The 72,089-nt window shown below is 41.4% G+C and overlaps 2 long non-coding RNA genes across 2 annotated transcripts; both read right to left on the bottom strand.

Moving 5' to 3' along the window:
• Window positions 1-7,231: 7,231 nt before the first annotated feature.
• On the bottom strand, window positions 7,232-11,065 carry LOC122455848. The gene is made up of 2 exons (XR_006274344.1): window positions 10,071-11,065; window positions 7,232-7,646 (listed from the first exon to the last, which is right to left on the bottom strand). It is a non-coding gene; the product is annotated as an uncharacterized LOC122455848 (long non-coding RNA).
• Window positions 11,066-57,852: 46,787 nt separating this feature from the next.
• LOC122455847 lies at window positions 57,853-67,176 on the bottom strand. Its single transcript, XR_006274343.1, has 3 exons — window positions 67,124-67,176; window positions 65,159-65,293; window positions 57,853-58,791 (listed from the first exon to the last, which is right to left on the bottom strand). It is a non-coding gene; the product is annotated as an uncharacterized LOC122455847 (long non-coding RNA).
• Between the last annotated feature and the right edge of the window lie 4,913 nt (window positions 67,177-72,089).

The following is a 72,089-nucleotide window of genomic DNA, read 5'->3' as shown; positions in this document are numbered from 1 at the left end:
GAAGAAGAAGTTAATTACCTGCACAAGATAGTAATCAGCGAAAATGATAATACATTCCTCTTATCTAGTAGATAGCAAAGTAGCTTGTTTAATCTGTTCACCTTTGGTGTAGCAGAGATAGCAAATTAGTTACTACAAAACCATCTACATTCTTAGATTACTTGAATATATTTATTTCAATCCCTGTGAAAAATGCTTGTGTGGAAATTTTGAAAAATAAAAATACCTTTTGGTATTTTTGCATTTCAGCATTAATTCAAGGGAAAAGTCAAAATAGTGATTCAAATGATTAAAGAATTGTGACTATAGTGTAAAAGCCTCAACAGTCAGAAGTTGCTGCCCTGGTGCAGCCTAAAGAAAGTATTGTGTGATGTTCATAGGCTCATGATCATTTTGTCCCTACTTTCCAAACCAGTGGGCACTAGCACCACAGCTGAGGTAATTCTTGTGAGCCCTAGCACCAGGAATGCCAAGAAGGACATTACAGCATCTCACTATACTAAAGTAAAGTACAGCTGTATATTTTGAAAGCAGTGCTTATGAGGAAAGACATTAAAAATGTGGTCCCCACCAGTCCCTTTATGCCAAAGTTCAGGTTAAGTATAGAAAGGCAAATACTGCCATGCCTTCCCCACTGGGGGCATGAAAAACTCACAGACAAGTTTGGTTCCACTGTGGGGGAAAAAGAGAGAGGGAGGACAGGATGCACGAAGCCTGTGTTAAAGATCCATACCTGCTACATGTCATGCACCTCTGTTCCATATATTCCACTGCACACAAGGATTTGGGCTGGAAGCTAGAGGCATGGTTAGGTCTTGACTACCATGCTGCATTGCAGTAGAAGCTGTGTTACAACTCAGTGGTGTGATGGGAGGGTTCCCTCCTATCTGACTGCCATGGAAAGCTCCTGAATTAAGGCTGTTTAGACAGGAAATAACGTTTGGCCAAGAAGCTATATACCTACTGGCAGCAGAAGGCATCCTCCAGGTCAGCTCATCCCTGCTAAAATGGTAAGAACAAATCAATAAAGCAAACCACAGGATTATAAAGCATGTAGAATAAAGTTACATCATGAAAGAATGCAGGGAATACAACACAGTCAGGAAAATGTTACAGGCTAATATTGGGGCATTTCCTGCCTAGTAAATCTTCTGAAGTTAGATATACATAAACCTCCCCTGAAAAAGGGGGATTTCCGACTGAAAAAAACTGTTCTCTGTTCTGGCCCTCATAATGGCTTCACTGCCAGCTCAAACACGAGGAAATAACGGGCTAAATTCATCCCATGTGACTCCACTGAGCTCAGTAGAGTTGCACCAGAGATGTATTTGGCCTAGTGTGTATTGCCCCAGCAAGACATTACATACTGTACCTCAGATCCTCCTTTACTACTTATGAATAGATGGCAGCTTAATGAGCTGAGGCCATTTTAAGGCCCCATCTACTCTGAAGATAAAGTGTGTTAGCAGAGCTGGGGGGTTTTAAAACGTGGTTTAAAGGAAGCAGAGGCTAGCATGATTTAAACAGGGTTTGCCCAGGAGGTGTGGGTAGCAGGTAGCCACTTTTAAAGCCATGTTTTTTAAATGTGCTCTGGACTACCTGGGTAAAATGCTTCAAATTTTTTAAGTGATTTAGGAGCCTTAGACAGGACTTTCAATGAAACTTAGGCTCCTAGGTGACTTAGATGTTTTTGAAAATGTTACCCTCGAGCTATTACAGACTAGTTTTGCCTCCCTCCACCCCCACATTGCCTTGCCCCCTTCACAGTCATACACACTCGTGTGGAATGAGTGCAAAGTGGGTGTAAAACACTCCCATCAGGCATCCTCCAGGGACAGGAAAACTCTGAGTGGGGAGGGGTAAGGGCTCCATTGCACAGCTCATCCTGGAGAAGCCGAGTGCTCTGGGGCTGATAGCCAGGAGCAGCACAGCTTCCTCCCAACAGGAGCCATTCAGCTCTCTGCGATGGAGTGGGGATCCTACAGCCATCCTGAAAAGAATTAACCTGCCCACTGTCCAGGCATCCTCCACTCACCCTCCTCTGGCTGACCACGACTTCCTGAGCCATCTCCCCACCAATTAGAAACCACCTATTCTCCCCTGACAACCAATATCCCCCTGCCCTCTCAGTCCAATACTCCATTCCCCTAAACCCAATATCTCCCTTTTCCTGCTGCCAGCTCTCAGCCCCTATATCCCACCTTGTTTAACCCCAAATATCTCCCCTGCCCTCACCCTACTTAAACCTGGCCAACTTTGTATCCCCCCTACTGCCCCAGTTATCCCCATTCTCCATCCCCCATGGTGCTTACCTCCTCAGGTCTGTTTTAAATGAGAAACAAATATCTGTCCAGGAACCCAGTTTCAGAGCTGAGTGAACAAGGGGGGGGGGGGGGCAGGAGGCTGTGATACTCCTCCTGGTTGTTGCTGCTGTTATGTGCCAGTGGTTACTACTAATGTATACATTTGTTATATTGCCCATTATGTTTATTCCTCATTTATGTTGAAAAGTGCATCTGCTCTCCGTTAACCTACATCAGTGATTAAATGGGTAGCTAACAAGGCTAGCTTCAAACTTCCTTTAATGCACACATCCAAAACTTAATTCTGAAAAATCCTTTCATTCTTCACTTTTCTGTTGTATTAATCATATCTGCATTTTCTTTCTCTGTCATCCTCCTCACTAGTAAATAAGGATTTTACCTTCATATATTTTCTTGCTCTGTTTATTCCTTTTTATGTTGTCAATGTTAACAGACCGCCAAATTTTCAGAGAGCTTCTGATTTGTGTGCTTGCAAAATGTACACATACAGCGGTCCATGCATTCACTGGGTAGTTGCTTATGTACATTTGGAGCTAAGCATGAAATCACCCCATTCCCACACAAAGGTGGGCATTCTGATTGCACGGAGTACAGGCTCCGATTTTTTGAATACAGGTGAGGCCACTGAAAATTTCACCTGTAATGTTATCTTGCATCATCAGGCCTAATAAAAAATACAAAATGAAATTCAAACTACTTTTCCAGACTGGATGATCAATACTTCAGACTATCATAATAAACCTTGAACAAAACCTGTAAACTGCAGAGCGTCTATCCTCTAGGGGTGCTGTATTCAGTTCCTCGCTTCAGTGAATCTCTTATGGTAGGGAGACTAGTTATCAGCCCAGTGACCCAATTCTAATGAAAATGCATTAAGATGAGTTACTGTGTAATTGCCATTGCTGCAGATATTTACTGTGAAGTTACCATGTTGTTACCACTAAATAACACATGCTATTTCATGATAATTACTTAAACTCGTGTCACAGTTGTACACCAGTTCTTCTTCACCGATAATAAAGTCAGGCACTGTGCTAACATAAGCAATAGAAATTATTCTCTGAGAGTGGAAGTGGGGAGGGCATGGTACAAGCTTAGAAAACAAACACAACCAAGTGCAGCAAAATGCTTTAGGGGATAAGCTTCAGACACAGGGAAACAGCAGAGATTGACAAAAATACCTAAAACCAGAAGTGAAAGTAAGCCGGTACGGTGTACTGGCAAGAGCCAGTACGCTGTGCTGGACCGGACCGGCTTCTCCGCTGGTGATTTAAATGGACAGGGCTCCAGCCACTATGGGGAGCCCCAGGTCCTTTAAATCACTGCCAGAGCTCTGGCAGCAGGGCTCGGGTGGTGCTTGAAAGGGCCTGGGGCTCCCCGCAGTGGCCAGAGCCCCTGGCCCTTTAAAGCCTTGCCACAGCCCGGCTGCCAGAGCCCTGGGGCTCTGGCAGGCATTTAAAGGGCCCGGTGCTCCTGCCACTGCGGGGAGCCCTGGGCCCTTTAAAGCGCCGCCCAAGCCCTGCTGCCGGAGCCCTAGGGTAGCAGCAGCAGGGCTCCCATGGTGATTTAAAGGGCCCAGAGCTCTGCAGCGGCTGGAGCACCGGGCCCTTTAATTCGCCCCGAGCCCTGGGGTTCCCAGCCGCCTCTGCAGCTCGTAGCTGCAGGGTGATTTAAATGCCCCGCCTCTTCCAGTTGAGGCCACGCCCCCGCTCAGGACTCTGGTATACCAGTAAGTCCTTTAAGTTACATTCACCCCTGCCTAAAACACAAGTAATCCAAGCCTAATAAGATCACAATTATGCTGTGCCTCTAAGGGCTGGGGGGTGGGATAAAATACCTTTTTGTTTTTAAATGCTCTATGACTTCAATAATTTGTCCTTTCTGTGTTTTGTAGGTCATTGGACTGTTATGCATAATCTAAAATAAATGAAATTAGTTGGATTGGGCAAATTGGGCTCTCATTAATTTCAATGGGAGATGGATCAAAGCCTTAATGAGATTTAGGCTGGATTTTTCAGAGGGAGTCTAAGGGAGCGTGGTGTCCAAGACCTATTAAAATTCTGACATGCACAAACTTGTTCAGATAATATAACCAGCCCAAAATCGTCACCTAAAATGCAAAGTAAGCCTATGAATTCTGAACAAGTTCTATTTACTTTCATCACTGCTATGTTTCATTTCCATACACCTGCACCGCCAGCCTCAGCCCAGGAGCACATATGCTAAAATACCATCAGAAACTCAGTCCCTCTAGTATGACAGACCATACCAGAAGCTGATAGTATTGGGAGTTTTGTTCTAAAGCCTGGAATCTCAAGATTTTTATCCTAAATTTGAAGAGCCAAGAAATTCCAATAGTTATGGTTCTGAGAAGGATCCTAGCTTTGTTTGTTTGTGCTTATCCAGACTCTACCTTTCAAATCTTTTGAGCTTTGCCTATCACTACTACATCCATGCCCTTTGGGAAAAAACGTTATCCTCCTGCACTGACATTTCTTCTAATCTTTCCAGTTACTCTAGACAAAAAAGCACAACCACAGCTCTCAAAATCTCATAACTTTCCAGAAGAGCATCAATAATTAACCACTGAATTCAGCTTCTCATTCAGCATGGAATACAAGGACACAATGCACTGAAAAAGTTGTATGATCACTGACATGACATGCCACAAATAAAACATCAAAGGAGTCATTGCCATCTGTTGTGTCAAGGCCTAGTTGAGGACACTTTACTCTGCAAAGTATAGACACAATCAACTGCAATGGCTACTTGGAAGTCATTCCAGTCTCTCAGAGTGACTACCATGAATGTTCACCCATCCTGCCAGCTAAAAATCCCTATGCCATTTTTAATGAAATGTTGTTGTAATTTATGCACAGTAATTTGTTTTATTATAGTATATTTATTGGCTTTGAAAATGGTGATAATACCAATGGTGAAAGGGAAAGACATTGCGTTTATGTTCCATGCAATAAGGTTCACCTAATGATCAGAAGTTTTCAATATAACCTGTGCCTGTTTGTCAAATATTTTTGAGCTCCAAGTCCAAGTTCTACATGAATTAGGAAGGTGGTGGCTTCCTTGTATCCTGAAACAAGGCCTTTGATAGACTTATTTACCGGTTTCTATAGAAATCTTTGCTTGCCATCCAGGTTGTGAAGGGAAGTTCAAGCATTCGCACACAGTTCCCCATCTTGTGGAAGTAATTAACTCAGAACAATTTCTCAACATAATTAGTAGCTTTGACAGTGGGCCAAATTCAGACCTGGCAAAGATCACTGCAACTCCCATGAAAGTCTCTTGGTCAAATTCAATACTTATAGAAATAATGGTGTAAGAGAGTTGAGTGAAATTTCATTTCAATGGTGTAAGATCATGGGTGCCACTCTGTGTCACCACTGAACTTGACCCATAGACACTGGGAACACAATAATATTTTAGGAACCAAGGTATCTCTTGGCAAATTTTTAAATTTATTCTATAATGAATTGTTGTGTTTGAAAAATTCCATAAATATTTGAGCCTGAACTCAGCAAATGGATAAAGGATCCATCTCAGTGGACTTTTTTTTGTTTTCTTTTCTTCTTAGTAAAAGAGAGCTGTATTCTTTTGAAACATATTTACTAGTGTGGGTATAATATACAGCCTATGTGCTTTAAAGAAATAACAAAGCTTAGCATGTCTCACTACTTATTTTTGTCACCTGTAGTATTTCACAAATCTCTCTCAATGAGAACTAATCCCAAATCCTCTTCACAGCTTTTTATACAAGTCATGTTGAGTTCTGTATTACCATGATAAAAGAAAGCAATCTGAAACAAAGTAAGTTGTTTATGTTTTTGTATTATATTTTCTAGTGCATTTTCATTTAAATCTCTTATTGTCCTTTAATTTCTTGATAAATTAAATGTGTCATTTGCAGAAGCATCTGTGTAGCTATAAGTATTTCCCAGCCAATCCAATAAAGACAGATTACTTCGATAACACAGGTATTCCATTTTTCATTGCTGGCATCTGTCCATTTACTGAAATCTTTATCTGCTGAAAATCCCTGGAAGGCTAAAGTTTCCCTCAAGTGTAATTTTGGATGCTCATTTGTGCAGCCTAGCCTGTGTTTCTGCATTTCTCCAAAGCAACACAGCATGCTTGAAAGAAAGTTGCACCCATTGTGTTCAGCCGAGCGTTCTGACAGAGAGAGTTCTCACCATGTATAAAACTTCAAATTGTATTTCAAATTAAACTAAGCCTTATGGTGGTGGCAAGGAGACCATGTTGCTAAAAAGAGACATCTTTTGTGACAAAAGCATTACAGACGCCCAATGGCAGAGACTGTAAAACAGTTTCCCTTCTGCTTTAATTAAGTGAGCACTTTCTCAAGCCTCAACCTCAAAGGAAGTCACCCCAATTCCCATTCATCCACAAGCAACTGAGCTGCTTTATGCTTTACCTAAAAAGCTGAATTGGGAGCTGTTTCAGGGATCCCAGTTCAAGTTCTTAGGCAAGTATAAAGCATATCAAATGGCTGCCATGGAGGGGTAGTTGGTAGGGCTGGAGAAGTGAGTGATGGCAGCAGAGAGAACCTTTGGTTAATTTACAGCCATACCTTTTATTATGTCTTGTAAAAATTCTAATTTAAAATAAGGGTGGGAGAATGTTCATTTATATTCTCCGTTTCTTTTCTAAAAAAATAAAGCTTATTTTACATGGTGGTCCAATGCATTTTTAGAATAGGTGATGACCTTGGAGCCAAATACTCCAGGGAGTTGTTCCATAGTTGTGGCATCACACGCAATGCTTAACAGGCAGCGGGCAATCAGAACAGGACTTTGAACAATTTCTCTATGGCCAAAGTCACATTGTGGTTTAAATATCAGAAGAGCATTGTGTACATTTATATAAACCTATATAGTGCTAACAATTTATTTACAGTGAGTGCCGCTCAACTCTCATTTCCAGCAACAGCCATCTTTGGCTCTCCTTTTTCATTTCAGCTCATGTTTATAAAATTGCAAAGCTGCTAATGAAGCAGACCAAATGTAATAGCAAGTGCATATGTGCAGTACAGGCTAGGTTGAATAAGTTACATTGTCACTGTGAATTAGAAAAGCCTGAGGTGGTTTAGGCTAGGATTGAAGGAGAATGTGATGGTCTCATCCTTGAGGCTGAAAGCTGGAGAGGAGGTTTGATGCCAGATAGGCTACTGAGCTTCTGCAGATGGCATATAAGTTTGTGGAACTATGAGATAATGCTGAGAGTGACTGCAAGACTCTCTCCTATTCACTTTAGTCTTCCCCATCATTACTTTTTGTACACCTCAATTCACTGCAAAAAAAAAAAAAAACCACAAGTGATAAAATGCAAAGTTAAACAATAGGTTCAAATTGGAGATGGATCCAGGATGTTGTTCTGATCTGGATTAGGACATGGTTGCAGTGTGGCTTCTAGGCTAAGTAAGTAGTATAGCTCAGGTTTGGTTGTTTCATCCATGCAAAAGTGATGAGCAGTTCATGAGATTTCAACTTACAATGGTGGAATTCTCATGAGATCAGATGATCTTGCAAGATTTCTGCCATCTTTAGTTGAAATCTCACAAGAATAAACTCATAAATTCATAGATTTTAAGGCCAAGGGACCATGTGATCATTTAGTTTGGCCTCCTCTATAACAAGCCACAGAAATTTCACCCAGTTACCCCTGTACTGAGCCCAATATATCTTCCAGAAAGGCATCCAGTCTTTAGGCTCATCCAAACCAGGACCAGAAAACAAAGAGGCCACTTCTGTTCTGGATCTTAGAAGCACCCCTCCTCTTTGGTGTCTCAGTGATTTGGAGATCAAAATTAAGACTGGGTGCACATTTTCAACCAAAACTACGGGGGGGGGGGGAGGGGAAGGGATGCAGATTCACCAACTCAGAAAGATTTCACAGATTCACGTCAATTTTGTCAAATAGTTTCAATAGAAAAAATAGCTTAAAAATAAAAAAAAAAATTGAAATTTTCTAAATGAAACATTACAATTTTTCAAATCAAAATTTTTATTTTAAAGTTCCCTTTAATATTTTTTAAATGAAAAGCCAGTTAAAATGTTCAAAATGAAACATTGTACTTCTAGTTGTATGAAATGTTTCATTTGACCTGAAATTTTAAAAAATGGCTTTTCAATTTGTCAAAGATTTTGGGGAAAAAAGTCATTTTTGGTTCAACCCAAATTGAATATTTTTTTTAGGAATTGACACAGAATGGAAAAATTTGCTCAGCTCTATCTGAAATCCAACACTTTATTTACGATTTCTCCAGAATTTAAAGGGGTTCTTAAAGTTGCCATTTGGGCGTCTTCATTTGTGGTTAAAATTCAAAAGAAGAAATCTAAGTTTCCAATGAAGTAGTTAAGAGATCCTCACAGATATATGTTAAGAGTCCTAAAAGTAGGAGAGTTTTGTTTTAGACCAGGAGAGAAAGTTAAAAACCAATATTAACAGAAAAGTTTTCATGCATTTTTTAACATTTCAGTAAAAATCTTGTGTATTTTTTATTTAAGCCTTCCCCTTACAGTATTTGCCACCCAAGGGAACCTGAAAGTAAAACTGACTAGAAACAAAAATTACAGGGCCACAGGCAATCTAAATTTATTCAGGCCTTCAGGGCCCAAATTTTCCTATGATTTACACCAGTTTTATTTCTTATTTATGCAATGTAAGTGAGAGGAGAATTGGACTCAGCAGATTTATAGCTAGCTACATCTAGGTGTTATACATAGACATACAGGTATACATATACCTACATATGCACATACTATACATCTAGGTATTATCCCAAAGTTACAAAAGGAGAAACTGAGACAGATGATTAAGTGGCAAGCCACCTAGGGCTCGTCTACATGGGGCGGGGGGGGGGGGGGGGAGGGGAGAGGGTGTTAATCCACAGCAGTTCTACCACCAACCCTGTGGTGTGTAATAGCTGGATTTACAGCAGTACAATTTCAGATCTGAGGCACAAAGACCGACCAATACATACCATATAGCCCCAGATATTTGCATTTTATATTGGACTCTTGCTGGCTGTTCAAACTGCTGAGCAAGTCTCTGCATCTTGGACTCCGACCCATTGCAAACAGGTTTTTTCCCCCCCCTTACTCTCATAAATATTGGGAAAAGTACAAATGCTGCTATAATCTTTGGGAAGGTATTTTGCTGCTGCTGCTTCCAACTTATTCCACAAATAGCACGATCTCCTTTTCAAACCGTGCAATGTCCACACTCCACTGTTAATCTCCAACTACGGAAACAGTAGTTAAACAGTTCCTTCCTTCTGTCCAAGTGGCCTGTGAATGACTTCATTTACAGGGATGTAGAGGGTAAGCCAGGTCCCCCAAAATAAATGGAGTAATGTCAACACCATTAATGTGCACAATGTTCCTGGGGGAAAACAGTCCTTTCTCCATTATTTTAAATGGAGCAGAGTTCTGAGAAAACCTAGCATCATGGACCTTTCCAGACCACTTTACATTTATGTCCATAAACCTGCCATGGTGGCCTACAAGCCCCAGGAGCACCGTGGAGACATACCCCTTTTTGTTTATGAATTTTGATCCCTGAAGGGGGAAGGAACAAATAGGCACATGAAAACCATTATCAATTGCCCCAATACAGTTTGGGAATGCCATGTGTTAAATCTGTCAAAGCCTCCTAAGCATTACCGAACATTATAACTCCATGCAAAAGTACCTTTTCCATAGCATCACACACCTGCATGACAATGGCCCTGTAGCTCTGAAGTTAGTTCAGCATATATCTCTAGAAAGGTTGCCTTCCTCACCCTGAAATTCTCTCATCACTGCATGGTCCTCTCAGGTGTGCAGAACAATCCTTTTCCACTAATCCATGATGGTTTCCCAAGCCCAGAAACAGTGGCACATGTTGTGAAGCTGCTCCAGAAACCAGTCTTCTAGTATCACTTGCTCAGTGTGTACCTCTTCATCCTTGCTGTGCCCCAATTCCACTGCCACTGAAGTACCTCCTGCTGTTGGAGGAGCTGCTGCTGCTGCCACATCATCTGCTCAGTGGTTCAGCTGACAAAGTCCAAGCCAAATTAATCCATCTTTGAGTGCTGAATACAGCCCAAGTGCCTCTGCACATTTCAGTTTGCCAGCATATTGGCATGGAGCATTGTTAACTTCAGGCTGCCTGACAGCAATTTGAAAATCCTGCTCAGAAAGGAAGTATGATGTGAAGGCAGAAGACTAGGATATATGTAACTATGTGTCGCACAATGCACAGTGTGACAAGATGGCCAACGTTCATATGGTAGGTCCTGCGCTTTTCTTGGCAGGGGGAGGGGGAGAGAGAGGAGGGGCAGTGCTAAGAAACCACCCTTTGTCCCTGCTCTTGGGTGCTAAAGGCCTCACTAGTGGCCCAGGAAGGTAGTAGAGAAGGGAAGTGGGGGGAGTGGGTCTGGGTTTGCTCTTCACTGTGAGTCCCAGCCCCTTTCAACCCCCGTGGGTTTCCTACCCTCAGTCCTTAGATGCTGGGGGAGGGAGTCTCCCTTACTTTGGTTCTCTGATCTTTCAGCTCCTACAACACATCTCCAAGCTCCAGTCCACTTTCCTTCCTCCCCTCCTCTAACTACTTGAAGCAGGGGGGTTTATTAGGGTCCTGACAGGGCTTAATTGACTTCAGGTGCTCCAATTAACCTGTAGTAACCCTCCCTAGTCTACAGGGAACCATGCCTTAATTAGCCTACAGTTTATATATTTCCCCTTGACGACTCTACCACTGCTTTCTGGTTTTCCTGTATCACAACAGTGAAAAAAATCCTAGAATGTACATTGCTCAGTAGTGAGGCAAAGAAGCATGGGATACCCTCCACGTACCCTATACCCGCAGTTGGCTTCAAACTGCCACTATGTCTACACAATGATACACATTGACAGTGTACAAACTATCACTTCAGTTTGCATAATGCATTTTATCTGATGTGCAGCAAAAAGCTGAAGATTAACCCCTTTCCCCCTTGTCTTTGAGTCCTGAGAGTATTAGGTATGGTTTGGAATTCAGGAGACCTGGGTCTGATGATACTTTGATCCCTGTTCTGATTATACTTTCCTATGTGACCCTCAACAAATTACTTGACTGTTCCTGTCTGTAAAAGAGAGACAATGGTATTTTCATGCCTGATTAGAGATGCTGAGAATACTTGATTTAGGTCCTGATTCAGCAAGGCACTTAAGCACATGCTTACATGACTCATTGGCTTTAAGTGCTTTACTGAATGGGACCTTAACAAAGGCGGAAAAGCACCACATATGTTCAATACATTATTAAGGCTAGGTAGTGGTGAAGAAGGGAATGGCATTCAGGAAGGCTTGGCTCCCAGCTGCTGTGCCCATTCCTATAAATCATGTGACCTGTAGTCACCACTTCTTACTCATGCTTGCAGATTTTCTTCAAAATTCCTATTATGGCTCTGTGTGAAATTTTTCCATATAAGATGACTTTTGTATTTGTCTATGTTTCACTACAAGTAATGTTCACCCTTCTGACTTTGTTTCTACTGGGACTGGGTGGGTAGTGCAAAATCACGAAACAAATTGGGGAACATTTTTCACTTCTTTCCACCAACCAATATCTTTACCATTTTCACCCATCTCTAGTAATTACTAGAGTTGTGCAAATAACCAATTATAGGTTCAGTTGCTGAACCAAAAACTCAAATGATTTTCGTTTCAAGTTGACCCAAAACAAAACATTTTAATTGTTTTTTTCCATAATAAAAAAGTTGAAAAAAATGTAGTTCTGGGTCAACCAAAAGTTTAATTTGACCCAACTTGAAATATTTTATTTTGTTTTCTAGGGGTTTTATCTTTTTGAAATAAAATGAAAGTAAAATTCTGAATGAAAAGTAGTTTTCAATGAAAATCACCTTTCCTTTTGAAAATGTTGAAATTAAACATTCTGATTTTTGAGACTTTTCTTTCTTTCATTTTTGCAACTGAAACAATTCAGTGTATTCAACACAAATTCACTAAATGTTTTGGTCGACCCAAATTTGCATTTTTAAGTGAAAAAAAGCTTTATCTGATCAATTTCACCCAACTCTAGTAATAACCTATTTTGGAATTTCTCTATGAAACTGAGACTAATGTCCTTACTTTTGGAAAAAGCTAAACCAGTAGTGGGCAACCTGTGCCCTCTGGGCCATACGCAGCCCATCAGGGTAATCCACTGGCCAGTCGTGAGACAGTTTGTTTACATTAACAGTCCGAGGCACGGATGCTCGCAGCTCCCAGTGGCCACGGTTCACCGTTCCTGGCCAATGGGAGCTGCGGGAAACGACATGGGCTGACTGCTGCTTCCCACAGCTCCCATTGGCTGGGAATGGCAAACTGCGGCCACTGGGAGCTGCAGGCAGCCGTGCCTGTGGATGGTCAATGTAAACAAACTGTCCCATGGCCTGCCAGCGGATTACTCTGACGGGTCACATGCAGCCCATGGGCCGCAGGTTGCCCACCACTGAGCTAAACGAAATCTTTAAGAACTATAGAAAGTCATACTTTCAGTTCTCATTTGAAAGACTCAGCACTGTGCTCACTCACACACACATTGTGGAAATAATTCTGTATGGATTCAGAATGATTAATGCCACCTTGGTTTCCCATGGAGGCCTCCTAGTCATGTGTTGTATTTTTACAGAATGTACCGAACTATTTAAGGTGACACTGTAGCCTGTGCTGTGCACTCATGAGGTAAGTAAGAGGATGTAAGGCAGCCCCTTATTCCACTGCACCAGCCACTTATACCATGCAGCACAGAGGGGAGACAGCCTCTTTGGAGCTGCTACCTTCTTCACCACCAAGCATGTGACTGGGGAAAGGGCAGGGAACGGGTGGAGAGTGGACTCTGCTCCCCCACACCCCACAATATGCCAGTTGGTGTGCTGGGGGAGGTATGCTCTGTCAGGTATATGGCTGGTGTAGCATGATACTTGGAGACAGCTTATAACAATCAGCATCACTGTTTGTTTCCTAGCTTGCAGGTGAGACAGTGCAGCTACATGCTGCCCTTTGCACAGGGCAGATTGTAAAATGACAATTGTCCAGATATGGCAAAAATATTTCTGAAAGGTGAGCAAGTTTGAAATGTATTTAATAAAGCAAAAGAGAGGGGAAATGAAAATATAGCTGTAAACATTTATGAAAATACAGCACAAATAACTATTACAAAAAAACCTCATCTGGTAAGACAAGAGCTGTGACAATCCTTGTGAATTTTTAACCTTAAAAAAAGAACATAATATAATGAAGACTCATTAATGTAATTAAATATTTTACTTTGTTTCCTGTAGAGTGTTTAATTTTTACTTGACGTACTTTTTTTTAATGTACCTAATGGGCTTTCACAACATTTGTAAATGAGGCAAAGCATTAGGAAAATAAGTTAGTGTTAATTCTTAATATTCATCAGCAATTTGGCCTAATTTATCACAGTGGGGAACAATTTTTTTTTAATTTACAAGTGGGAAACCAAAGTTCCTGACACAGAAGTACTTCGAAAAAGTGAAATTACCAAGTGTAATCATTATACATAGACACAGACGTCTCCTTGCCTTGGTCATCTGCACCAGAGGGATGACGGATGCATGCCAAAGGATATCCTGTATGGAGAACTTGCTGATGCTCCAACGTCACAGGGCCAACCTAAGCTCAGGTACAAGGACATTTGCAAGAGGGACTTGAAAATGTTCAGCATTGACACTGCAAGGTGGGAGGATGAGGCAAATAACAGTCTACATTGGAGAGCTCTGTTGCACCAAGAAGTCAAAGAGGCCACAGAGAAGTGGATGACAGAGGAAAGAAAAGAGGAACGTGCAGCAGGCCACAAGCTCTAGAGGTGTGCTGGTTTCATTCTCTGTGGCAAGGATTGTCACTCAAGAATTGGATTTTTTTTGAGCCACTGACAATGCTGCAGTGTGACGCACAATAACTGAACCACTTCGGTGCTTACAACATCATCTTCCAAGATAAACAGGTGCCACACAGAAATTGGACCAAGTCACAGAATTTGGATCCAGACTTTAACACGCCAAACTTCAGTGTGGTTCGGTGGTTTTACTTTAGCCCATTATAAAGAGAATGATCCTTTGCATAGCTAGAATCTGGGTTTTTCATTCAAAACACCCCTTCCACAAAGTTTAGGGGTGTTGGGATAAGGGTTCAGTTCACACATATCCCTAGTGGAAAAAGAGGAACCATGGAGTACAATATATATTTGCGCCACAATTCCTTGGTGTCTTAGCAGCTGTTGAATTTACAGTCCGTGAGTCCTCTGCAGCACAGGTTACCAAGGAGTCATTGCAGGGCAGAGACAGGAAGCTAGGACAGTAGTCCCTGTGTTTCAGTGTGGCTGCCCCTGAATCTGCCATCCAACATCCCATTCCCATGATTCCTGTCCCAGGAGTGGTACACTGGGGACAGGTTAGCACTGGTTTTGCAACTAGTATGCTTGTTTCTATACTATATACATTAGATGCATGGGGCTGGGTGATTGGACCTCCATTACGAAGGTAAGCAATGAATATGATGCAAGCATGTTTATTTTTTTAAATTATGTGTATTTAATTTGACTAATAATGTGATGAATTCAGCAATGATTGTGATCTGATTTTCTACAGCATCTCTAGCTCACATGGATCTCAGCGTACTTTTTGACTTTACTAACTTGTCTGTACAAACAATGGGCTAAGTTCTGAATCCAGGTTATACAGTGGTGTGGGGCGTATGAACCCCAACACACTGCATAAGCTATGCCTTGTGTTCCTGAAATGGTCAGGAGTAATCCATTCCTCCACATTGCTGATGGGTTAGGGGAGGAAGGAACTTGCTTCACTGCTGGGAGGAATGGAGCTACCAGCAGTCTCGACACTAATTCCCCCACTTCCACTGCAAGTGGTTCTGTGTAATATCCCAGGCTCTCTCCTCTCTGCCAGAGTCATGGAGTTTCTGCAGCCCAAGGTGTCCTAGGTGGCAGACCATATCTCTCGACTTTGGCATTGAAACAAAATATTCAAATATACCCTGGGCATGAGGAAAAGGAGGGCAAGTTTTACCTACACTGCTAGCTATTTGAGCAAAGAATTATTTTTCCATTATGTGTGTGTGTGTACAGTTCCTGATACATTGGTCCCTTCTTGGGGCATTTACATGCTAATGTAATACAGATAGTTAATTATAAATAATTCAATTTGATGGCAGGGCTCCCTCTCTGTCATCTGGGCTGATAATAGCTGGATGCCTCCCAAAAGCCTACCTCCTTTCAGGCTACACAGCTCAGTCACGGTCTTCCCAACTAACTGACAAGATATGAGGCTAGGCATGTTTCCTCCCTTGATGTTAATTCCAGTAAGTATAGGTTGAGTGGCATGCAGCCACCAACAGTGCTCCTGGGAAGGGCCTGGACAGTCCTGTAAAAGCATTGCTTTTGGGGACAATCTAACCCAAATAAATTTAATTTACCTCATTGCTTCAGGCAACACCCATCTCTTCATCATCACTCAAGAAATGTCACATAACTGCCTAGTGTTAAGCGATGATGTAATTAAAGATTGTTTCACGCTGCATACGTGTGATGGGGTAGGGAGGTAAGGTGCAGGGAGAGTCTGTACATTTCCTCAGGCCCGTCTACATTAAGGAAATCCACACTAGTGTAACTACGGTGCTGTGGTTACACCAAAGTAACACCCCACTGGATTCAGCCGCACCAACATAAGCCTACTTTCACCACTGCACAGCATCAACATTAGCAGTTTGCACAGTGCTGCCCCTCGACTGGAGCAGATTTCCTTATTGGAGACAGAGGCTCAGGTTTTTGAGTTTTAGTCTCAGATCTAACACTGTATTAAAATCCTTTTTGGCATTGAATTAATGCACCCAACTAAGCAGAGCAAATACTGATGCTCTGTCTGTATGGAATAACAAACACACTTCCTCACAAACATTTGAATTTCTGTCAAACACATTTTAGCACATTTAACTTTTTCCTTGCCCTCCCCCTTTGTGCATTTTTAAGCAAATTAACTCTGAAGAAAAAACTAGTTTACAGATCAAAAGGAAATGTTGAGTTATATACTTTCTTATTCTCTCACTCCCAAGACTGGTAAATGCATGTTCTCAAATAGATGCTTGAATGCTGGCACATTTTTCACACTTCTTCACTGATCCAGTTCCAATGTGATTATCTTACACTGTTCATGCAGGAATGTAATTTCTCAGAATAAAACAGGAACCAGAAATCTCCCTCCCTCTTTTAGAAGGTGAGTGTCTGTAAGGATATCAGCCCCATACAGCATCTAGCTGTAGATTCCGGTTGGGTTCCCCACCCTCATTGCCGCTTTTTCCCCACAAAAAATTCTAAGATTTTTTTGGAAAGATGAGAGGCCACTGCTGGTTATTGATCTTTTTATTATATGCCTCAACAGGGCTAGTTTGAGCTGTGACTCTACATGTGCATTGGAACAATGTTTAATGCCATGACAAAAGGACACTGTCTCCAGGCATCCAATTCACCTGGATCTTCTTCAATTAACTTTCTACAAAGTTTCCTGTAAAACCAACTGACAAAAGCCCTAGAAGACTATTGATAAAGTTATGGAGTTATATGGCACTTCTAGATTTTTCACTAAACTCTATCCCTTCTTTTAAAACCTTTGGTATAACATCAGAATACACAACAAAGACTTGAATGCAGTAATCCTACAAAAACAACAAAGAGTCCGGTGGCACCTTAAAGACTAACAGATTTATTTGGGCATAAACTTTCATGGGTAAAAAAAACACTTCCTCAGATAAACCACTTCTTCAGATGCATCTGAAGAAGTGTTTTTTTTACCCACGAAAGCTTATGGCCAAATAAATCTGTCAGTCTTTAAGGTGCCACCAGACTTCTTGTTGTTTTTGTGGGTACAGACTAACATGGCTACCCCCTGATAGAAGTCCTACAGTGCTTTTATTTTCTTCCTCATGCTTATTTCTTCCTTAAACTCATCCTCCATCCTGCCTAGTTCTTAGGTCTTAAGAAACTGTTAGGGTCCCAGATGGATGTAATACAGGGAGTATCTTATTCTCAAGCTTTTGGTTAAGTGTCTAGTTCATAGAAGATATGGGTTGGAAGAGACCTCAGGAGGTCATCTAGTCCAACCTCCTGCTCAAAGCAGGACCAATACAAACTAAATCATCCCAGCCAGGGCTTTGTCAAGCTGTGCCTTAAAAACCTCTAAGGATGGAGATTCCGTTCCATAGTTGCTGTAAGTAAGAGCTGGGTGGGGACTTCTGTGAGCAAAAGAGTTCTGGATTAATTGGTAATTCAGAGGACTGTAACAGAACATAATCATCAGCCCCGACTCCCTTGGCTGTCCCTTCTCTGAAGCAACTGACATCAGGATAACCCAATATGGGCTCCTAGAATCTGACACCTGAATTCCAGCCTACTCTTTCAAGGATCAACATTGAGGCTGTTTGGTTTTCCTCTAACTCACTACAAAGCAGCGAGGGAATTCTTGAGAGCAGGAATTCCCTGCTCTTCCTCAGTCTTATTGTGGGATATTCAACAAGTTATTTGGGCTTCTCTCTGTTTTATTTGCTCCATCTGTAAAATGGGGGTAAAGCTTATTTACTGAACCAGAGGCAAGGTGAGGAGGTGAAGAGGCTGATTTGCAAGATTTAACACATTCATATGTGTAAAGCTCTTTGAGAACCTTGTATGAAAGGGCAAAAAGTATTATTATATGGCTTTTTTCATATAAATATCAGGGAGCATAGTTTTCAGCAGGTCAATGCTTTAACACATGATCCTGACCGTCTTTTGATATTTTTGATATTTGATATTTTGATACTTTGATATTTATGGTTTAAATCTGAAACAAGTCCAGTTCCTGAGCCTTGGACATTTCTTTCTACTTTATAAAGTATTTTAATGTTTTATTTGGGAGAAAAAATCATAGGTCAAAAGAGGGTAAGGACACATGGATTTTGCTATGTCAGCCTGATTGTAGCTTCTAAAACATATCTGAAATAAATGGGGTCATTGGAAACCTTCAGAAATATTGTAAAGGATCTAGAGAAAAATTGGCCATGCTGAATCTAAACTTAATTACAGTGTCTTAATTCTGCCATGTGTAAAAGTTTTCAAAAAAGAAAAAGATGTTGTGAGAACTGTTCACTCAGTCTTATTAAAATAGCACTTCTCTGTAGAGCAGAGTTAATCATGATTGCCAGACTAAAAATTCTGTTCAACATAAAGGCTGTCAAATCCCTTGTAGCATACCTCATCTTAGAGAGAAGAGAGACTGAGATGATGCAGCAATAGAAAAACTAACTCTTGTTGTACAAGTATCAGGGGGTAGCCATGTTAGTCTGTATCCACAAAAAAAACAAGGAGTCCGGTGGCACCTTAAAGACTAACAGATTTATTTGGCATAAGCTTTCATAGGTAAAAAAACACTTCTTCAGATGCATGGAGTGAAAATTACAGATGCAGGTATTATTGTACTGACACATGAAGAGAAGGGAGTTACCTCACAAGTTGAGAATCAGTGTTGACAGGGCCAATTTGATCAGGGTGGATGTAATTCACTCCCAAGAATAGATGAAGAAGTGTCAATTCCAGGAGAGGCAAAGCTGCTTTTGTAATGAGCCAGCCACTCCCAGTCCCTATTCAAGCCCAAATTAATGGTGTTAAATGTGCAAATGAAATAAACTTAATCACACAATCCATTGTCTACAGCCAAGCCCTAAGATACAACTGAATTTGCGCCAATCCCTCAGACAGAGACAAACATCTACAAGATCTTTATCAAGCATTCTTAAAACTACAATAACCACCTGGGGAAGTGAGGAAACAGATTGACAGAGCAAGACGGGTACTCAGAAATCACTTACTACAGGACAGGCCCAACAAGGAAAATAACAGAACACCAGTGGCCATCACGTACAGCGCCCAGCTAAAACCTCTCCAGCACATTATCAGCGATCTACAACCTATCCTGGAAAATGATCCCTGACTCTCAAAGACCTTGGGAGGCAGGCCAGTCCTCACAGACAGCCCCCTAACCTGAAGCAAATACTCACCAGCAACTACACACCACACCACAGAAACACAAACCCAGGAACCAATCCCTGTAGCAAACCTGGTTGCCTACTCTATCCCCATATCTACTCTAGCGACACCATCAGAGGACCCAACCACATCAGCCACACCATCACGGGCTCATTTACTTGCACATTTACTAATGTTATATATGCCATCATGTGCTAGCAGTGCCCCTCTGCCATGTACATTGACCAAACCGGACAGTCCCAATGTAAAAGAATAAATGGACACAAATCGGACATCAGTAACGGTAACATACAAAAGCCCATAGGAGAACACTTCAATCTTCCTGGACATTCTACAACAGATTTAAAAGTAGCTATACTTGAACAAAAAAACTTCAGAAACAGACTTCAAAGAGAAACTGCAGAACTAAAATTCATTTGCATAGTTAACACCATTAATTTGGGCTTGAATAGGGACTGGGAGTGGCTGGCTCATTACAAAAGCAGCTTTGCCTCTCCTGGAATTGACACCTCCTCATCAATTATTGGGCGTGGACTACATCTACCCTGATTGAACTGGCTCTGTTAACACTGGTTCTCTACTAGTCCGGTAACTCCCTTCTCTTCATATGTCAGTATATAATGCCTGCACCTGTGCACCTATAATGCCTTTCACTCCATGCATCTGAAGAAGTGTTTTTTTACCCATGAAAGCTTATACCCAAATAAATCTGTTAGTCTTTAAGGTGCCACCGGACTCCTTGTTATTTTTGTGGATACAGACTAACACGGCACCCCCTGATACTTGACATCATAGTTTGGGCTCATGATAAATAAGCACAGGGGGAAAAACTGAGAAAAAGATCTAGGAAAGGCCTAACAGCTGCTAACTAACTGTTCTCTTGGTCCTGATTCTGACTGTGCATGCTCAGAGAGGAATTCTCAAAAGTTCCATTAGTGGGAGGGACAGAGGGCTTAAAACTACAAAGATTTATTGCATTAGGTTGGTCAGGTACAGTGTCTATCTTGAAAAAGAGCATCTTCTTCAAGATCAAATGCCACCAATAGCAGAGCTTCCAGTGTGAGATCACTTTGCTTATTAGCCAAGGTTGTTGATTTTACTTCAGGAAGCACAGCATTTAAAACAACATGAAAACATAGATGCTTTGACATCTGACAAACTCACAAGGATAGGTATGGGTTTACTGACTGGCATTTCCCTCTTGGCCAGTAGCTGGATTAGGTACTTCAGGTACATTTTTGCTCTACCCACCCATTGAAATCAATGAGAGTTTCCTAGGTGTGTTGATGGCTGGAAGTAGCCTTATGATCTAACTCATCGCTTATCAAGCAGTTATCTTTTAATGGGTAAATATTAAGACACTACCCCAGTATCTCTTCTGAATAACACTGTGGAATCCATACCAAGATAGGCTCCTTTTTATAGCCACCTGGAGGCAACACTTGGTAAGCATAGGACACTACAGAAGACTTTTGACCTAGGATACATGCAGGTTGTCTGGTCTGGCATTGGTTAAGATAGTCTCATACAATGGCTAGCACAGTCACTTCTCTACATCCATTCTGCTGCTGTAAAGGAGACATGCATGGTCTCTTAAAACCATCCATGCTGGCAGAAAAAGGTTCAAGGAGATTGTATCCCAGAAAGAGAGGCAGTCTCACAAAGCAGACAATCTAACCATACTTATTGAGTAATGATCAGGATTTCCAGGTAACTCATAGCACTCTGTGGACTTCTGACTCTCACTTTATAAACATAACTATTTATAATGAGCAAAACAATTCCTGGTTCCAGTCTTCCCTCAGCATCACTCATTTTTCATAGACTGGTATCTTAGCCTCTAACAACTACAGTTGTTTAGAGGTGCTTGGGTCACTGTCTAGTCGGAGAGATCCTACCCTACCTAGACTTGGGGTTACACCAATGTAATGCAGGCAAAATTTGCCGTTGGTGTAAGCAGGTGCCACTGCCATGGAAGCCTCTCATCCAAATCTGGCGGTGGCATAACTGTGGATATAAGTTTTTTATTGAGGAAAATCAGGAAGAAAATGGATGCAGGGATGGTGTCCCTAACCTCTGTTTGCCAAAAGCAGGGAATGGGTGATGGGATGGATCACTTGATGATTACCTGTTCTGTTCATTCCCTCTGGGGAATATGACATTGGCCACTGTCGGGAGACAGGATACTGGTCTGACCCAGTATGGTGTTCTTATGTAAGTGGGTAGAGTAGTGCAATTTGCACCTATTTGGCAATCAGCAGGTATGCAACATGAATGTCACTTCAGCACTGAGGTGTCGAGTTTTATCATACATCTTTTCCCACTAAACCCCTCAGCATGTAAGTTCCACTTAGTTTGCAGTTCCCCAAAATGCCAAATAGTGCAGGTTAGAGTACCTGACCGCTTGCTGCTTACACCATTGTATAATATGGCCCACACCATATATCTCCTGTTGTCCTCTAAAAGGCATGGCACATTTTACATTTGCAAGAGAAGCCTGAGACAGGTTTTTTGCTGATGCAAATGTGCATTAATTATTAATGATAGTCATTAGCATTATCATGATACGCTTATATAGCATCACAAATTTATACACATGCCCTGCCTGAAAAGCGCATACCAAAAATAAGACAAACATAGGACACTACTTGAGGAGAGGGAGTGTAAGGCGATTGTTAATGAGGAGTTGGAGGAGGGAGGATGGATTGCTTGAAGATCTGGTTTAAGGATGGATATAACAGACGAGTGAAGGTGTCTGTGGATGAGGGCCTGGAGAATATACAGAAATACATATGCAGTATGGAACAGTTCGTGTTTGCTAGTTACTAAAGAAAGGAGGAATAAGCTATTCTAGTTAAAAAGAAAAGTTCTTTCCTTCACTGCACTGCATTCAAGACATGCTGTATCTCCTTCCTATCACCCTGCCCCTCCAAAGTAGCGCTTAGATTTTCAGGCCTGCTGTGATAATTACTGCTTCCTGATTGCCTTTAGCTAGACATCACATTTTTATCATTTCAACTGTAGAAGATGCAAGGGCATAGTGCCTTTCCAGACTATCTGTGGAGAGTGTGTGTACGCATGGTGGTGACAGAAGTTTATTAAACATATTTGTCACAGCCCTAGTGTGACACTTTAGACCTGAACCTGCCAGGTGCTGAGTGCCTTCAACTCCCACAGCACAGAGGTGCTGACCTCCTGCAGGTTCCATTTACTTCATCGCAATTGTGCGTGCTCAGCGCCTCTGCAAATCAGGTCCCTATTGACTTCACTTTAGGTGCCCAGTGCCTCTCAGGACTGGCTCCTTAGGCAGGACATTTTCAATCATACAGCACAAGTAACTTCATAAATCACAATCATTAAATTGCCAATAGCCTTTTATGTGGCTTCATCAGCCCCGGATTATCCAAGCCCCAAATATCTGCTCATTCCTGAATTGTTTATGATGGGTGATAAATATAGCAGTTATGATAAAAAGCATCAGGGATGTCACAAAATAGCTCCCTTCCTTGTCTCATCACTCCTATGCCTTATAATATTTTTCTTCCCTCCCAAATGTCCTAAATATCTTCCATCCTTTGATACTCAGTGCTCCTTATAATAACACTGTCAGTATCTCCTTATAATACTATATATCTGTTCCACATGCTGCCTTTCAAATACTTCTTATAAAACTGCATCTGCCTTCCTTGTAATCTCTCTGAGATACTCATAATGCCTCCTTTCCTTGTCACACCTCTCATATACTCCTTATAATACAACTTGGAACATTTCTGTGCTCATCTACCCATAAAGATTGCCAATGCTCTGAATGACAAAAATGATCTAAAGAAATTGGATGTAGTGAAAAAGTAAAGGTTATATCTCACTGTACTTGAGAAGGATCAGTGTGGCTTTCAGGCTTACTAGCCAAGCAAAGACTGCAGCTGCAGCATTATTTGCAGTTCCAATTTGCCTGGCAAATATCATGAAATTTCATAATTCTGGCTATTGTGTTGCAGGAAACCTGCTCTGGCAGCATACAAGAAAAGAGAGACAGTGATATAATGCACCAAAAGGATTTTCCTGTCTATCAGGCAAGAGAGTTGATTCCCCACTAGATGGTAAGTTGTATATCTTCAATTCATACTACAGCAATGGTTCTCTACAGCTTAAGTTTGCAAATTCTCTGCAATCACCCTGAAAGCAATGGGCCTGTGCAGGATTTAAATCAGCACAGAATGTGACCCAAAAACTTCGGCAAGTTATTAGATTAACCCAGTTTTTGAAATATGAGGCCAGACTCACTAGTGCTAGCACAGGGAAGTGTGAGTTATATCTCTCTCCCACTGCCAGATCTCTATACCCAGGAAAAGATTCACCCCCGGTGGGGGACAGGGGGAATGTTATGTTGCCACTGTAACCAGTAGTTAAAGGAGAAAGAAACAGAGGGGGAGCTCTAAGTGCATCAGCTGAGGAGGAAACGGAGCTGTAAGGGAACACTGCTTACCCAAGCCAGAAAGAGGTGGGGAAATTGCTCTCTGCTTTTAGCTTCCCCTTACTTTAACTAAGGGTTTCTGCCTGAAGTTTTAGTTTATGCCATGATCCCATGGGATAGGACAGTACCTAGTTACTGAGATGATAAGTGCTGTATAAATACTAGACTGACATACAGATGCTGGAGGACTTCTGCTGGCAGAGACCGCAGAGGGATACCTTCAGTCAGATCATCTTCCAGCCACTCTGGCCATGCCCCTTTCCCACCCAGTACCTCCCATTTTTAGGTTATTCTTGTTTCTTACTGCTTCTGGATCAAGAGGAAGATGTTTTAACCATTTTCCACCCTCATGACCCTCTCCCCCAGTAACCTTTCCACTGTTGGGGACCCAGGTGGAATCTAGCCCACATACTTCTTGATTCTACTGAACAAAAACTTTGGGAAAAACTGGTACTTCCTAGTTATGAATGCTCCATGGTATCGATTCCTTGCATGGTATCGTTGCCAGCCGGTCTGCTGTTCTTTTCTTTTCAGCTCATTCCTGAAGAGTCTCGGGGCCCAAATATTGCTGCTTACTAGGAATGGGCAAACTGTTTTGTAGAAAACAAGGTCAACCATGGAAGCTTTGCCCAAAACCTCAGTTGAACCCAAAACACTTTTTGGGGGGCAATCTGCAACGTTATGATAGGTTCCCAGAAAGCAACAGTTCAAGTTCATTATTCATATACCCCATGTCATTTTGCTGTTACCTCTGCTCAGCACTACGATGTCCATCATTGGTTGTTTTAAAAGTGATGTCTTCAACCCTGACTCCCCATTGACTGCCAGGCTTGTCTTTATTTCCTCTTGATCCAGCACTGTTTCACGCTCTCCTCATTCATTATGTAGAATCTGCACCCCGTCCATTCCCTGCCCTCCCTCAACACCTTTTGCAGCACCTGAGTAGAATGTACAATAAAGGAGTTACCGTCTCTGATCCTGATTATCCATTCACACTGATGCAGCACTATTGAGACAGATTGGGTTTCATTTACATCAGTGTAACCCCAGAGACTCTACACTAGTATCTATGGAGTTGTTCAGAATTTACATTGGTGTAACTGAAATCATAATCTGACTTCAAAGGGTTTGTTCCGAATTTATAACAATATGAGAGGACAATCAGGTGCTCTGATTTCTTCAAGCTTTGAAATTTTCATCTCTCTAGGTGGGTTCTTACTTTGCTCCTATTCAAATCACTAGCTGCTTCCTTCCTTCCTCTGATTTTGCATAACCCACTGAGAAATGGAATTTCTCTTCCAATCCAACCGTTTTATTCTCTGCGTGGTTAGTGTCAGACTGCCTACTCATTGTAGACCTCTCTCAGGCTTGAAGTATAAATCAGTTAGTGATAGGTTTCAGAGTAGCAGCTGTGTTAGTCTGTATTCGCAAAAAGAAAAGGAGGACTTGTGGCACCTTAGAGACTAACAAATTTATTTGAGCATAAGCTTTTGTGAGCTACAGCTCACTCCGATGAAGTGAGCTGTAGCTCACGAAAGCTTATGCTCAAATAAATTTGTTAGTCTCTAAGGTGCCACAAGTACTCCTTTTCTTTCAGTTAGTGATGTGGCTTCATATTGGTTTATGGTTTTGTTTTTTTGTAAATATTTGTATCTTTGTCTTGGTGTTGAATCACATTAAGAGGAAACCCAGGAAATTCTGATTATGTTAGTGTCATGTAATCTACTGTGGAGTGTGCACTATGACAGGTTCTGCAATAACCATTTTACCAAGACTTTGAAAATACCTCTGTCAAAGTATTTGACATTCACTGATATTAAGTCAAATCTAGTTCTAGATTTTGGAGTCTGATATCATGATTAGGAATATTTCTGTATTGAATCTTTACTCTCAATAAGGCCTGGATTTCTATTTTTTTTTTCCTCTTGTCTAATTTCATGACATTTTCAGGGAAGTTAATCTGAACATAACACTTGCTGAGGTACAGTTCTTTGCAGTAAAGGGAGGAGTTTAAGGTGAAACAAGATTTTTGAGCATATCTATCACATTATGAAGTTCAGTAAGAATAGGCTGGGGGGGGTTTCTGAAAGTTCCTGTAAAAAAAATTGAAGCTTGATTGATTTCTGAAGCACCTCCAGGATTTCTTCTGCAGTGGTGTTGTGATGCACCAAATCTGGAAGATATGCAGACAGAAAATTCCAGCAGAAACAGCAAGGTTATGCATACTTTTTCTTTAAATCTGTATCAGGAAACCAGGCAAGGAGGAGCTGGAGAAAGTAGTAGACAGAAGCTCTACAGTGAGCTAAAGAGAGAGGGGGAGAGTGACAAGTATAGCTTTAGGGGTAATACTGTTTTCCTTATTCTAATAAAGTTCTTTGCTTGGTGACAACTACTCTAGCCTCTGGTTACCAGCTGGCAGACATAATTACATCCTCTAAATCAGCCATGACCACTAAATAGTTGACAGCTGTCATGGGTTTAGGTATATTTGTTAAAGATGCTTATACTGATACCAAGAAAAGTTACATCATTTTTATGATTTTTGCTCTTGCTAAAAATGGCAGCCATCTCCCATTGTTCTCAGCTGGACTGAAGCCAGGCTGTCCTCACTCAGATGCCACCATTTGAACATGGAAGTGAGGCTGCAGGAGTAATGATGACACCGACTCCATCTCCCTTTGTTTTCAATGAGTTTAAAACCAAGGTGCCCTCAGAGAAGATAGGTGCCTGCTATTCACCATTTGTGGCCAAGGCAGGAGACCATGTGGAAACACAGAAATGTGAGGATTACTTTGGGGGCAAGAAGGAAAAGGGCAGTGGGAGACAAGACTGTGGGGGCAGAGGACAGGGAGATGAGGGGCTAAAAGGAAGACTGTCAGGATTTTGAGGGATGTCTTTTAATTAACTAAACTTGCAATTATTTATATTACAGTAATGCCTAGAGACATAGGAGCTGGAACTAAGGGTGCTGGGAGTGCTGCCGCACCCTTTGGCTTGAAGTGGTTACCATCATATACAGGGTTTACAGTTTGGTTCAATGGTTCTCAGCAACCCCACTATATAAATTGTTCCAGCACCACTGCCTAGAGACCCCAACTGAGATCAGGGTCCTACTGTGCTAGGATCTGTACGTACACAGAGTGTGAAAGAGGCCCTGCCACGAAGAGCTTACAAGACAGATGACCAGTGCCTGCTGATAGTGGTGGGCAGAGTGAAGGTAGTGGATTCAGCAGATGATTCTGAGAATGCTCAGTCCGTGTGTGCCCTCTCTTCCCTCATGCATCACGTCTGGCTTACAACCTGATTTGACAAGACACACAACGGGTGGGGGAAAGCAGCACTATTAACCTCATTTTATAGATGGGAAAGTGAGGCAAATTAAGTTTAAGAGATTTCTCTAAGTCACAGGGACTCTGTAGCATCGCTGGGATTGAACCCAGATCTCCTGACTAATCTGCTTTAATCACAAGACCATCCTTTGCTTCAGTGAAATGTCAGTGCTGGCCCATATCACTTTAATCAGGCTCTCTGAACCTGTTTCTTTCCTGGTCATTTCCTCCCTGCTGGTATTTGGAAAACTACCCTGAAGCCATCCAGAACTGACTTTCCTGAGCCAGAAATACCTCCCAAAACCTCTCATGGCAGCTCGCAGACCCAAGCAGTTTTTCTTCCTTTGCCCTTCGTGGGCAGTGTGCAATCCCAGTAGTTTTACAGCTCTTTGCAATTTTGAGCTCTTAACTTTTTTCTACTGCAGATCAGAGGGCCACTCATCCTTGTTAGGCAGAGGTGGAATGAATGACTGCAATATGCTTTCTCTTCTCCCTCCTCCAACTCTTTAGGGAAGGGTCCTACCATGCCAGAGTTGCAATTAAATTGGACTGAGAGCTAGGTGTAATTCGTAGCAAACTACAGAACACAGTTTTAGGAACAGCTGATGCCAAACAAGAGAGTCTTAAAAGTATTCTAAAGGGCACTAGAGTCCATTAATATTTCCATGCCTTTTTTTCTCTTCCCCCAAGGTCGCTGCAGAATATCTTGGAGGCCATTCTATGAAACTATTACTAATCTTCTCCTTTAGGTCATTTTCAACAGATGCATGTCCAATAACTCTTGGGTGACCATATTCATTAAACAAAAAGCCAAGGACACTTTTTATTAGAGTTATGAGGGGGCCATTTGGGGCAAAAATTGGGGATTGGTCCTGCTTTGAGCAGGGGGTTGGACTAGATGATCTCCTGAGGTCCCTTCCAACCCTGATATTCTATGATTCTATGATTCTATAGTGATGCAGGTCAGAAGAGATTGGTCAGGAAAGAAGTAATACAAACTGAACAAGCCCCGCAGAGTTTCTAAACAATTTATTTGGCTGAAATCATAGTATGATCATTGGGCTGTGTCGTGGGGTGTATATAGCCGATGCTGGTCTGGCAACCAAGGGGTTAATGCAGGAACTGCTCACCAGCACTGATTGGCAGCCTCACAGCAGCTGGGAAAATAGAAGAGCTGAGAAGCAAGGGGGTTGCCAAGATATAAGCAGGCTGGAGAAGGAAAGTCCTGCTCACTAGCTGGTGAGGAGTTGCCCAGAGAAAAAACCCTAGAGATGGGATGACTGGATCAACAGGCTGGAGAAGCCTACAGACCAAGGAAGAGAAGAACAAGCTCAGGGCACAGCAGAAGGAATTGTTGAGGCTTAATTCCACCTACCTAGTTTCAAGGCCCTGAACTGGAACCCAATGGCATGGGTGGGCCGGGGTTCTCTTACCAATTCCCCAATGAGGCCGTAAGAACCAAAAGAGGCGTTCAGAACCCCTGAGAACCAGGATCAGATAACCCTGTCAAGTATAAAGGGAAACCCAGGCATGCAGTGGGACTGAAACTAACACCCTACGAAGCCCAGAATGAGACTGTCATAGAGACTCAAGCAAGAGAGGGTCGACTGAGGAGTGGGTGGGTGAGATTCTGTGGCCTGCGCTGTGCAGGAGGTCGGACTAGATGATCAGAATGGTCCCTTCTGACCTTAGTATCTATGAATCTATGACTGACTGCCCCACCAAAGTGAGCTCTGTGCAATGCTCCATCTGAGCACATAGCAGGGGTGGGCAAATTTTTTGGCCTGAGGTCCACATCAAGGTTGCAAAACTGTATGGAGGGCCAGGTAGGGAAGGCTGTGCCTCCCCAAACAGCCTGGCCCCCGCCATAATAATCCCCAACCCATCCAAAGCCCCCTGCTCCTTGTCCTCTGACCACCCCCTCCTGGGACCCCACCCCTATCCAATCCCCCCGGCTCCCTGTCCCCTGACTGCCCCGACCCCTATCCACACCTTCACCCCCTGACAGTCCCCCCCAGGACTCCCATGCGTATCCAATCCCACTATCCCCAATGGCCCCCCCCCCAGAACCTCTGCTCCATCCAACCGCCCCCTGGTCCATGTCCTCTGTCTTCCTCCCAGGACCCCCCGTGCTCCCCGCCCTCTTACCATGCCGCTCAGAGCAGCATGAACTCGCAGCCCCACCGCCCAGCTGGAAGCAGCCACGCTGCCGTGCTGCCCAGCAGGAGCAGTGGGCCAGAGCGCTGGTGGCACAGCGAGCTGAGGCTGTGCGGGAGGGGGAACAGCAGGGGAGGGCCGGGGGCTAGCCTTCCCGGCCGGGAGCTTAAGGACTGGGCAAGAGGGTCCCATGGGCTGTAGTTTGCCCACCTCTGCTACAGAGGGTGCCGTGCCTTCACACGTATTTGCAGTGCACAGGCTGCAAAACATAAATCGTATGACCCATTACTTTCCCTGGTTCAGGTTACGTAAAAGTAGCTCTGTCTAACATAGCAAGCAATGCAAACAAATTCTGAGTTTCCCACTGGATGATAAAATAATATACAAGCTGACAAAAAACAAGGGAGACTGAAAATATATAGTTCTCTCCTTTTTGTTAACTACCATATACAGTATCCCTCCTTCCTTTTGCAATGAATCACACCAGGCTGTTGTAATGTCTTGGACAATGCTTCCCTGTGTTCTTTAGACCAGGACTTTGGAACAAATGAAGTAAAGACAATCCAGATTTTAAGCAAGAATCATTGTGTGCCAGAGCAAGACACTTTGGGAGTTGTTTAGTAAATTGCATGCAACAGTCCAGAAAAGCTGAATGCACACAGCAAAGCTACTAGTTGTTAGATAGCCTCAAAAGAGTTACCTTGTTGATCTCCATATTTGTTACCTCTTAGGTGAGTTCCCTATTAAACTGGCTCAGTTTGAAAGTCAAATAGATGATTTTTGTAACTGGAATCCCTGCAATTTCAACCTGGGTTCTGAAGTTCAATCTGGGTTCTATTGTGTCTCACATGGTCACCAATTATCAAGATTCTAGAATCTGAATGTAGCCAACAATTTTACCAATGACGCATGAGAATGGAGAGGATCCAACTCACTCTCCCATAGCTATATTGATTCTGTTGTGCTATCAGCAGTAGACATTGGGTTTTGTTAGTAAAATAAGCAACTGAGACATTTTAAAGCCACCTTTGCACCTCCATATCATGAGTTCTGCTTTGTGTTCGTCAGCCACAGTCATGGATCTGGGCCTGTGTCTTTAAGAAGCTTCCAACATAATTCATATTATTAAATTATCAGTATTTATACAGTATGTACATTGACAGTTATACAGCCAAATAGGAGAAATTGTACAAGACTTCCATTCATGCCATTCCCACTGATTTCAATAAGAGAGCCACACACTGAGAGCTTGCGGAATGGAGCTCTACATACAGGGTCAGATCTTCAGCTGATGTAAATTAGCAGAACTACACTGAAGTGACTGACCATTAAAGTAATTGGAGCTATGCCTATTTATACCAGCTGAGGACCTGATCCATAATTACAAAATTTTGTCTTACAGTGAAGGTTTTCTCAGTGCAAATAGATTTTCTGATGTAACACGTTTATTCTTAACCTGCTACTTAGTTACTTTAATCCCCAATTAATTTTAGATCTAAACTTGTATGTAACTTTTCAAATAGCTGCCAAAGTACACTGTGTGTCCTACCAATCAAATATGTAGCAGAGAACACCCCATGGTTGACATTCTGAGATCATGTGCCGCAGCTATATGCATTTCTTTGTTCACATGGTAACAGAATCAAAAGAAAATCATAATGAAGCACAATGGTTGGATTTGGAAATAGGTTATAATAATATTCTTCACAAATAATCCTAATGATGGGAAAGAGCTGAACTTGCAATGGGCCAAATTTATCCCTCCAATTAAGTTACTAGCACTGTATCAGGGAGGAATTCAATCTATTGGGTCAAATTCTCTCAGTTATGCTTATGCGACTCCCCACTGATAACTGGAAGGACAATATGACCCATTCTGTTTAAAATAAGGATTTTTATTGTCATTAACTCTTTGATTGACTTGTTAAAATAATTACTTAAAGCAAATTTGCCCTAGAAATTGATTTTGAAGTTGGATTTGTAAGAAAAGATGAGTCCCTGTGATGGTTTAAAACACAAGAAGTTTCTCTGTAAGTATGAGAAAGGAGGAATAAAAGGGGGCTTAATTTTACAGTCCAAGCAGTCCTTTGTCTAAAAGGTAAGACAGGAATTACCATGGAAACCACTTTACTTCCTTCTCTTCACACAAAAAGAGTTAATTTATATCAGTGTCAGTTCAATTATGATGAATATGTTTATTCTGATCTTAAAATAATATTCTGTGTCGCTTTCCAAAGCAGGATATTTATACATGTCAAAAAGAACCAAGGAAAATGCTATCAGAAAAGGAGTAAGCATTTGTCTGTTTAAATCACAGTTCTTGCTCTTTGTGGCAAACACTTGCATTGCTGTTGTGAAATTCACACCTCTCAGGAGGTAACCTTGTGATAGAATCAGTTGGTTTCTTTTGGAGCATAACCATGTATGTATGCCATTTTAGCAAATCTCTTTAACTGGAGACAAAGAAGAAAGGTAATTGTTATCTTTAATTCAAATTGTAATATTTGTATTCTTCCTTTCTCTTGAGGGAAACCTGTTCCATGGATCAGCTTCTGAGACAAGTATGAATCACAAATTGAAAAACAGTTCGTTGTGTTTCAGATTTGCAGGAGGAAAATGGGGCATGATAAACCCAGTTCTAACAGTTCTGCATCAGGTCTAATACTTCATTCATACCATGTGGAACGTATTGCTTCACATGAATGCAATGTTACATCTACAGTAACCAAATATTAGAGGGCTTAATAATGGGTTTTCCCTGAGCAAAGAAGCTGTAGTGCTTAAACTGCACCTCACCATGAGTAACCCGGGCAGGCATCGATTCTCTTATACTTTCCTCCCCCTGGCTCCCCTCAGAATTTGAGGGGAAGAAATTTACTACAGGAAGAATTTAGCTTTCTTCCTTATTTGTGCATGGCCAGTTATTCTTCCTAGTGAATGGGACTGACCCAGATCTTGGGTATAGGTCTGGTGTAGAGCATCATGCAGCTCAGATACTGCTCTCCAGATACATCCTCCTGGACTACACCAGATCTGTGATGGATTCCTCCCAGGGTGCCATCTGGAACTGGGGTACCACTGAGTCTGCTAAGCCACCCACCTGGGCTCCCTCTCACACTGTGCTGCTGTGACAAGCTGCAAAGCCCTCCAGCCTGCACTTTCACCAGCATTCCCACAGGTAAGGACATACCCAGCTGCAGTTACATGCAGGCTCTCTAACTACCAGCCTCCCAGCCTAGGACCCCAGAGCAGTACCATCCTGTCCTGGTCAAATCTGGCTGGTATCTGGGTTTAAAACCTGGTCCGCCTCTCCCTCAATGTGAAGAGGATCATGCACACTTGTGGTAACCAAGCTGAGATTTTCCCCAGCTACTTTAGTCAAATGTACACTGGTTTGGATTAAAACGTAAAATATGTTTATTAACTAGAAAAAGATGTGATTATGAGTGATAGCAAACAGATCAAAGCAGATTATCTAGTAAATAAACAAAAACGCAAACTGAGCTTAACATACTAGATAGGCAGGATATGAAATAACAAATTCTCACCCTGAATGATAAACAGGCTGGCAGATTTTTAAGGCACAAGCTGCCTTTACTCTGCAGCCTGGGACCATCACTTCTCCCAGTTCAGTATTTGTTCCTCAGGTATTTCCAGGTATGTTGTTGTAGGGAGAGTGAGATACCATCATGATGTAATTTCCTCCTTGTGTATCTTCTTCCCACTTGCTGGAAAGCTCTTTTGATGTGACCAGGGTCAGACAGTTTCCATTGTGTAGTGCTATCTCTGAGAGGTTTCTATTGTAGACAGTGATCCTTGGGCTTGGGTGCATTGCTTCAGTAAGACACTGACATTGTTTGGCCTTTTTACTGTAGTACCTGAAAGACTGCAACTTCACACATGTTTCAGTAACACATGCACAGCCAAACTTCCTACCTTCCCATACGGCAACAGCACCTATGCTCCAACGAGAGATTCATGTCTAGCTGATCAAGACTTTTAGAATGATACCTCACAGGCCTACTTTATGCAAAACATATCCTAATTATATGACAGTGGTGAATAAGGAAGTACCAGGGTGTCACAAGAGCTATACCCAAGATCTGGGTCAGTCTTACACAGCAGAGCAAGTTGTGAAGTAGGGCCTCACTTCTCTGCTTGACTGCGTAAGTCAAGGGCACAATCTAGCCCACAGTAAACACACTGAGCACTAGTACTAATACTAGAAAGGGCGGGAGGGATAACTCAATGGTTTGAACATTGGCCTGCTAAACCCAGGGTTGTGAGCTCAATCCTTGAGGGGGCCATTTAGGGATCTGGGCCAAAAATTGGGGATTGATTCTGCTTTGAGCAGGAGGTTGGACTAGATGACCTCCTGAGGTCCCTTCCAACCCTGAGATTCTATGATACTTTGCACTTCTCAAGCTACTATATAAGTAAATTAATGGAACCTCAAAACTCCCCTTTCAGGTAGGTAGATAATATAATTCCAGTTTTACAGGCATAGAGAGACCAGAGTCTGTCACAGTCTACACTACATTCTAACCCCGAATGTCACATCCTTATGCTTTCCCATTTACTTCTGCTGTTAGAACACCAAAAATTATGTCTTCCTGTATTACCATAACCAAAGAGCAAAACAGTGTTTTCAGTTTAAAATAATTTGTTAGATTAAGAAAAATGACAAAAGTAAAGTCTCCATGAGAGAGAACAGAAATTTGAAGGTGCAAGATGGAAAAAATCAAGGACTTAACAGTGTATTTTTGGAAATATGGTGAAATAGATATACCATAGCTCTATTAGTTGTTCAAAGGTAAAATGATGGGCCTGATTCTTATTTCCACTTTCACATGTTATACCTCCTTTACACTTCAAGGGCAATCCAACAGATCTTTAGTGTGAAGATCCACTGGTCCAATACATTTATCATAAGCAGAGTTAAAATATGGTGTCTACCAATTTAATATGGTCAGTTTTTTGCTCTATATTCCTCATATTTCTTAGGTGAAGATGGCAACACAACATACAGGTAGAGAAGGAAGTTGTGGTGAAGTAGGACTGAAGAATGAATCCTGGTTGAACAGTGTGTGGGAAGGCTACCTCAGGAGACATATTTAGTGGGGATTTAGCTGCAAAATATGAGTTATGAAATGCAATCCTGATAATGCTGGTAATGTACCCTAATGGTATTGTCTTTATCCTTTAATATTAATGTTGACACAATATTTTTATGTAGAAACACACAAGTTATTTCTGGTTTTGACAAAAAACAAAGAAGTGAACTGAACCTAGCAGTGACTAACATTCATCATCTTTGCACAAAACTGCAAAAGCTTTAACTTCTCCAGCTTTATTTCAGATGTTTCCAACAACACCTGTAGAATACTGAAATCAAAGATCAACTCAGACTTCATCAAGGAACAACTATATTTCCAGGTACCTCGTAAGCTGTATATCATGAATTTCTGTTATAGCTATCAGGGATTCGGTTAATAATGTTACAGCTGGAAACATTACTTCCCACTTTGCAAGAGAGCCGTCTACAATTTACAAGGCTAGAATGATTAATAGTACCGAATCAGACTCTATTGGCTGTAAAAGATTATATTGGCTGGAATGCACTTGTGAATTCACTTCTGAAAGAAAAATTTGGTGAGTTACAATAGAAAGTATTTGTAGCCATTACCACTTGTGGAGCATCTTAGAAATATCAGGCTATATTCACAGAAGAAGAAGAACTACTGATAAAATCTCAGTTGGATGAAGTATTCCCTCTGCTGAATCCTCACTGATAGGTGGGCTACTTCATAGCAATGTACCCAGACAAAAATGACTAAGTAAACAAGTTTTGAAAGCACTTAAACAGAAGACCTCCATCTTCCACATGTTAAAAATGTCACTGAGACTCTAAGGACTTGTCGACATGGGAAAGCTTTTTAAGTATAACATTAGATATTTTGGCATCAACTGTGTCCACTCCCAAAAGTTCTTTATTTTTATTCATTTAGTATCTTATCCAGCTTTAATTAATCTGCTCTGAAAGTGACATAACTCTGTCCTGGAATAGTTACACCTGTATAAGGTCCATGTGGATGCATCCCTATTTCAAATTAACTATATCACTTCAGGCAGTCCTCTCACTGCTATCCCATATTTATTGCTTCACACCTGTACCAGCCTGCCCATTTACCTGTGTGCTCTCTATTGCTCCAGAGGCACCTTGACCAAATGTCACCTCATTGTTTAAATACTGGCAAACAGCCAGGCATGTTCCTTTGCTATTCCAGTTTGGCAAGTTCACATAGCCACGATCCATTATAGTAACCATGCCCCATGTTTCTGTGTTACCTCATCTGGAGGTCTTGAACCTCCTGGCCCTCTGGGGAGAAGAAAAGGTCCAATCCCATCTTAACACAAGTCACCAGAATGCAAAAATCTACACGCAGCTATCAGAGCAAATGCAAGGAAAGACTGTCAGGACATAGCACAGTCATGCACCAAAGTCAAAGAGCTCTGGAAAAATAATAAAAATACTGGGACCAAAATCAAGACTTCTGATAATACTCCCAAGACATATGCATACCCTGAGGAGCTGAATCAGATATTTGCTAAGGAGGCCATTGTGGAACCCAGCTATGTTATGGACAGTTTGAAAGACACCAAGCTGGCCATGGAGCCCAGCAAGGAGGAGATTTACTCAGACAGCCAAATTCTCTTTGGCATGCCCAACTCAAACTGAAGACCCAGACAGAGACAGCCCCAGAGGTGACACCTGAGACCCAAGCAGAGAGCTAACCTAACGTGGGATATCAACCAATAAGTATTCTGTGCTGTTTTACAAAAACTGTCTGGGTACTGTGTGCATAGCAGGATTTAAACAACTTAGTCCTGCGTACCAGATGGATGCTGCCTCTCTCTGCCAGCTCGGCTTTTATCTCAATTCCTCCCACCCCCCAGTGTGTTCAAAATGGTGTCATCTCAAAAGGGTTTATTTCCGGAAATGTGAAATCTCACAACCCTGGACCCAACGTGTTCCTGCCCTACCCCCTCCCATGCTGCTTAATGCTCCATCTCCTTCCCGATTGATTGTGGGGCCGCTCACAGCCCCGCATCCCCACACACACTCAAGATGGCAGCAGCATGGGGTTTAAAAATACCCAGACACATTGCATGACAAACTTGTTTATTGTAGCAGCAGATATAGAAGCAGCAAAAGCTATAAAAATACTTTGGATCACAGTTTGATCAGTGACCTGAGCTTTTAGCTTCCAGTACATTTCCAAACGCATGCTGGAATATGAGGTAAATTATCCAAATTAGGCTACAGGGATATTTCATAATGCATAAAGATTATATGGCTTTTGCAGCTATACCAGTTGCAGAATACTCTAGCTACTGTCAGCCAGACCCTCGCTATTGTTAACTCCATTACAGCAAAATGGGTTCAGACCAGTTACTGAAAAATTCTATTTATTCTGCAATAATCTGATGAAATGAGCTGTAGCTCACGAAAGCTTATGCTCAAATAAATTTGTTAGTCTCTAAGGTGCCACAAGTACTCCTTTTCTTTTTTGCGAATACAGACTAACACGGCTGCTACTCTGAAACCTATTTATTCTGCAGTGCACTTTGCACTGACTAGCAGGTTTCAAAGACAGAATTTTGTGGCTGCCCATAAGAAGTGGTGTTTCCTTTCTATTCCTTCACCCATGGGGTGAGCACTATCCCGGTTGCCCATTGCATTTTGAACAGGACCTTTTTGTACGTGCATCAGGTTAACATCCTCCAATGTAAGGACAGCTTGCAAAGGTGCACATGAATTAGTAACCTGCCTGTTGTTCATATTAGTGGCTCTTGGGATCCTGATGCTCAGCAATGTTTCTTCCAGGCTGCCTGAGAGCAATTTAAAAATGGTGCTGGATCACCAAAACCACAGGAATTCTGGGGTACTAAGAAATGAATTTGGGAGTGTATTAGTTTGACCCCATTCCTCAGAATTCCAATAGGTTCCAGTAGATATCCCATAGTCTGCTGAGAGAAAAATCCCAGAATGCATAGAGTCCAGCAACAGAACATTGCACCCTGGGATATCTGCTTAGAATGCTATATGGTGATTCACATGGTAAATAGCTTAAGCCAGCAGAAACAAAGCAGTGTGGATGCACTCTTTCAGGCATAGTTACATCAGTATTGTTATAGCAGAAAAACATACACGGAAGAAATGCATCCTTCACTAAAATAAAGACCTCCTTTTTATAATCATATAAACTTTCTGTAAATAATGGCCTATTTTTTTCTTGTCCATCCTTAAAGTCACAGTGATAGCTAGTTTATATTTTCTGTTTAAATAAGTACTCTTTGTTTAGACTTGGAGGTGGTGGTAGCTATAGCAACACCTTTAGACAGTGATGACCATAATACCACATTGCGCTTACAATTATCAGAGGACAGCTAACACTGACCTTTTATCTAGAGATTTTTTTTGTGGTGCTTGGATGATCTCGATTCAGCTTCTCTTCTCCTAACTGGTCTCCAAAGAATTACCTTTTCCCCAGTATAATGTAAATTAGAAAACCACTGCTTATAATAATTGTACGTCTAGCCCAAGGAGCAGCAATGGAATGTAGGACTGGAAGGACCTTGATAGGTCATCTAATCCAGTCCCCTCTACTGAGGCAGGACTAAGTATTATCTAGACCATTTCTGGCAGGTGTTTGTCCAACCTGTTCTTAAAAACCTCCAATGACAGCGATTCTACAACCTCCCTAAATAATTTGTTCTAAGGCTTAAGTATCCTGATAGTTAGGAAGTTTTTCCTAATATCTAACCTAAATATCCCTTGTTGCAATTTAAGTCTATTACTTCTTGGCCTATGTTCCATGGTTAAGGAAAGCATTTTATCATTCTCTTCTTTATAAAAACCTTTTATGTACTTGGTGACTGCATTCATGACTGCTCCCTTTAGTCTTCTCTTCTCCAGACTAAACAAACCCAATTTTTTCAATCTTTCCTCATAGGTCATTTTTTTTTTAGACCTTTAATCATATTTTTTGCTCTCCTCTGGACTTCTTCCAAATTGTCCATATCTTTCTCTGAAGTGTGGTGCCCAGAACAGAACACAGTGCTCCTGTTGAGGTCTTATCGGTACTGAGTAGCATGGAAGCATTACGCCTCATGTCTTTCTTACAACACTTCTGTTAATCTAACCATGATTCTAAAGAGCCCTACATCTCTCATGTAAGCCCCTGTGCACAGCATTATTTTTTTCCAGAAAGATATCTTTCCAGTTACAGCTTTCTATAGATAAGCAGGAGCTGTGTGGGGAAATTTCACACACAAAGTGAAGCTGACAAAATTTGCATTTGACGAATTTTGCAGTGAGGCAAAAGAAACTGACACCTTTCGTGGTGTGGATTTGAAAAATAATTGCTGTAAACTTAACAGGAATCAGATTCACTCATTCATGATCTAAACCATGCACACACATTGCAGTTACCAGCAAGAGAGCAGACAGCAATGACCCAGGGCACCACTTGCATGTGAGATTCCTACACCACCAGAAGAAATTGATGGTGTGTGGTAAATCCAACAGAAACTAGCAGATTATCTGAGCTCCCTGGATTCTCTTGTATACACAAAGGGCTTGATTCTCTACTGACTTTCAGCTTGTGTAAGCCATTTACACCTGTGAAAAGTGAGTGCAACATGGGTAACAAATCACAGTGGGGAGGGATTGTGTAAAGGGCCTGGAAAACTCTGTTAGCTGACCAAGGGAAAATTCTCCCAGCACAGGTGTTGTGTATAGTGGCTTTAGACAGGACCTAGCTTGGGGGCGGATGGGTATGTCAGGAATGAGAAGAGGTAAGCTTGCAACACATAGTTGTGTGGAAATTCCAAGTGGAACAGCTGCGTATAGGCAGCGGGTGATAGGCTGCTGTAATTTTGGTTGCACCTTAGGCCCCGGCACCCCCCGAACAGCCCAGAATGAGGAAGGCACAAAGGAGGCTTAACGTGCCTTTGTGTGCTTCATCTCCAAAAGGTGCAGCACATACACACATTCAATACTGTTGTTTGTTACTGCAATGTGTCAGTACCTAGAGACCTCAATCAGAGTCCAGGGCCCCATTATGTTAGGCACTGTACACATAATGAAATGGGTCTCTGCCCCCAGAGAGTTTACAGTGTGAATAATATTTCACACTCGCTCTCCAGAGCTGTAAATGATTACATATGTTGGCAGGGAGAGGAGAATCAAGCCCAAGATCTCCGGCAATATGCTATAGGAAAATTTTGTCGCTAACCCACATTTAACTTCTCATTTAACAGGCAGCAGCACTCAACTTACTATCACAATGACGAGCCTTGAAACCAGAGGTAGTGATAGCAAGTGTCAGAGGAAACCAGATCAAAGCATAATAGTAAGTCTGTAACTTTCACCTCATGGAACTGAATGGTTCATTGCAATTGTTTTCTTTTACAAGAAAATTTATTTTCTTCATGGTGAGAGTGGGGAAGTCAATTGACTGAGTAGGGGAAAATGTTGCCCAGGAGAATGGTGGGTACGGTAGTGGGAGAAAGGCTGAAAGAAGAGGGTTCGGGTTTTTTTAAAAAGTACTGTAGTGCTGATGCTGCAATGGCAGATGGTGTAACAGCTGATGGTTAAATGCTGATGCTGAAACAGATGGTGCTGACATAGCACATGCTATAATGTGATTGTGAAAGAACTGATAGTGAACCAATGAAGGTGAAACAGCAGCGCTGAAATAGCTGATGGTGAAATTACAGACTCAAAGTGCAACTCTCGGGAGCTGGTATTTCTGGAAATGGCAATAACCATAGCAGCCCACAAGCTGTTTGGAAGGGCTGGATGGAGGGTAGCCATAGGTCTGAATAACTTGTGGATCTATCAGTTGGCTATTCACAGGGGAATAGAAAACAAGGTTTCTCATTTCTTTAAAGAAAAACAGAGTACAGGCATAATCTGTTATGACACAGTCTTCCGGCTCTCCACTGTCCATTCAGCCCCTGTCTATAAGATGTGAGGGACAAACATATCAGCTGCCTGTTGCTCTTCTAGATATGGAGATGGCTAACTAACAATAGGTTGCCAGCTGGTTGTTCACAATGAAATATTAACTAATTCACCCAACACACACTTTCTCATCTCATTTCAAATTATGAGTCTGATCTTAAAAGGTGCAGAACCCTCAACTCCCATTGAAGTCAGAAGTAATTGAGGTCTCTCAGTACCACAAAGGGATGGGTTATGCTTCTCTGTGTAGTACTGAGGAGATGATCTCAGGTTCACTTTTTGTGTAATAAAGCAAACAAGCAACATAAAAAGTGCAACACACTGGAAAACAAGTAACCTCCAAGTTTTGATTCAGAAGTTCACTGTCCTCATTTGCATAAATTCATTGGTGCTTTACTTTAAAGTGAGATTTTCATACTGGGAGAAACTTTTAAATAGCCCAAGCTGACAACATCAACCCTATCAACGCTAGCATATTATTTAATTATGGCAGATATTTGTGTCTAAAACATCTTTCCTGATTTTAAACCCATCATAGTTTATTTGGATTTAAACCTACAGTAAAGTTCTCACATGAGCCATTCATGACATCACATTCATTTCCTTGGCAACAGGTTTGACCTCACACATGCAGGTTTAGGACAACACTGCATGTTCCAACAGAAGGACCATTGAGGAATATGGGCCATAACCTGCTCTCAGTTACATCCAGACTAACTAACTAACTATCTAAATATCTGGAATTCATAGCCTGGAGCATAGAGGAAGTGATGAACCAAGTCAGTTGCTTTATATAGATGTTCTTGGGAAAGTTCATTCCAGTATGAAAGTCCTTGCTTAAATTGACTCTAAAATCATTTTTGCAAAGTAATTCTCGCTGCAGTGTTTTGAGAGGAGGTTCAACTCTGGTCCTAAGGGAGATGGCTGATAGGGGAGGGGATGTAATTTTAGTTATAGTAACAGGATGATGGCATTTTCAGGAAGGGATCCCGCAGAGTTCTGACTAAAGAAGTCTTTCTATCCATGGCACTTAACAGCTACCAAAGGGTTTTAATTAATAGGTTAGTTGGGTACAGTGTTATTTCCGCCTTGTGAGGCAGTATCACTGCAGCACAGTTTCCTTTCCCTTTTGTGACTTTCATGAAAAGATGAGCCAGAGCTGCCTCAGAGTAAGAAAGGCTTCAAGGCAGCAAGTGAATGACAGATGCTATTTTAACCACTGAGTGCCACAGTCCTGGACAGCATCATCTATTGCACACCAATCCCATGAGTGAGGCATTTGTAGGACAGTGTTCACAGTGTCTGGTTATGCAGGGAGGCTATTGTGGTAGCAGTCTTCCCAGAAATGACATAATCATACTGTGATGCTGAGCAACTCCAGCCCATATTTAAGTAAATGGGAACTACAGCTGACTCTCACTGTTGAAAAGCAGACTCCAGGTCATACAGAGAATTAGAGTCCAAGGTTCAGATCCTCAGCTGGTGTAAATCAGCATAGCTCTATTAACTTCTATTGACCTCACTGACTTTTACATCAATTGAGGAGCTGGCTCAGAGACAGAAATGGAAATCAGGATTTCTAGTCACTAAGCATGAGCCCAATTATAATTTTGTATCAGAAGTAACAAAAATCAACAACGTTACACCTGTGTGAGATCAGAATTAGTCCCAGCAGATCTCTCTTCCAGAGCCATTTTTCTAAGACTGTATGTACCAAATGTAGTAGCCTTCATAGATCAGCATGGATAAGCAAAGAAATCTGGGGGCACTCATAGCTTGCATTTATTGCCCGCTCAACCCATCTGTATAGTCACATTGCTTAGATGACTTTGCAAACTTATTACCACCCTAGTCAGTGTGCAGTGCTCCAGCTCACTGTGAGTACCCAACAACATCTTCATGTATAAAAAAAACCACAAAAATCTTTGGGTAAGATCGTTGTCAATTCTTTTATTCTTCATTAAAATAAAATTAATCATAAACCTCTTTTTGGTATGCATGTGGATATAATATGTAGTTTCAAAGGAATTATAGATTAAAGGGGACTTAAGCTCAGAACACTTGGTTCTCTATGAACATGCTGTGTTCATTATGTTAGATTTATTGTGAACTATTTTCTTTGGCGTTATTAAAAGGGAGTGATAGTAGAGTTTCACATTTATTTGAAAGTGATTAAAGTAAAATTTTCACCTTGAATAAAACAGCAGCAACATATTAACAATTTTTATTATGCCCACAGGGAAATTTCTCCTTAAATGATTGGAGATAATCCTCTGAAATCTACCAGCTGCTGATTATATTAACCCATGGAAAAGTATATGTTTGCTCCTTCACAGTGTTTTAAACATTATGCTGTTAAGGTTGGTAATATCTTTGTTACCCCCATGAACGTAGGGGTAACACTGTGATCACTGCACTTCCACTGTTGGGTCTCAGACTTCTGACGGGTTTACATTAATATTCTAAGACTCATTACTGATGTAAAAACTTATTGGTTTATTGAACATAACATGTCTGGCGGCCTATCTGCATAGTCCTAATTAAAACTCTCAAAGTCCTGCCAGACCAGTGTATGCTGTAGGTGTTGTAAAATCTGACATGGATTCTCTGAGGATTCTACTGTAGTTGATCCAGTGTCTTGGTCTGAATGTGGAAGGCATTTTCCAGCATATAACACCCTCTTCCCTTGAGTTCTCTGATGTCATTCTCAGAAGTATCCCCATGATAGGCACATTGGGTTTGATTCCCCTCTTGCTTGCCTCAGTTTTACACACTGATATAAATTAGAGCAGAATCAACCCCAATAGATTTCGGTGAATGATCGGGGATGAATATGGCCAAGTAGTTCTGAAGATGGGGGATAGAAAGCAAACATTGTTATCAGTCCTATCCCTGACCCACCAAGGATTTGTAGACAAGTATGTCACATAACCCTTACCTTATCTGCAGAACAGAAAATCGTTCCTGTGTTTCGCAGAGCCAATTTCCATAACTGAACTCTGCTTGTTCGAAGGGAGAGTTACATTAACATCTTTATAAGATAACATACAGGGCAGTGTTTTTAATAAGCATCAAAATTATTTTCTTTTTGTATTAGCTAAGTGCTTGTAGTCCTCACTAAAGAATATACTAAATCTTGTGTCAACGGGCATAAGTTATGTGCAAACCTCAGGTTGAGAGGAGTGTTTGCCTTTACTCAGTGCTGGAATTCATCTGCCTTCATTGGCCTCTCATCATCCCCACTTTTATTCAGCCTGACCTCCGAGCACAAGAAGTGTTGGTGCTCTGTCTTTGCAACCCAAAAGGTATAATTCTGCAACTTGGCTTATTCTATTGGCCATGACTTCCTGTAAGCTTCGTAAAAAAGTGCCTATGAATATCCTCATTTGGTCCCAACTCCCTTAAAACCCCCTCTGCCCTGTGATTTCCTGCTTTAATGGCCTTGGCAACCTTTGGGATTCACAATACAATTTACTTGTAAATTCCCCTTCAGGCAACTGTTGGATTTTTTTCTAACGTTTAAAGAATTTTCCAGCCTCCCCAAAGACCAGAACCTCCGAGGTTAGTACTATTCCTAACCTGATATTTCTGGGATCATTTTTCATTTCTTCATAGCAGCTGTGGGTCCATCCTCAAATTTAATTTCACATCAGCAACAACAGTTGGATTTATTTTTCAAATATCTTTGCATACAGAAAACAGTTTAACCACTGTCTCCTTGAGAAATTACAGCATCTCACAGAAAGCCAGTATTAGTTTTCTGAACTGTTCTGAAACCTCCCAAACTGCAGCCTGGTCAGCTCCAATTGCCTTCAGACCATATACTTCCAGAGCAAAGACCTTTCCCCTGTTTCTCTCATGTGAATCTTCCTACCAGCTTCTCCTTGCTATACCCAAAACTTTAATAACATGCCAGACTGCATTTGGAGGTACACCCTCTTAGGTGTATAAATGACTAAAAACCCTTCCTTTTGCCTGTCTCTGCTAAATATGTCTAGGGTCCAAATAGTTGTGTACTTAGCTATGTAATTGTTATTACTTTGATTTCTATGTATTGGATCTTTAAATCTCTGAGGACTCTCTATACAGGTTCTTATACCATGCTCATGCCTTCCTGTAGTGCATTAAGCTACATGTCTAACATCTGCCATATGTTGTTTTCTCATCTTCTGCTGTCTGTTAGAGGCAGGCACCATTTTGAGTTCATTTCAGTGCAGACTATTAGAGATGCCACTGTATGTTCTTTCATGGACTTCATTTTTTGTTGTTGTTTTATGGTTCTCTTACAGACAAATCTAGCTCCTTCCTCTCCCTCCACAGAAAGCACCTCTGCTAGGAGAACGAGTGTGTTCCAGAGGTGGAAACTGGAGGCCACATCTGGAGTATTGTGTCCAGTTTTGGGCCCTCCACTATAGAAAGGACGTGGATAAATTGAGAGAGTCCATCCAGCAGAGGGCAATGAAAATGATGAGGGGGTTGGGGCACATGACTTATGAGGAGAGGCTGAGGGAACTGGGCTTATTTAGTCTACAGAAGAAAATAGTGAGAAGGGATTTGATAGCAGCCTTCAACTACCTGAAGGGGGCTTCCAAAGAGGATGGAGCTCGGCTGTTCTCAGTGGTGGCAAATGACAGAACAAGGAGCAATGGTCTCAAGTTGCAGTGGGGGAGGTCTAGGTTGGATATTAGGAAAAAACTATTTCACTCGGAGGGTGATGAAGCTCTGGAATGGGTTATCTAGGGAGGTGGTGGAATCTCCTTCCTTAGAGGTTTTTAAGGCCAGGCTTGACAAAGCCCTGGCTGGGATGATGTAGTTGGGGTTGGTTCTGCTTTGAGCAGGGGGTTGGACTAGATGACCTCCTAAGATCTCTTCCAACCCTAATCTTCTATGATTCTAGGATATGGGCACCGGAGACAGAGAGCAGCTCCCAGCATGCAGGGACAGTTCTGATGGCTCCACTCAGTGTAAGTGTGATCCTTGCCCGGGTAGAGGTTGCTAAGCCAATCGCCCTCCCTGCTGGCAGTGTCATAGGAGGGAATGTTGCCAGAATGCCCCTGAATTACACTGATCCTCAGCTGTATTTTCAGCCCTTTGAGGCCACTATAGCCAGGGTAAATTAGAGCAGTTCTCAGGCTGCTCCTACGAAGTACTGTGAAGGAACTGCAGCAGGTTCAGAGGAGTGCAGAGTGCAATTTAACCTCCTCCCTCCCCCCCAGATTTATGTCCTGTACAGCTTAGCTGCATCCCAGGAGATTTGGTACTTGGTTTCTGCTGAAGTAACAAAACAGCACTGAGAGTGCATATTACCTCCTCTATAAAGCCTTCTGTTCTGCTTATAACACTCATGGCTGCTTCTCTTGTGCTTCTCTCCATTCCTGGAATTTTAAGAGTGAACCGTGGGAAACCATTCCTTTTCAGCATTTGACTGGGTTTCGGTATCATACTGTTCCAACTAACAAGTAGATTAATAAATACATCGAGAGGCAGAGGTGTTAAAGCAAGAGAATTCCAAAATTTTAAGAAAAAGCCTTCCACGGTGAGAGATTTTTAGTAGGCTTTAAGAGAAGTTGCTGTAGAATGGGGAAAAGGGTAAATCTCAGGAGTATTTGGGTTCTGCGTGGAAGGAGTATGGAGGGGTTGAAATCCAGCTCCCAATATGGTTCCTACCTGGGGCTGATACTCTGCAGCCCCTCCACATTCACTAAGTTCAATGGCACTAGAGGGAGTCCAGCATGTTGCAGGGTAAGGTCTATAATGAATACAGGTTTCAGAGTAGCAGCCGTGTTAGTCTGTATTCGCAAAAAGAAAAGGAGTACTTGTGGCACCTTAGAGACTAACAAATTTATTAGAGCATAAGCTTTCGTGAGCTACAGCTCACTTCATCGGATGCATTTGGTGGAAAAAACAGAGGAGAGATTTATATACACACACACAGAGAACATGAAACAATGGGTTTATCATACACACTGTAAGGAGAGTGATCACTTAAGATAAGCCATCACCAACAGCAGGGGGGGGAAGGAGGAAAACCTTTCATGGTGACAAGCAGGTAGGCTAATTCCAGCAGTTAACAAGAATATCAGAGGAACAGTGGGGGGTGGGGTGGGAGGGAGAAATACCATGGGGAAATAGTTTTACTTTGTGTAATGACTCATCCATTCCCAGTCTCTATTCAAGCCTAAGTTAATTGTATCCAGTTTGCAAATTAATTCCAATTCAGCAGTCTCTCGTTGGAGTCTGTTTTTGAAGCTTTTTTGTTGAAGTATAGCCACTCTTAGGTCTGTGATCGAGTGACCAGAGAGATTGAAGTGTTCTCCAACTGGTTTTTGAATGTTATAATTCTTGACGTCTGATTTGTGTCCATTCATTCTTTTACGTAGAGACTGTCCAGTTTGGCCAATGTACATGGCAGAGGGGCATTGCTGGCACATGATGGCATATATCACATTGGTAGATTCACAGGTGAACGAGCCTCTGATGGTGTGGCTGATGTGATTAGGCCCTATGATGGTATCCCCTGAATAGATATGTGGACAGAGTTGGCAACGGGCTTTGTTGCAAGGATAGGTTCCTGGGTTAGTGGTTCTGTTGTGTGGTGTGTGGTTGCTGGTGAGTATTTGCTTCAGATTGGGGGGCTGTCTGTAAGCAAGGACTGGTCTGTCTCCCAAGATCTGAGAGAGCGATGGCTCGTCCTTCAGGATAGGTTGTAGATCCTTGACGAGCCATCGCTCTCTCAGATCTTGGGAGACAGACCAGTCCTTGCTTACAGACAGCCCCCCAATCTGAAGCAAATACTCACCAGCAACCACACACCACACAACAGAACCACTAACCCAGGAACCTATCCTTGCAACAAAGCCCGTTGCCAACTCTGTCCACATATCTATTCAGGGGATACCATCATAGGGCCTAATCACATCAGCCACACCATCAGAGGCTCGTTCACCTGTGAATCTACCAATGTGATATATGCCATCATGTGCCAGCAATGCCCCTCTGCCATGTACATTGGCCAAACTGGACAGTCTCTACGTAAAAGAATGAATGGACACAAATCAGACGTCAAGAATTATAACATTCAAAAACCAGTTGGAGAACACTTCAATCTCTCTGGTCACTCGATCACAGACCTAAGAGTGGCTATACTTCAACAAAAAAGCTTCAAAACAGACTCCAACGAGAGACTGCTGAATTGGAATTAATTTGCAAACTGGATACAATTAACTTAGGCTTGAATAGAGACTGGGAATGGATGAGTCATTACACAAAGTAAAACTATTTCCCCATGGTATTTCTCCCTCCCACCCCACCCCCCACTGTTCCTCTGATATTCTTGTTAACTGCTGGAATTAGCCTACCTGCTTGTCACCATGAAAGGTTTTCCTCCTTCCCCCCCCTGCTGTTGGTGATGGCTTATCTTAAGTGATCACTCTCCTTACAGTGTGTATGATAAACCCATTGTTTCATGTTCTCTGTGTGTGTGTATATAAATCTCTCCTCTGTTTTTTCCACCAAATGCATCCGATGAAGTGAGCTGTAGCTCACGAAAGCTTATGCTCTAATAAATTTGTTAGTCTCTAAGGTGCCACAAGTACTCCTTTTCTTTCTATAATGAATAAACATCCTCATTTTAAATCACTACAGGCTCCTGCCTTTGCATTTCAAGCCCAAACCCAGTTCTCCAATTTTCAGTTTAGCTCCTTTGAGGTCTGTGTAAACTGCAAAAGGGGGGGGGGGCTTAAAAAAAAGAAAATCACTAAAATGATGCACAGAGACACATGGAGAGGGAAAGCGACCTTTGGTTAGGCATCCAACAGTGCACAGAAATTCTGAAGTAGTTTACTTTGAAGTGGGTTTCTGTCAGAGGGATTTTCTAGCAGCAAAATCAGGCACTTAGCAGGGATTGCATATAATTTCCACTCTCCACAAGTGTAAAGCTTCACACTTAATAATTGTTTTTTTCTATTCAGTACCAATAACCAATGCCCTTAGTCATTAATAATGACTCATTCTTCACCTGCACTCTTTGAATTACATTTGTCATTTACTTACCAGCCTTTAAAAGATCTCAACCTGTCTGATTTCATGTGCATTGTCTTTCATTTTCTAAGCCATTTTCTCCAGAACTGACACACCTTAGGAGCTGACATTTACATAGGATACCTTTTGTCAGAAATGCTTTTGGAGTGCATTTGAACCATTTACAATGTTGAAGGTATGTTATGCTAAATTGCTTATTTTAATCTTCAGTTAAGATCATCAGGGACAGGAATGTTAGGACATTAATCTTCTCTTGCTGACCTCTCTGGCACCAGAAGTATAGGTAAAGTAATTCAGCTTGAAGACACCCTATTTGTCAAAAAGGTTTTTCGGGCATTAATGTATCTTACTAGAAAATCTGCAGTTGGCATTGGTAAAGTATCCTAGTTTAACATCCAACCAAGTAGCACAACAGAAGCCGGTAGAGTCCATTCCTGAGGTGAGGAACAAAAATGTCTTTCTGCAGTACAGGAACGCCACCATTCTGAACTATTAGCAGTATTATTATTGGGGGTTTCTTTGTCTGTTAAGGACCTTGATGTAGAAGCTATTTCAGTGCTCATCTCTGTTTACACTTGGACATGGCTGAAACTATCTGGAAAGCAGTAATAGGGAACTCACACTCTTGCTTTCCATACATAAGACAATAACAACTGGAAAAGAGCAATGGTCTGTTTAGTGTGCTGTTACAGCTCCAAAAATGGCCAATGCCTGATGGTCCAAATGCAGATAAACCCCCAAAATACATCTAATTTTATAAAGGGAAAATTTCTTTCTGATCCGAACCAGCAACTAGGTTATGCCCTTGTAATATTATCCTAGCCCAGATAGACTGCATGTGCAGTATATTTTTATTCATATACTATTCTTATTCATATTGGCCATACCAAGATTTGTGGTTAAAAAGAAATTTTCTATTTCAAAATCTGCTAGAACCTAGATGCCATGCACACCTCAGTTGCAAAGATTAATGTGAAAAATGCTAATGAAGGGACCCAATCCTGCTCCTGTTGAGTCAATGTGAGTTTTATCATTGACTTTAATCCAAGAAAGATTAAGTCCTTTTAGAAAAATAAAATAAAAAGTAAAGCCAACATCAAAGATCTAAACAATAATGAAATAATATTTTTATAAAGGGAGTCATCATTTTACAATTTATTTCAATGCCTGAAGTGCATGTCAGAGAAAACCTACTTCATCCTAGTGGATGAAAGTTAAAAAACACAATTAGAAGGCAAACTAAGAGCTGGTTATTGACATATGGTTGATAGAATTATTAAGTGATATATAAGAATGTTGAAAAGATAGGCAACTAGTGCAGACTAATGTACCATAAATTGGAAAAGCTTCATAATCAAATATTTATGGCTCTCTCTGCAGTGTTTGAAAAATTAAATTATTAAAAGCAAATATTGTAGCAAATAGGTTTCCATCTATCTCAATAAAAGTTACATTTCACTATCACTGTCATGTTATTACTTTTTTGCTTTCAGTCTTTTAAGATTGAAGAGAACAGTAACAAACTCGGGTAACAAATCAAAGCTTTTCAGTGTAATTTACTTGGTGAGTAATTTCTAATTGATTCAGACTGATAGGCTGCACAGTTTGATGTATTGCTGAAGTGAGAGATACTTTGGACCAAGTAAATTTATAAGCATCTCTTCTCCAGAGAAAAATGGCTGCTATATTTCATGTTGTCATTCTTAGCTGTAACAATATACTTGTGTACCTACCTATGTGGACCGTTTTTATTATTATTATTTCAAAAGAATACCAAATAGCATGTACACCTGTCACCAGATCAGTTCCCTTCACAAAGCAGAGAAGGAGAAAGAAATATTGGCCTGACTCACAAATGTCATGTGTGTGTGTTGTTGTTGTTTTTGTTGTTGCTAAGCAACATCATTTAGCCCCCTGAAGGCTGGGGTTCAGATCTTCTCATGTCACTGGAAATTATACCAAGGAAGTGACTTCAGGGTTGTTGCAGCTTGTTTGTGACATTGCTGTTAGCATGAAGGTTTCTATACAGCTTTGCAGAAAGCCCTCACTAACTGCTTGTTTTTCTAAATGATTATTCTGTGTATGGTTTGTAGTATTTTTACAATAAAGAAAAGGGAGGGGAAGACAGTAAAAACATTTAGTATTTGATGTTTGTCTTGTCCCTGCTAAAGGTCAGAAGCACTTTGATTCAGTTCAGTGACAAATTGCTTCATTTTACAGCAAACCAAACTCTAGAATTTGAAAAGAATTGTCCCTGCAAAAACCTTAGGATTCTTAACAAGTAATCTACCTGTCCCTCTCTCCCTCTCCCACCCCATCTCCCCATCCACAGCACTCAGGGATGTTTTACACAAGGCAAAAATCAGGTTCCTCTCCTTGCACAACTCCTACTTTTTTCCTAAAGGCAAGTCCCTTAAGGCCAACACCTCAAGGGACCAGTTTAACTGTAACAACTACAAAATTTTCCTTATTTTTTCCCCCAAGGTCCCTTGAAACCTCTTGAGTCTCACCTGATTTCCCTGGGGTAACAGTCACAGACAGTCTTCCTCTACCACCCTGCTGAGGTACAACCTGGTTGTTCCTGCTACTCCCTGCTGAGCCAGTCCCAGAGGATCTTCAGGCCTGCTAGCTGTAGAAGACCCAAATGCCAAGAGACTTGGGGGACACATGGATTTGGAAAAGATGGCATTGCTGTCCGGCCAGCCTAAAGAGTCTGAGGGGACACTGCAAGCCCACCAGGAGTGGCTAGATACACAGGTATGACCTGGGGACAAGGTCCTGTAGAACATGGGTGGTTTGAAGACCCATGCCTTTAAGACTCAAGTCTTAAGGTTGGCCATTTTTGCAGAAATATTTGAGTTTTGCGAAGTGGAACTGAATAGCTTGGACAGTCTTTTCATGTGTAGTTTGAAAACATTGTGCTAATGGGTACAGCTGCTCAAGTTCTGTGCCACAAATAAATTCTCCAGCACATTTTTTGCTTGTGAATGATTTGTGAACTAAGGCAGAGAGCTGCAAATGTGCTCACCATTCACAAGCAGTCACAGAATCATTTGCATGAACAATTTACGGCCTGAGGATTGATCATGCACCTTTTGCTTTGACTGTTCACTACACAACGGGTCATCTGAGACATATGGGGCTATATTCCCAACTGGTGTAAATCACCATATCTCAACTGCTGATTTAAGCCATCTGAGGATCTGGTTCATGGTAATGCATTGCTTCCTTTTTGAGCAGAAGAAAAATCAGGGTGAAACTCATCCTTGTGCAAAAAGCCAGCACAATGCTTATGCAGCGTCTAGCCCTAATTTGTGAAGATTTAAATTGGGCATAGGCCTTGGGCTAGGCTTGTGCACAAGTGAAATTCACCTGTAGTGAATAGCACATAGATACCTTGCTCACATGAGCATATGGGTATCTAGATTGAGATCTGCACAAACACTTGTGCATGTAAACTTTTGTAAACAGCAAATAAAAAGTGGCATGGTTGAACTGAAGAGCTATTTGGAATAAAATGTTTATGAACACACTTTTTAGTATTCAGCCCCCTCTCCTAATGGGAAACCAATAATGTTTCATGGGTGGATAGTTTGATACTTGAATGTGGATCAAGCATCATTCCCAATTCAACTCCCACCCCCACCCCTCAAAAAAATCACTGGTGACAGGAGAGTCATTGTGCTTGTTCTAACATGTCAAACCACAGTGATACTATAAACCATACTTACAAGGTTGCTCTAGTATGCATCAGTGCCTCGGGATAAAGGTTTTTAAAAACAGAGCCTGACAAACTGCTAGTGCCAATTGCCAGCTCAAAGAGGACTTCACAGCAGGGAAATCAGGATGAATAGTTTAGAAATCATGGGCAGAGGGGAGCTTGTGTTGGCTTTGTTATCCCTGTCATGTTTCGTCTCAGAATTGGGTGGTTCCATCCATCAATTTAAAGCACATCAAGACCTGTGGTGGGCATTTCATCACATGAAGAATCTCCAAGAGGATTTCAGATACCAATTCAGCTTTGTGCGAAGTTACTCACATGTGAGGCATAAATCACTCGTGCAACAGGGCACGTAATATTAGGGATGGTAACTGAGACTTGTGCTGCAATATGTGGTCTGTGGGGGGAGAAGAGCAACAATTAAAAATAAAGTTGGGGAAATGGTTCTTTCTTCCTGCATATTGCTGAATAGTGTTGGTATCACACCTTGATTTGGTGTCTGTCCAGTGGTCTTGAACTATTGAGCTCTTTTGATACCTTTTATTATGCTAAGCAGCAGCAGAAATAACTTTTATAGATTCCAAGTGCAACAGAAGGTAAGAATCCTGCACCTAACCCTGGTAGTATGTTTACACACAGTGACACTGGGCAATTTCCATTCATTAGTTAATTTCTCTTTTTTCTCTGACTCTATTTTGTCAACTCTGTGATATGTAGGTTAGGGGATTATTGCTAAAAACAATATTTAGCACCTACACTGAATAAACCCTTTGATCAATGGATCTCAAAGTGCTTTGTAAATATTGAGTTTCACATCATCTCTGCGACTTAGATATTATTATGCCCTGGGGAAACTGAGGCTCAGAAGTTAAATGGTTTACCCATGGTTACATAGCAAATCAGTGCCAAAGTTGAGAACAGAACCCAGGAGTCTTGACCTCCAGACCCCTTCTTCACTCTCTAGACAGCACCTCCTAATGTTTAATCCTAAAAATATACCTCACTCCTCTTCAGGACTTTGAGATGCTCACTGGTGATTTGTTCAGAATAGCATCCCGGCAAGCTCTGATGATAGACTCTTGCTTCACACTGGGAAAGGCAACTGAGATACAGAACACTAGAGATAGGAAGAAAATAAAAAGGAAAAATCACTATGAACAACATAGCGATTTTTTTTTGTTTTTGTTTGTTTTTAATTTGGTGATTTTTCATTTTTCCCATCCAACTGTAGAATTCGTTAAAAAATTAAAAAATGGAGAGAGAGGATGGAGAAAACCTTACAAAAGACTTCACATAATTTTTCTTTTTCATCAAAGTTTCAAAACAATCAAAATTTTCCTACCAGCTCTATTAAACAGCAGTGTTTGCCATTAATGGGCATAGGAAGATTCTGGGTTTGGAGGACAAAAATTCCAGGCAATTTGTAATAATGCCTGTCATAAGTACCTAAAGTTACATAGTATTCTTACACCCATCACCCATAATACATAAAGCAAATGAGGATGAATGATTAAAAACAAAGTGCCCTGCAGGCAGAGTTTATTTTGTTTTAAACTATAAAGTCTGGAGAAGATGTAGTGGCATTGTTTTCTTATTAAAAGAAATCGGGGGGCTTGAAAGGAAGAGTGAAGACAATTGGTAAAACTGATCAGAAAATTCTGTAAAGAAAACAGGAAATGCTGGGAATCCCAGTCACCTTTCTCGTAGCAGATATACTCACACAAACGGAGAACAGCAAATCAAAACTATGTGTCTTGAATATTTTATATATAAAATCCGATTTTTCCAACCTTCACTACTATATCAGACAGCTGCCACCTGCTTTAGTGCTTCATCTGTGCTACTTTAAAAATATCTGAAATGAGTATATACCTTGTGTATGCTGGCAATAGCAAACAGTGTGGCGTTCTACATCAGATATAGGGTTATGTTGTATATTTTCCTGTCTGCTCCATAGCTCCCTGCAGTATATGCAATCTAAAGTAGCCCTTCCTGGCTTCTCTCTACAGGTATCAGACAAATTACCTTCTCTCATAGGTTCCTGATTCTTTAGGTAAGATGAGTAACTTGTCCTAGAGCAGTGACAGGAATCTGGCATGTTACCATGATGAGACTAGGTTTCAGGAGTCAGATTATGTGCATGATTTACAAGACCACCGCAGCCAAACAGTATCCGAAACCTGGGGAGGCTTTTTAGATCAGGAAAATGAGGCATATGGAGATGTAGTGAGTGACTTTCTGAAAATCACATAGCAGATGAGTGACAAAGCCAGGAGCAAAACCTTCTGATCTGGCTTGAAGTGACTTGAAGTTATACCATTTCTGAGTTATCAATCTCTTCATGCATGTTTTCTGCGTACAATACATTTACATTTATTTAAACTGGTTCTGTACCTGGCCTCCCTTTAGTCTCTCTTGGACAAGTCCTTGGAATCCTGCCTCTCTGTCCTGTGCACTAACCATTGAACCACAGTGATTTCAGGCTTGTGTGGGATGAAGTTAAAGTTGGGAATGAGAGATTGCTGCCTATGGCTACAGCATGGAAAGGTCTGACTCTAGCCCTTGACTAATCTGGCACTGTTCATTTGCCTATATTTCTCTTGAATGCCTAGGTTTGGCTCTGTAAACAGAGAGTGTTGTGCACATTTGTGTGTGATGACTGTACAAAGATCAAATGTGTCACGCTGCAAATAAGCACAGAGGAACTCAAACAACAAGCTATTGTTGCATGGTTAATTCACTCTCACAAACCAAGAGCAACTTCCTGGTCTTTACCCAGAATGCCCGTCTCTCTGAGCACCTTATCTTGTTAGGAGCCCTGCAGACTCAAGCCTTCAATGGTGCTAGACCCCTTGTGTGTGAACACAGAAAAATGGTTGTAAGACATGTACTCTGTTTAATACAGAAAATCTCTCTGACTGGTATCAGGATTATTGCAGGGAGAGTTTTTTGAGAGCTGGCTGCTTCAGTTAAAAAAATGTTACTACAAAGTATCACAACTTGCCAAGAGTTGTTCATACAGCAGACCAAAGGGCCTGCTCTAGAGCCAACTGCAATCCCCTCCTTTCCAATTTTGAAGGTAGTTTAGTTTCTGTGAAAGATGCTGGACAGACAGTAGTGCAGATCCAAGTCTGCTGTTTATCCAAAGGATTTATTTGATGTTTACCAAAACAGCTAACCCATGTTGCAACTACAACTTGCCTTGTCTATTAGGGTTGCCAAGTTTAGTTGCATGTATTCCTGGAGGTTTCATCACATGACATAATCTTTAATTAAAGATTGATCTTATCTGCCTTGGATGGTTTAGACACAACAAATCCTGCATCTTGGCAGAGGGTTCCTGTGATTCTTGGAGACTCCAGGAAAATCCTGGTGGGTTGGCAGCCTTAGTCTACACTAGAGCTTTTGGTTAATGTGTTAGCTGACATGTTTAAAATGCACCTTTTCTTTAGGGAAGACAAGCCCACCAGGGCCTGATTCTCAGTTTCTGCATTCCAGTGCTCATGGCAAGCATGAGGAATGGCTCTCCTCTCCCTGTATTCTGAGGCTTTGCAGAGAGGCCTACCCAGCCCCTAGTATGAGTTAGAGCAGCCCTACAGGCCTTGGGAAGCAAAGAAGGGCCATATCCAATTAGAGCTAGTTTTGGTGGTGTTTTTTTGAGCTCTTATGGTACTTGGACTCACTTCACAGTGACCCATGAACAGATAAAGAGATGGTGACAGCTTTCAGTCATTACAGACCTGGCTAGATTCGAACTGGTGTTATGATGCAGACCAGCCGCTTTCCAGAGCAGGGACTGTTTATACAGCTCCTATCACAATGTGGTCCTGATCCCGATTGGGGCCTCTGGATGCTGCTGTAATACAAATAATAAAACTCCAAATAGCAGGAGTAAAGGAGCACACAGCACCTAACTAGTCTTAATCAAACCTTTCTTATAGTCAGTTCCCCCTCAAATTGCATTAGCAGTTCCAGACCACTGTAAAATACAGTGGGCCATCCCAGCTACTTGGAACTGCACTGGAGTAATGAAGCCCAGAGGGAATCAAGTAGGTGTCATTCATGTTGTATTTTGGGATACTTTTCTGCTAAATCGACCCCCAGTGCATCGATGGCTGGAGCGTCGATCTGGCGGTAGTGTAGACATAGCCTAAGCATCATCATCTGCAGGTGCCCTCCCATCCCAGTGATGGGTGGAGAGAAATAATGGTAAGGGGCAGCTGGAAGGTAGTAAAGAGCAGTAGTGGAGGAGGATTTACAGCATAGATTTTTGTCTCTCCAGTTGGCTTGGTATGGGTTATTACTCTCTAGTTTCTTTTTATCCAGCTGCTGAATTTAATTCTCAGATGCACCACTTTGCACCAATTGATTTTAAAGATGATGTTTGTGGCTGAGCCTCCCATTTTAAGAGAAGGCTTCTTTCAAGGTGGGCAGCTTATTTCATAAGACTTCTGAGTATAACCTCCCTGTGCTGGCCTCCAGTGCCAGCCTACATGGCCTGTTGTGAACATGCTGCCAAAATGCAGTAGTCTAATGCCGATGGCCCAGAGGAAGATATCCCAGACTTCTCTTCCATTTTAGTGTTTTTGTGTGCAGAAATACAAAGTATTACCTCACAAACATACAAGCCCCGGGTTCCTGGACACGGCCATTCTGAACCTGTTTATAGATTTAAGAATACAGCATCTGAGAGCTTTAAAAATCCATCCCTTTCTATAGCAGGAGAGCTGCTAGTCCATCATTTCCTTACATCTCACTTCAGCTGGGGCCAGGATACTTTTTTTCTGACTAACTCACCTAATCCATCCCATAATTATAGAGATAAAAGTCAACATGTTATCCCCATGGAAGAAGTAAGGTAATGTATTTATATGCATCTGTGTTGGTCCAGCATATTAGAGCTGGTAGCACAGGGCCCATGAACCAAGAATCCATGAAAGGTTAGGTGATTTATAAAAGAGAGCAGTTTTTTGTTCCACACTCAACTCCCCTTTGTGAGCGACTATGAGTTGAACAAAATACTTTGTTCACTGTTGGTGCTTCGTTAATTAACAGGCAGTGTTCTAAAGAAAATTAACTGCTGAGAAGTATAGTTGAGTTCTCCTGCCTAAACCAAATGGATGGTGGAGAGAAGACCAGGAGTGAAATCCTGGCCCTATTGAACTCGGCAGCAAAACTCCCATTGGCTTCATCAGTCATAATTTAACTCCAGGATTAACAATATGCAAGCAGCATAGGATACCTATCTTATCCGCATTTAAAGAATTGCTAGTATAATAGTCTAAAAGTAAGGTAGTCCACCACAGTGTAACTACAGTAGTTGAGTGCTATTATGATAGAACACAGGATTTAAAAATTAAATAAATAAATAAATAAATAAATAAATAGAGAGATCACACAGATACAGAGTGCACTATTCTAACTACTTAGTCACCAAGTGCCAGGTTTAATAGATTGTGCTCGCCACCAAACCAGGAGGGGTTGAACTTTGAACACAGCTCAGCTAGGCTCCTGATCACTGTCATAATATCTTTCTGTGATATTGCAACTGTTCCAGAAACCATTCTGACAGTAGGATCGGTACACAGAGGAACTCTTGCCTGTATTATTGGGCAGAGAGAACCCCACCCAACCCCTGTAAAAAAAATAGTCCTAAAACTTTTCTTTAAAACAAATAAATACGGTATATTTCTTGTCCAAATCCTACAGCTAGGGTGGAGGGAGATAAGGGGACGCCTGGAGAGACAAATAAATCTCCTCTAAGAAGCAAAAGATGTAGTTGGGTGGGGGAAAGCTAATAATCTTTGCATTCAAGCTCTTTCCTGGCTGTGTTTGAATTTAATATAAGCAAGCAGCATAGCAGGGATTACAGAATTTTCTCAGTGCACTGGAAGGACAGGAATTTTTCTTTTCATACATCATTTACAAGCAGCTGCAATGACTCCACAAAGTCGGTACAACTCCACAACACACAGAAGCAGAATGTATGAAATTTTGAAAAAGGATATTTTGTGGCTGTTGTTTTTAAATGAAAGTTCGGCATTGTCACACTTCAGCTGTACTGGGACAGAATCAAAGGGCCAAGGGAAAGGGGGGTTTTGCTTCTTTTTGAATTTTAATGTCTTGCTTTCCTGTCAATTACCAATGCTCTTTGTCTTTAGAAGACTGGCACATATGCAGATAGGAGAGTGATTTGACATTTATTTAGTAAGTGCCCATTTTCTACTGAATTGATGTAGGAATTTCAACAGTTAGCACCAGAATCATTTGTCAGAATTTCCAAGAAGATTGTTAAATGACAGACGGCCATTAAGAAACAGATCTCTCTCCTCATTCACTCAATCAATACCAAGACAGACTTGACTCGTGCCCCAAAGATGTAGGTGCTATAGCACTCTTGCTGCTTGTCCCTCCTCATTGCCTCCACAAACGCATTTTCATCTAGTGCTCAGCCTGGAGAGATGATGGTACAATACCACCATGGAGATACTAAATGTGTGAGACAGGAGGAGCTGCTAGGATCCTAGCTGCCCCTGATAAGGAGTTTCTGGAGTTCTCTATCCTCTGTCCAGGCAGAAGCTGCATCACTCTATAATGCACTTAGGGATCTGGAAGAAATAGTCAACAAAAAGCAAATGCATGAGGATCTAGAAGAAACAAATGCATGGGGATCTAGAAGATCCTTGTCCCCCTGGCAATAGGTAATGAGCCCACTGGATAAGCAGAGCTCCCACATTGTGGATATAAATCTTGGAGAAATGAGGAAGCAGAAAGAACCAAGCAAGGATCAGAGCAGAGAAGGAAGTAGAAACTGTCAAGTAAGAGGAGAACTGGCAGAGAAAAGAGACAGTAAGTAAATCAGAAGGACTGAAGGAAGAGGAGAGCCATGGTTACACACAGAGAGGAAGGCAGTGGCATTGGAAGCCCGTGGGAAAGCAAGAAATAAAGGGGAGAGGGAAGAAACAAGAAAGAAAGGAAGCAGAGGAGGAAAATGGAGAAGAGTCAGAAAACAGAACAAAATAATTAATAATCCTTATCACTTGTACAGGGTTTAATAATTCCAAGTCACTTATAAATATTAGCGAAAAGAACGAGGAGTACTTGTGGCACCTTAGAGACTAACAAATTTATTTAAGCATAAGCTTTTGTGGGCTAAAGCCCACTTCATCAGATGCATGCAGAGGAAAATACAGTAGGAAGATATATATCTACAGAGAACGTGAAAAAATGGGGGTTGCCATACCAACTGTAATGAGAGAGAGCAAGTAAGATGGGCTATTATCAGCAGGAGAACAAAAACTTTTGTAGTGATAATCAGGATGGCCCATTTGAAACAGTTGACAAGAAGGTGTGAGTAACAGTAGGGGGGAAATTAGCATGGGGAAATAGTTTTTAGTTTGTGTAATGACTCATCCACTCCCAGTCTTAATTCAAGCCTAATTTAATGGTGTCCAGTTTGCAAATTAATTATCACTACAAAAGTTTTTTTTCTCCTGCTGATAATAGCCCACCTTAATTGATTACTCTTGTTAGAGTTGGTATGGCAACCCCCATTTTTTCATGTTCTCTGTGTATATATATATATAGATATAGATATATATATATATATAGATATAGATATAGATATAGATATAGATATATATAATATACACACACAGACCTATCTATCTTCCTACTGCATACATCTGATGACGTGGGCTTTAGCCCATGAAAGCTTATGCTCAGATAAATTTGTTAGTCTCTAAGGTGCCACAAGTACTCCTTTTCTTTTTGCTGAAACAGACTAACACGGTTACCATTCTGAAACATTAGCTAGTGAGTTAGAAAGAGAAGCAAGACAGAGATGGTTGGGGGGGGAGGGAGAATTTATTTTACCCTTGTCCATCACAAACAGAAGGTGCTGTCTCATGAGGAGCTCATCAGGAAGAGGATCAGAAATTGCCCTAATTACATTAATCAGCAGGCTGGGAGCGGGAAGCTACAAGGATATGGTTTTAAATGGCTCTTTTTGCATCTCATCAATTATAGCTATGTCTTCAAGACTGTGGAATACAGAGCTTTCCCCCCCCCCATACACACTTTACAGTTTCATAGTTTTGTTTTTATCAACTTCCCATCAAAAAACCTTAAGAAGCTTTTACCCACCTGTCACCAGCAAGTCTGAAACAGCACTACTACTATCTTGTCCCTCTCCAGAAATCCCTGAGCTTTGGAGAAATGGGCTTCATTTGAGTAATTCTCTTCTTCCTTTCCTTTTTGTTGCATTCCAGCTTGGCACAATTTTGCATCACCATGTGACACTGAATCACCATGATAACTGATGCCAAAATTGGTGAGTTCCTCTTTCTTTCCTATGCTACTCCAACCCCTGGATACCTACCTCATTTCACCATCCTAGTCTACTTGAACTACTGCACTGTCCCATAGGACAAGATTCTGTGCCATCCTCTTGGATCTAGCCATATATTAGCCTATTATGTAACTGTTAATGGTCATTAATTGCAGAGTGGTTCTAAGCTGCATGTGATGTGCTGAATCTAAGGAAGTCAAAAGGGTCTATTTTGAATGTGATAAAAACCTGTGTCTGTCTTTATTAAGATCATAACAGCTCATGTTGCTAATTTTTGAACAAGCTACTAAAGCTACTTTGTCATTTCAATTTTCCAGACATTTTGTTCTCAATTTGGTTGAAGTTTCTTTTCCCTGATTCACCACTTTTGACCACTAATGTATAGCAGGTTCCAAAACTCCTCAAAGTCAAATAGGTTAAACACAGGGGCAGATCACCAAGGAGAGATCTAGTCCAGAAGCCAGATTTTTAAAGGTACAAAGGTGCCCTGAGATACATGGCTCTAAAGAAAACAGTCAATTTGAGTTAGGTACCAAGGTGCTTTTGAAAATCACACTAGGTGCCTGACTAGGCACCTTTAAAAATTTGGCTCCAAGTGTGACTTACTGGGGTGCGATCCAGACCAGTCAGGGCTGTGTCATTCTTGCCTTGCAAACTGAGGTGCCTTGCAATGCCATACTGTTGTAGCTCCCAATAAGGACCACTCACAAACAGCTTGACAACATGCTAATTAATTCTCAAATGTCTTTGAGAGACTGCATCCTGCCGGTCAGACTCTGGCTCTCAACAGTCCCAGATTTTCTCCCAGAAATGTATGTCTTGTACTGCCCAGCCCTCTCCTGAATAGTCCAAATGTATTAAGTCCATTAGTCCTTTAAAGGAATAATATTCAACTTCCCACTTGAAATGGAGTTACCTGGATACTCCAATTTAAACTAAGTGGATTAGATAAAACAATAAAACAAGTTTATTAACTACAAAGAGATAGATTTTAAGTGAGAATAAGCTTGGGCAACATAGTCAGAAGTGGTTACAAGAAAAATAAAGATAAAATACTTTTTAATGCTAAACTTGACAGACTATATGAGGTTCAAAGAATAGTTTTGCATCACATGCTTCCAACAGCATTATTAACCAAACTGTTCCAGTTAGGACCCCTCCCCCAGAGTCCAACAGCTGTTTCTTTTGTCTTCTGAGGTTCAAAGAGTGAGATAGAAAGGGAGAGAGAAAAGATGTTTTGGGGAGTGTCTGCCCCTCCTTTTTATTATTTCAGTCCCCCTCTTGAAAAGTATTTCCAGCTAAGAACCAGGAGACAAAGAGTCCAGAAGGATGTTCCATGCTGGTTTTTTTTCACCTATGTGAGCTTCTTTTGTTTTCTTTCTTCCCACTTATGACTCTGTTTACTACTTAAATGCAAAGTAAAACAAGATAGGTCAGTTTGTTCAAGATAGGTCTGTCTGACCATGTTTTTTGCTATGTGAGTCTGACCCTGGATTTTAAAATCATACAGAGGAATTTTATAACTTTACACATAATGCTGCTACCCACATTTTACCATGATATTACTGATCAGCAAGTTATGCATTTTCAGATACTTCACAAGGCATATTTTGTACAACAATTGTTACAATAGTGTTTAGGGTGTGAATACAGGGATGCATTCCATCACACCAAGCTACTCCAGAGAGGTATCCCAATCCCATGGATAAGGTTTTCTTTATGGGCCTGATCCAAAGCCTCAGTGGAGTCCTTCCATGGACTTTAGTAAGCTTTGAATTAGGTTTTTATCAATCTATGCCTAAAAGGAGCAAGTACTAGCATCATCTGAGCGGCTCCAGAGTCACTGGGCTACTATCTGTCAAGAGAAGACCAATATTAAAGAACGGTATTAATGCTGCCTAGCACCCTGAAATAAACAACCATAGCACTGACTTGGGAAAAAGTAGAGTTAAAGTAGAGGACTGGGAGTCAGAAATCCTGAATTCCAATCCCAGCCTTGACATGGCTGTATAGCTTTGAGCAAGTCATTTCACCTCTCTATACCTCAGTTGACCAGCTTATCAAATGGTATAATAATACTGACTTACTCTGCAAGGCAGAGCAAGTTAAATTAGATTAATTAACCTCTTCTTAGATTAGTTAACCTCTTCTTAATCAGCCTCTCTTAGGCTACACCTGAAGGAGAGTCAGGGCTAAGAAGGCTGATTTATGATGGAGCCCAGCTGATAAGGAACAGGTGGGGCTGGTATAAAGCCTGGAAGTTGGGAGCCAAAGGGGGTTGAAGTAGAAGGTACTTATTTCCTGGGAGAAGGGAGGTGTATTTAGGGCTCTAGAGTTCAGTAATCTGCATTTTATGTCTGGGAGGAGGGAGTTTGGATTTATAAATCCAGAGATGGGGGAGCTAGAAGATGTGGGAGGGAGTCTAGGAAAATAGCAAGAGGGTCTAGGAGAAAGCAGACAACAGTTGCTAGATATAGGCTCTGTGGACTGGAATTTGGAGTAGAGGGCAGCCTTGGGTTCCCCTACCAGTGGTACAGTGTGGGCAATGGAGTAGAAGATTGCATGGGACAGTTGTCAGCTAGGACTTTGCTATCCCTGAAGGGAATGACTATAGTGAGCTGGCTGGAGAGCCCACCCATAAAAAGAGAGCACTTAGTGCTGCAGCAAGAGAGAGGTGGCAGGATATGTAAATGAGTGACAGAAATGGGCATCAGACCTGGAAGGAGCTAATGGCCCAGAGCAGCCAGGAGGAGGCACCCTAAGGGTGAAAGTGCCCGAGGACATGGGGTGTTGGGAGATTCTGTGAAATGTTTTTTTTCTTAAGAAGTGTTCTGTGCTATCTAATGGTATAGTATTATTTCTATAGACATTAAATGCTCAAGGGTCTCTTCTCTTTCCTCTTCCCTCGAATGATGGGTTAGGAAGCTATTACCAACAACCACTCAGTATTAAGAAACCTCCCACCCTCATCAGTATGAAGCATTCTAATCATTCATCTCTATGTGCTAAGGTAGATAGCTCACTTGTATTTCAATTTTTAATGCTTGTTAAAGATGCTGAGCTCACAGCTGTGGAGGCCACTGCTTTAATCCACTGGGCATGGCACAGGCATTGGCAATGCAAATTTCCTTCACACTGCCATACTGGTATACTTCAGCTCTTATCTAGAGAGACCTCCTTTGTTGGTGACAGAGTGTTCAAGTCTACATGGAGACTCTCACCTGAGATGGCCAATAAAGGCACCGGTTAGCACCAAATGTTGTGGTGATGTGGACATTTTTTTGTTCCATAAATGTAGTTCACAAAGGCCACCAAGCAACAATGCCTTTTTTTTCCAGGCCAGCTCTCTCTGGATTTGAACCAGGTGGATGAAAGCTAACAATTCCCCATCTGTACCAACCCGTTTTTGTGAATTAGCAATACTTAATTAGGAAATAGGTGTCACAAAATACAGCATAGAAGTTAAATCTACATCATACTAAGATTCTTGCACTCCTAGTTTGTACTATTCTTCATATTTGTTATTGTCACATAAGTGGGGTTCTGGTGGGTTGAGCATACACTCTAAAGCACCTTTCCTTCCAACCAACCCTCTTCTTTGTGCCCATAACACATTTCCTTTATTAAGTTCTATACCTCTTTTGGTGAGGAGGATATATTTTGCAAGTGCCAATATTTATAACAATATTTCTGTTTATTTTGCAATGTATAGCTATTTGTTGAAACAATTTATTAGCAGCAATAAAAAGATGTGGAACTAGAATAATTTGTCTGGAGTTGGCTAATGTGAAATACCATCTGCAGTGTGAAGTAGGCCAGGAAGTAATAGGATACCCATGGCTTGCTTTGGCTCATAGGTGGCAGCAAAATCAGTTAGCTACTTCTACCCATAGGAAGTTATTGACTTCTAGCTACTTTAGAAAGAAATGTCTTTCAACTGGTAAAGCTACAAAATGCATGGCTCATGCTGTGCTGCAGGAAGTTCCTGTGTGTGCCTTATATCCTAGCTCTTTGCAAATTTGTATGCCTGGTTATTCTTTTTTAAAGGAAGCAGAAGCTCCACTGCTACAGAAATACCTTCTTCACTTGGGTTGCTAAATTACATTCATGTCTGTTGGTACCTAAATTACCAGGTGGCAGTACAACTCACCTCTAATTACTATTTCATAAAACTCAGCAAAATTTCTAATGAGTACTATGAAGCCCACTGTACTGTGAACAGTGGGGAGTTGGGTTTTTTACATATAGACACCACCCAAGCTACTAATTTATCACAGTATGAGCCATACACTGTGAATCTGGCACCATATCAGACAAGAATATGGGACAGAAGGAAGGAGGCCAAAATATTATAGCATATAGATCAATGTATGTAGAGGTAGGAAGTCACTGAACTGAAACTCAGCTTAATATGCTGCCTCTCACCTTTTGTTGTTTTATGGATGTTTATGATACTAATTAAGCTGCAGTCTGAGCTCTGCATGGTAATGAGGATCTTCCCTCCTACTGGTGTCAGAATATCTGACAGTTTACTGATACTTTAAATAAAGGCAGGGGACTGATTAGTGGAAATTGACTAGATAGTGGTGCTTGAATAGGCTAGTTTACAGTGGAAGTAGAGTTACTTTTGAAGATGGTGAGGTTTCTGAATGGTGGGATGGTTACAGAAGCTTGGCTGGATGCAGTGATTTGTGTGGAATTCGGTAGATTGGAGTATTCTTTGGAGAAGTCCTCAAAGTTTCTTTATGTAGCTTATATTCCTGTTTTTCAACAAAAGAATACTGCACTAGATTAGACCATGGAAAGAGATTTTGGTTTGTAGTCTAAGTGCTGCATGCATTAAGGCAATTTATGTCTGGGTTTTTACCAGGGAGCACCTTGTGTGTCTTGTATGTTCTAATACAAATAACTTGCATACATGATTCAATTTTCCTACTAAGTTTTTTGATATCTAGTAAACCAGTTTTCATTTTGTAGAATGTAGTTGGGACAGGTTTGTGATTCTAAGCGCTTGTGGTTGACAATTTTAATTGAATATATAATGAATGTTGTATTAAGTAATTATTTGAACCCCATGGCAATGAAAAACTGAATTCCATTATGCTCTGGTATTTTACTTCTGATTCAGATGTCCCTGACTGCTCTGTGTTTTGAATACATGAAGTCATATTAACCTTGGCTTTGATATCGCAAATTAACCCTGATCAGTACTTGAATGGGAGTCCTTTGAGGTAACTCCAAATTGTTGCAGGAAGGGACGATGGTAAAACATTGGAGATGATGTCTTTCACCTGAGATGTAAAACTAAGGTACTGGCCATTTATCATTAAAGAAACTATGGAATGTCTCAAGAGTAGGGGCATAAACCTTGATGTCCTGGCCAAATTCCAGTTTTTGTATTTACTTTCTTCATACCTGAGTTCCTCCTGCAGTTTCCACAGCATGTGATCTTCATCTTCTGTCTTCAACTGTTGTATAGCATTTCAATGCTCATTTAAACAGATGCTGTTGTTTACCCTAGAGCTGGCTGCATTTCAGTAGTGAAGAAGTGTATGTAGTTTGTAAGCCCCTTTGCAGTAAAAGATGCTGTATATGTGGAACATATTAGAATTCCTTAGTTATATCTTAGGCTAGAATTTGGATCTCCAAATCAGTAAGAGAGAGCCTACCAGAGATGCTGATATACTAACAGAGACTTTTTTTATTTGCTACTAATTTCAATGGAGAACACTTTCTGTATCCAAATATCTGAAGTGAGGCTAGGTAACTTATTAAAGTACTATATAATGACTAGGATCAAGTGTTATAGTTTAAGGAGGACTCTGAGCACACTGGCACAGGATCATACATTCTCTACAGTTGAGAGGTAGAACACTATAATAGCAAAAATAAGTGATATGATAAATGGTGAAGACTGAATGACTGAGGTGTGATACAAAGGAACAAGAGATGGAACAGAAAACAGTATAATGATATTGTCAAGGCTGAATCCCCATTCTGTCACTCCAAGTGCAGAAGTGAGGGCCCGCAAGGATTTAAAAAATTAATACTGGCCACTCCAGGCTTCTATGACACTCCCAAGGTTACAGCTTTTCTCTGACCTTGGCTTGGTAAATGCTGCCACCACCCAAATGCAAAAAAACCAAAAAAAAACCAAAAAAAACCCTCCACCTTTGAACCCAGGAAGGAGCACTTGGGAATTCCTCCCCCCCCCACTTCAGGGAAGAGCTGAGAAAGAAAACAAAGGAAAATAGCTGTGGCTACCAGCTAATCAAACAACATGCACAAACCTCTGAGGACACCAAAAATCCAATCCTGTTCTTAAAAAAGGTAAATTTTATTAAAAACAAAAGGAAAAAATTAATCTGAAATTTAGGCTTTTGCTAGATTTTAAAAGAGCAATTCCAAAAATCAAGCACCCAAAATAGCTTTCTTAGGGGTTCAGTTTAAAAGTTACAAGCAAACAAAAGCATCTGGGATTAGCACAGAGGAGATCCACAAGCTAAAATAAAAAATAAACCTGACTGTGTCTGTCTAAATATTCACTATCCAAATAATTTCTTCTAGGTATGGAAGATGAATTGTCATACCTGGTTCAAGCCTTACACAGCATTGCTGCTTCCTGCAGCCCAGAGAACAACAGGCAAAGGAAAAGTTTCTTTCCCAATTTTAAAAAGTTCTACCTTCCCATTGGCTCTTTTGGTCAAGTGCCCACTCCTTTTCTTTTACCTGTGGGCTTATTAACCCTTTACATGTAAACAAGCAGAGAACAGACCAAGAGGGATTTTACAGCTAAGTGGCTGGCTGGGTGTCCATCAAAGGGAGCTACTCTCCCCTCCCCTCTTTCTCCCCCCACTCATGTATCGCAGATATGATAAATAGATGGGCTCGGATATGGGGAAGCAATAGGGAATGGAGGTTTTCATCAATACGTCATTGGTTCAAATCCAGACTGGAAGCTAAATTCTGCCCTGATATAAATCCCATATAACCCTATTGACTTTGATTAGTAGAATCTGGCCTCAAGTCAGTGATAATTCAAATTCATTAGTGGACCTGAGCGAATAATTGATAATGGGTGAATGTCTTTTCAGAGTTCACCTGCTTTTCAATGCATAGGCAGATCACAAACTCTTGATTTATTCATTATTTCCAAATTAAATAACTCTTCCTCAGGAGGGGGGAGGGGAATCCATTATGCTTTGACAGTCCAGTCATTACAATCTGATGGCTGTTTAGAGGCCTATATGAAATAAAGAGGAGCATAGGAATTTTCAGAGTGGTGCCCATCTAGTCCAGAATCCTCTCCATCTAGTCCAGTGGTCAGTGCTAGCTGCTTCAGACGAAGGTACAAAAAACCCTGTAGTATGTAGTTATAGAATGTCCCCCTAGGGAAAGTTTCTTCCTAACCCTCATCAGTCAGATTTTGTCTTATGCCCTGAAGCATGAGGGATTAGTTTCAGAATTTTCACTAAAGAGGAACAAACTTGCTAACAGTACAATTTATTTTCTTACAGATGTATTAAGGCTCGATGTGAATGGGGTGTCCACTATACACCAGCTATGTTAAGATGGCTAGATGGGCCAATTAACTACCTGGGCTGCAACTGGAGGAGGAAAAAGGGAACAGTGACGACTAATTAAAGGGGGACGCTCACCTGGAGAGGAACAGGTGCAGGTTATATAAAGCCAGGTAGCTGAGGACAGAAATGGGCTGCAGGGAGGAAGTCTGTAGTAGAATGACTATATTGACACTAGGGAGAGAATGGAGCTTGGCCTAGAGGGAAGAGAATACGTGGAGGAGAGTGGAGAAGAAGCCAGATAGAGGCTATGTAGGAAACAGTCCAGGGAAACAGCAGCAAGATATGGCACAGTGCAGATGTTAGCTGCTGGTTGTTGGGTCCCTGGGCTGGAAGCCAGGCCTAGGTTCCTCTAGTAGCCACTGGGGAATTGTTACTATTGAGGAGCAGTGCACTGGAAGACTACCTGGGACGGTTGGTACAGAGAGACTTTGGTACACAACCTCTGCGTACAGTGACCTGACCAGAGGGGCAAGCCCCAAAGCTGTCAAGTCTCAAGAGAGGGAGTGAACACATACAGGAAGGGGTATCAGACTGGCATCCCAGATGTGGCCACCAGAAGGCACTCCAGTGGTGAGTAGAGCACCTGTGGCCCTATGATTCAACATAAATGCTTAGAAATTAAGCATGTGATTAAGGGGTTTTCTGAATACGGACAGATTTAAACATGTGGTTAATTGACTTCCAGGGCCTAACGGAAAGGGTAACAAATAAGAATAAGGAATACAAAAGAAGGAAGGAAAAGGTTTATATCCTTGATTTTAAGTTCAGTTTGCAGCCTTTTCACAAACCCATGATCATAATTCGCAATATTTTAGCAGTGTCACTACTGGCCAGTCACTGAATGAACCAGGCAACTGAAATACCCTCTCCCCCTTACAGAGATGAGCCCTGCAGGACATGATTAAGGCATATGGAGACCTGTCTATTGCTGATGCCTGTTAGACAGTTTTAAATGATGCATCAGATTTAGCTTGGCCTCAGGTCATTTCAAGCCCTGATCAAGTTAGTGCGTTCCTCTTCTCCCCACCACCCAAATAATACATTCTTTCTGCTCTTAAAAATGAGCTACAGCAAACCTGCCAAAGTGGCAGGAGGCAGAAAAGAAACCTTAATCAATATTTCAATCAGCCACCTGTGGGTGACTGAGAATTGGTAGTTAAGGGTTCTCTCGGGTAAATAAAAACTCATTGCTTGCTTTCTTTCTTTGAAGAAAGCTGTCAGAAAGTTTAGCTTCTTGGGGAATTAATTTTCTTGTATGAGCACTCATATTCTTCTGCAAAAATCATCCCATGTGAATTTAGTCTTCGCTTTAAAAAATATAATTACTTAATTTTGATGTTAGATTTAAAGGGAAAGATGGGGATATATCAGATTTCCAGCTGGTGTAAATAAATGGAGCTCCATCAAGCTTTAGTTGAGCTATGCTGACCTATATCAGCTGAATATCAAGTTCAGATTCTTGCAGGGGAAAGACTGGCTTCTTCACGGGTTGCACAAATGACTCTCATCTCTTCTTCTGAAAATTGTCCTTCTACTGTCAGAATACTCTACTGCTGCAACCTCACTGACCTGAATGGAGTTATGGTGTAACTCTGAAGAATTTGCAAAAAGTTGCATACACCATTTAAAAAGTCATCTGCCAGATAGCTCACAGTGATAACTGATGGCTGAATGCACAAAAGAAGTTAGGCATTGAGACACCCCCAGCACCATCTGCTCTTCTGGCCATATTTTGAATGGGACCCATTCTGGACCTTAGGTAGAAGATAAGTGTCTGGATGCCTAGAGGAAGGCCACAATGCATATGCCTAGAGGCAAGAATATAGGCACCTAGGGAACTTTTACCCTGAAAAATTAGACACCTGTGGCTGACCTGTGCCAGCTTACTCAGGCTTGGGCTAAGGGGATGTCTAACTGCTGTGTAGACATTCAGGCTCAAGATGCAGCCCAAGCTCTAGGACCCTCCCATCTCACAGGGTCCAAGAACCCAGGCTCCAGCCCGAGCCCAAACATCTACACCACAATTAAACAACCCCTTAGCCAGATTTCAGAGTAGCAGCCGTGTTAGTCTGTATTCGCAAAAAGAAAAGGAGTACTTGTGGCACCTTAGAGACTAAATTAAATAAATAAAAAATAAATAAATAAATTTGTTAGTCTCTAAGGTGCCACAAGTACTCCTTTCCCTTAGCCAGAGCAGCTTAGCCTGGTCAGTTGGTGTGGGCCTTTAATTGCAGTGTAGACATACCTGCAGATAGCACTGCATAGTAACTACTGGCAGTTGTTGACTGTTTAATAGCAACCAATGTATCTCCAGGCTGCTCCGTTTTGTTTAAATTAGTCTCACTTTCAAATCTTGGACTACCATACTGTACTCCAGGCACAGGATCATTTACCTCCAGACACTTTTGAAGACTTTGTTCTGGAAGAATTGACTGGCTCATCCTTTGAAATCTGCCAACAAAGATAATTACTGAGTGAAGCTTCAATTTTCTATCCTAGGGAAGCAAGGCCACTCAATAGCACCCATCATGGCAAAACTGTTACAGCTGCCTGTAGACAGGAACAGAGAATGGAGACTACTTAGGGCTGGGATCCTGCAATTGATGGTGTGTAGGTGGGTGGCTGTACCAGCACCCATTGCAGAATTAGAGCCTTGGCGTGTGAAGACAGATTTTACTTATTTCCCGATATTCAGCTGAGGCTATTGTTTGGCATATAGCACTTGATTACATTGGTAAGCAGAAGGTCAGAGCGACTCAGAAACATGTACATGCTGTGTACAGTCTATTTCACGCCTCTCCAGTTGAGTAAGGATGTGTCCAGCATAAATGTCACATTAACCCATCCAAGGCTACAAGCACACTGGCTTATGGTGATTCCGCTAACTGCAGCAAAACTGTTGTCATGCTAACAGTGCAATGTGTGCCTGGGATGAAGAGAGTGTCACAACAATATTAACCCATTTATCCACTGTTACTTTGACCATGCAAAGTTAAAAGCTGTCATGCTATGTGGGTTGCTGCACTTGAGCATGATGGAAATCCATTTGTTTTTGTATTTTGCCGTACTAAGGGGTAATGGCATACATGTCTTTAGCCTGTCTCTAGACATTGGATAAAAAGTTAACTCCAGTCTGGCACCCTTCAAGAGCCCTAAATCCACTTAAAATAGTAAAAGGTGGTGGGATTTTTTTAATAATGGTGAAAGATGGTAGGAAATAAGTCTGTAAAGAGGTGGAGTTCCCTGCTTTGCTCCAAACACAGCAAGCAGACATTGGGAATGCTCTGTTCCCCCTCCACCCCCCCCCACTTCCCCACACCACCCTTCCTTTATTGCTAACTTAAATACCAATATATTGTTGTTCCCAGCATAAGTTTCTCCTGAGCTTGATGTACCTAGTGGGAGGGACTGTCTCTGTCCCAGCCTGTATTTCCTTCTGCCTCAGTAAGAGATTCCAAACTGTCATATCCTGGATTACAGCTATTAGAACCCACCTAACCTGACATTAATGTGAGTCTGCAAAAATAACTGAATCTGGTATGCAGGTATCCAGCTCCCCACATCAGAGTGAGTCAGCAAAAAAAAATGCCCTGGCTATAGAGGTTTTTTCAGATGACACTCCTAGCTATATTGCCCCTTTCATTTTTTTAAATCTTCCATTCCAAACACAGTACTTAGACAGGCAAATGTGAACAAAAGGAATTAACTCTCTAGTCATTTTTACTGCATCATCTATATATGACAGTCAGCTGATAAACTATGGTACAGAATAAAGAGAGAGAGGATGGAGGAGGAGATGGGTTCTGAAACTGATTTTTCCAGTAGTTAAACAAAATGAAGAACCCTAATTTGATCTTCTTTTGGTTTTTGTTCTTGATTGTTTTTGTTTTATTTTTTTGCCGAAGCAATTTGCTTATCCGTGCATGTCATGGCACTGGGTTTTGCCATTATATGTCTGTAATGGTGTTTGGCT

This window comes from Dermochelys coriacea, chromosome 9, assembly GCF_009764565.3.
Source record: "Dermochelys coriacea isolate rDerCor1 chromosome 9, rDerCor1.pri.v4, whole genome shotgun sequence".
Lineage (NCBI taxonomy): Eukaryota > Metazoa > Chordata > Testudines > Dermochelyidae > Dermochelys > Dermochelys coriacea.
Note: the sequence above shows the minus strand (reverse complement) of the source record. Positions and strands in the feature narration are given on the sequence as shown.